Source organism: Furipterus horrens, unplaced genomic scaffold, assembly GCF_987537825.1.
Source record: "Furipterus horrens unplaced genomic scaffold, mFurHor1.1.pri manual_scaffold_5, whole genome shotgun sequence".
NCBI classification, from domain to species: Eukaryota; Metazoa; Chordata; class Mammalia; order Chiroptera; family Furipteridae; genus Furipterus; species Furipterus horrens.
Genome location: NW_028327175.1, coordinates 202,920,610 through 202,988,016, shown reverse-complemented (window position 1 = coordinate 202,988,016; position 67,407 = coordinate 202,920,610). Strand labels below are relative to the sequence as shown.

The window sequence follows — 67,407 nt, the reverse complement described above, 5'->3', positions numbered from 1 at the left end:
TAAATGGGAAAGAGAATCCTGGCCCCTGATGTGTGTGTGGGGCCAAGGCCAGGAGCTGGGGATCTGGCTTGAGCCTGGTGCTGGGACCCCAGGGGGAGTGGGTGGGAGGGGGCAGCTGAGCATGAGTGTGCACGTGTGTGTGCACCTGTCTGTGCGTGAGTGCACGTGTGAGCGTGCGTGTGTGCACGTGTGTGCACGTGTGAGGGTGCACGTGTTAGCGCACGTGCGAGCGTGAGGGTTCACGTGTTTGTGCACGTGTGAGTGCACGTGTGAGGGTGCACGTGTGAGGGTGCACATGTTTGTGCACGTGTGAGGGTGCACGTGTGAGGGTGCGCGTGTTTGTGTACGTGTGAGGGTGCGCGTGTGAGGGTGCGCGTGCGTGCACGCCTGTGTGGCAAGCCAGTGGCCTGGCCTCCAGGCCGGGTGCTCAGAGAGGCTTCCCAATGGCCAGGGCCGGGGCTGGTCCGCTGCCCAGACGATGTGGCTGCAGCCCTTCCTTGGTGGGGTGGGGGGGCCTGGAAAGGTCAGGGGGGCCCTGGGGACGGCTGTCTGCACTGTGGCCTTGAAGGGCAGAGGACAGTTCCCAGGGCTGGGTGGGTGTTTCTGACACACCAGAGAGAGAGAACGAAAATATCAAGAAGACAAAGGATTATCTCCCCCAGAGGGAGGGAGTCAACCACCAGCCTTGAAGCTCTGACGCAGAGCAGGGCCTCCAGGCTCAGGGTTAACTCCCTGTCTTCCTCCCAGCCTCCCCTGCACCCGACCCCCTGGACAAGCCAACACGCACGGGGGTTTCCCATGGCTGCCCAGGGCCACAGGTGCCTCTGACCCCGGTTGTGCTAGCTGTACTGCCCTCCAGCGACACCCCAGCTCAGGCCCCTGCACCCTCAGCTCAGACTCCTGCGCAGAAGCCGTGTCCAGGTGGCCCCGGGCGCACAGGGACCTCTGACTGCCCCCTCTCCTTTCTCCTGGGCCACAGACTCCATCCGTGCCTGGTTTCCTGTCACTTCACCAGCTCGAGCCCAAGTCCTGTCCAGATTTAACAAAAATAAAAACTCAGGACACCCAGTGAAACTCCAGTTTCACATAAACGATACTTATTGTGAATGTGCCGTCTTCGATGCTGAGCTGTGCTCCATGGGGGCTGACCGGTCAGCTGGACTGACACCCACTTCTCTGAGGGTGGGCCTTGGGGAGTAGTCTGGCCTGAGGACACTCCTGTCCCATCCATCTGGGGCCAATGCTCTGCTCTTGGGGAGACACCTGGGAGTGGAACTGCCGGGTCACAGGGCAGACATATGCTTCACCTCAGGCTCCAGAGGGGTAGGCCGTCGTCAGAGCCTGCCTGGGCAGGTGGGGCAGCTGAGGCCAGGGGAGGCCTGCACAGCACAGCCCTGGAGAGCTGCAGTCCCGGCTCCGGCTGCTGCTGTGGGGGGCCTGTGACCCTGCCTGTCTTGCCCCTTGGGGTGGAGAGCACCCTGGAGTCAGTGTAGAGGCCACGGATGGGTGGGGACCCTCGGGGCACAGGCCTGGAGAGTCCACCGAGGGTCAGTGGCAGGCTGCCTCCCGCCGAGGGCTGGCAGTTGCAGCCTGAGCTAGCGGACAGCTGTGGGAGCCCCCCCACCTTAGCTTGGAGCAGGGAGGGAGTGTGGAGTTCTGAAGGCCACCCCTTATCACTCTCCGCTGCAGCTCCGTGCCATGCATGTCTCCCAGGGCCACAAGGATACTCTGTCTCATAGGCAAAGGGAGGCCTGGGCTTGGTGTCTCCCATGTTCTAGGGGTCCGAGGTTGTTCACTGTGCCCGAGGTTGGGCTGGGTCTGGCCCCAGAGGCCGACCAAGTTTCTGGGGATGGGGGTCTACCTGGAGAACCCAGGAATGATGGGCAGGACCTCAGAGGAGCTGGAGCCCTGTCCCTCCCCTGGCCTTCTGGAACCGGGCCCTGGTGTCTGCTCAGTAGGACCATCCTCATTCCAACCCAGCCCTCCTGCTCCACGCGGCTCCTGGGAAGGTTGAGCCTGGTCCCTGGACGGGTGCAGCCAGGCCGTGTGGCCCAGTGTTGGGCGTGCAGGGGAGTGGTGTGGCAGTGAGGGGCTCCAGCGCCTGCCTGCTCTCAGTGCTCTGGGGCTGGAGCTGGCCCGGGGTCCGTCCCTCACCTCGCAGATCCACAGAACAGGCGTGCAAGAGGGCTCAGACTCTGAGGGGAGGGTTCTGGGGGCCACAGCCAGGTGGCTGGCTGGGACTGGAACCCCTCACTGAGTGCCCAGGCCCCACAGCCACCTCGTCCCTGTGACCAGCTCCACAGGACCTATGTGTCATCACCGGGCCTTCAGGAAACACTGATGGCGGGGCCTGTCCCTCCCTCCGGCTGCTGGGGGACTGGCAGGCCCACCCCAGGACATGCCGTTTGGCTCCTCAGCTTCAAAGGGAAAGGAGGTGGCAGGGGACAATGAGGGGACACAGGAGAAGCATCGACACCCTAGAGGGCAGGTTGGGGCCCCAAACCCGTCCTTACCTTTACCCATCTCTGGATTTTAAAAGTTCTTTATCACCGGCTGCACTGAGTTTATAATCAGGCAAAGAAGTTTGAGAAAACAAAGGGAAGTCCTGGCTGGGTGCTCAGTTGGTGGAGCGTCGTGCGGTGCACCTAAAGGTTGCGGGTTCGATTCCTGATCAGGGTGCATATGGGAGGCCACCGATGAATATTTCTCTCTCTCTCCCCCTTCTTCTGTCTCTAAAATCAGTAAATACATCCTCAGTGGAGGTTACAGAAGAAACAGCATGTTCAGCTTCAGGAGAGCTAGGGGCATCTCCCCTCTCCTGCTGCCCTCTTTCTGTCCCTTGGTCTCCTTGTCCCTCTGTTCAGCCACCTCTGGCCTCCTGGCCTCCTTCCTTCCTGCAGACTCTTGGCCCCTGAGCCACGGTCAACAGGAGTCAGAAGGAAGCAGGGCCCGTCACCCCCTGGGGGCTTCGCAATCAGCCTGAGACTCAGTGGGTGGCTCCCCTCTAGGGCCTCAGCGACTGTGAGGAGTGTCTGGACGCAGTAAGTAGGTGAGTGTGTGAGCGTGGACGTGAGAGGTGAGCTGGTGTGTGTGTCATGAGCCGGGGTGAGCATCTGGGCTCTGGAGAGCTTCCTTCCAAGGTCCTGCCCGGCCCCCATTGCCCGCAGCCAGTGGCCTGAAACCCCGGTCAGCGTTTGGGGGCGCCCACCCCTTCCAGGGGACATGGCCGCACACAAGTCTCTGGCATGGGCGGGGGTGCTTGCTGCCCTTGTCCCTCTCAGCCCAGCATCTGCAGCTTCCTGGTCACAACACTCAGCCCAAGTGGCGTCCAGGCCACCGTGGGGCCCCTGTCAGGAGAACCTGGGTGTGTCCCGGGGACCGGGACAGGAACGCTCTCCCGACTTCCCTCACCTGCCCACCTGTACCTGTACCTCCCCGCAGGGCCCACAGCTCCACTGAAGGGCCGTGTGCACGGACACACGTCCACACACCGCAGAAGCTGCCTGGGAGACGGTGGCGTGTGTGTGTCCGTAAGGTCCCTCTCTGTGGGAAGCCTGGGGCCTTGGAGCAGCTGTCCCTTAGGGGCTGTCTCCCAGGCCCCCAAGACTGCAGAGCCCCTGTCCCTCTCCACTCTTGGGCTCTGGGAGCAGAGATGAGCCCACCGCAGGCGTACGTGGTCCCCCACAGCCCCGACCTGACCCCCAGGCAGACGGGGTGGGGGAGGGGCGGCCCAGGGCCCAGTGCCTCCAGCAAGGGGCAGGGGCGGGGAGCGGAGGGACACCCGTGCGCACTGTCCAGCCCTGACGCAAGCAGCCCCGCGTTGGGAGATAAGTGCCGGAGGAGGGTGGCGGCCAGGGCTGGCCCCGTCCCAGATCCCAGGTCCCAGCCAGCAGCCCCCAGGTTCTGTGGGCCTTGCAGCCACCGCTGGGACCCAACCCAGCGACCAGCTCAGAGCAGGTCTTTGTGCCCCGGTCTTGCAGGTGCGGGGGTGGCCAGGTCCTTGGCAGGCACAGCCTGCAACCACATGTGACAGCCACCGCCCTGTGTGCCCAGCCGCCAAGGTCTCTCCTGCACATAAATGGGGAGCACGCCAGCAGCTGCAGAGCCCCGCGGTCCAGAGAGAGCTCCCTGCCACGCCGCGCTCCAGGCTTCGCTCGCCTTGCCGCCGCCCGGGGCCTGAGATGGAGGCTGGACCAGGTAAGGCGGCCTCCCTGCTTGGCAGAGCTCGTACCCACGGGACGTGCCGAGTCTCTGCAGCTCCTCCAGCTGGTCCCGTGGAACGCGCAGGACCCCGCAGGACGCCCGCCCATGCCCAGCCGCCACGTGCGCCCTCTCGTGGCTCCTTTTTCCTATGCATATACTTCTTTGAGGGTCTGGTCTAAAGAGGTGTAAGGCATGGGAAAATGGAGTGGCGAGGTTCTGCTTCCCGGAGCGGCCGCTGGACCTGCCTCCACCGCCCCTTGGGCGCATCCTCCGGCCGCGGCTCCAGGATCACAGGATGAGAAATCTGGAAGCACCGTCTCTGGTCCGGAGGTGGAGGGAGGACGTCCAGGCCCCCACCCTGCCTGACCTTTGCCCCCGGAGCCCAGCGGGGCATCCAGGTCTGGGTCTCCTGTGGAGGTGACGGTGTGCCACGGATGCCACCAGGTTGCTGGCCATTTCTGCTTCCGACACCTTTATTGTCCTTTTGTAATAATGAGTGGGAGTGGATGTTCTGACCATAAATGTCAATAAAGCCAATTCCGCGGGAGCTCAGTGTGGTGCCGTCTGACAAGTTTAAAAGAAAGCTGTGTACTGGTTTCCTCTCGTCTGTGCTGCTCAGGGGGGCGGGGGGCCCCACCGGTAAGTACAGTCTTGTGAGGAAATAAAACATGTACACAGAAGGGGAATGAAATGACGCCCATGCACACGGCTGGGGGGTTGGTTCTTGGTGGCCTTCTGACAACCAGGGTGACCAAGGTGAGACACTCCCAGGGCGCACTGGGCAGGCCAGGAATGCCAGGCGGCCATGAGGGCACAGCAGCCCTAGCTCTGCTGTCCTGGGCCCCTGGGTCTTAACTCCTTAGTGAGGGGACGGAGGGAGGAGCCTGGGAATCACGTTTAAACAATTGTCGGTCCCCATCGGTAACTAGCCCAGCAAATGAAGCGATTAGTTTTTATTAGCCAGCGGCCTCTCCCCTAATCTCACAGATAGGAATCGACTCCTCCCTCCAAGGGCCCCAGTCCCTGGGGGAAGGGGCAGGCGCCCCAGGAATGCCAGGCAGAGCAGCCCCTCCCATCCTGTCCCTCCTCCAGGGGAGGCTCCGGATAAGGAGGGGGCACCATAACAGCTCAGCGCGTCAGCCACCCGGGGCCGACGTCTGTGCTCCCCGTGGCTGGGGCGGCAGGCACGGCTGGACCCAGGACACCAGTGTCCGTCTTGCCTTCCACTTTCATCGAGATGGTGGCTGTGGCACAGTTGCTGGGCCCTGGGACAGACTGCCCCCCCCCCACCGCGTCCCTGACTGGCTGTGGGACACATGCTGCACCTGGGGGCAGGGTCCCGTGTGGACAGCTTCCTGGGCCGAGAGAAAGGCGTCTAGTCCCGACCAGGAGGTAGGGCAGAGCAGTCTGGTGTCCTGGGGACCAATTACAAGATTACTGTAGAAGGGGGTGTGTAGGGTCACCCCAAGTGCCTTAAGGGGCTGCATCTGTTCAGCAAGCCCACCACGTTCGCTTCCTTGTGGGGCTTGTGGGAGACCCGGAGGGGCTGATACGGCCTGTGCAGCTTTCCCTGCCTACCCCTGAGATCAGAGCTTGTGCACAAAAACTGGGGGGTGGGGGGGGGTTCATGGGACTATGAGCCCGGCCCCGGGAGAGAAAAGGTCCACCTTTATTTCTTCCAACACCTTGGATGGAATAGGTCACCTCTAATCGGATTAACAGCTCCGCCCAGAACAAGTCCACTCTACTTTTGAGTCTGTTCAGAGCCACCAGGAGCTTCCGCAGCTCTCAGTGAGGGGGCGGCTTGAACGTGTCCTCAACTGTAAGTGCCCCCAACTCGCAAGGCAGGTCAGGGTCCCAGGTCCCCCGTGCGTCCGCACAAGGCCCACACCAGGGCGCCGTAAACAGACAAGGGGACCGTCTCTGTAGGCACCCAGTGTGTGGGGGACAGCTAGGCGTGGGACATGCCCCCGCTGTGGCCTTCAGGGCTGCCGTGCCCCTCAAAAAGCACCCCCAGTCTCCAGCAGAACACACAGGCCCCAGGCTCCCCTGGGCGTGGCCGGACCCAACACGTGCGTCTGGGCCCCAGGGGCTGGGAGGCAGTGCAGCAGAGGCTGCCTGTGGCTCGGGGCCCACGCAGAGACCAGGGAGGCTTGTTCCACTGGGCAGGGGCCCCGGAAGGAGCCACGGGGCTGTGTCGGGGCCGAGGGTGCAGGCAGGGATGCCCACGGGGGCAGCAGCTGCAGGCAGCTGCCCAGGGCAGAGGGCGGTGGGCAGAACGCCAGGGGCGTGCAAGCAGCTCCAGAGAAGGGGACGTTCAGCTGTGAATCCTGCAGTTGGCGTTTGTGCTTCATCCGGCGATTCTGAAACCAGGTTTTAATCTGCGGGGGGAAAGATCAGAGCGGGCGAACGGGCCACCCCCCAGCCCTGCTCGGCCGGCTGGGCCCAGGGGCCTCACCTGCACCTCGGACAGCCCCATCTTCTGGGACAGCCTCCTGCGCTCCAGGGCGCCCAGGTAGGGGTGGTGCTGGAAGCAGCTCTCCAAGGTGCTGACCTGCTCCTCCGTGAAGGCGGTGCGGATGCGGGGTGGCCGCGTGCTGTCTGCCTCCTGGCTTGGCCCTGCGGGAGGACAGAGCCCATTTGGCTACAAGGGACATTGGCTCAGAAGGGACACACTCCCCATTGCTCAGCAGGTGCCACAAGCTCTGTGGCTGAGGAGGACAAACTGTCCTCCATTTCTGTTGACAGCCCCCAGTGTCCTGTGACAGCCGCTCCGCCCAGCCAAGTGTGCGACGGCCGAGGCTCAGGACAGCATGAGTGCGTGGACAGAGCAGCAGCGGCGGCCCAAGCCTCGCCCACGCCCCGGGGCGCTGGGCTCCTTCTGGAAGGATGTTCCACGAGCCCCGCCTCCTTCCAGAAAGCAGTGTCTTTTGCCGGCAGACAAGGAACTCCTGTTCGCCAGGTGAGGGGCAGGTGGCGGCACAGCGGGGAGTCCATTCCAGGCCAGGCTGTCACCACCCACTGTGGTGCCTGGAAGCCTGTCTTCTAATCTCTCAACCAGGAGACGGGGGACGCACTCAGCACGCCCGCGGGTACGGTCAGGCAGCGTGGTGAGGGCCCTGCGCAGTCCCCTCTGAACACAAGCCTGTCCGACTGCCTGTTGCTTGTTCTGGGAGAAGCAGATCTCACACAAGGAGTCCTCACACTTGCCGGAAGTGCCCACCAGAGCACCCCCCCCCACTGTGGCGGCCCCTGGGGGATGGAGGGTGTGACCTGGCTATTATATCACCCCCCCACACTCAACCACGCAGGACTTGAACCCTAAGCAATGACCAAGTGGGTCGAAGGCAGGAGATTTGCACGGTCGGGAAAGCAGAGGCCGTGTCTTCAGGGATCGGGGCTGTGGCTGCACCAAAGCCCAGCTTGCAGGGGTCCCAGGGAAGCTGGGACAGTCTAGATGCCAAACTAGGCGCCGGCTTGGGGGTGGCGGGCGGCCACCTCCACCTCTGACCTGGGCAGGTGTCACAAGATTTAAGACGGCCCCATCACCAGAAAACCGTTTGCAGAAGGTGCTGCTGCGGCGCGAAGGCTCACACAGGGCACGTGGGCGGGGTGGCGGCGCCGGGGCAGAGTCCGGCTGGGAGCAGCCAGGCCTGGGTGACAGGGCAGGGCCTGGCCCCTCCCGGGGGAGGGGAAACGTTCACTTGCCAGCAGGGGCCGGCAGAACCCCAGACCCCAGCCTTAAAAGAACGCCCCCCTCCCTCCTGAGCACACACGACGCGTTGGGGTGTGTTCGGCCTTCTCTCCCGAACCTCCCAGCTCCCACCGAGTCTGGGAAGGGTCCCTCTCCCCACCCCTAGACCTACCAGCTGTGGGTGTCCCTGGTGCAGACACCGCCGTGGACTTCTCCATGCCCGCGGTCTGGGGGGGCTCCCCGCCGCTGCACACGCTAGCTGGGGCAGGGAGGCTCTCCCGGGAGACCTCAGTGGGTCTGGGGGTGAGCGAGGGCCCCGCGCGGCTGCTCTGGGAGAGCCAGTCCACCGAGCTGAAACTGGGGGCCGGCTTCTGGCCACAGGGCAGGACGGAAGACAGAGGCATGCCTGCACAGCAGGGGCACCGGGGACACACCGTGGCGGCGGCGGGGAGCACGGGGTCTGCCTGGGGTGTAGCAGGGCTGGGCTGCACTTATAGCTCAGGAGGTGGAGGGGGTGGGACTCAGATTTGCATGCATGGCCTCCCCCATAAGTAGCATCTAATTGCCTCCAATTCAGAGGCACAAAGGAGGCCATTCGCACCTCCCCCGGCTCCAGGACGTCTGGGGGAGGGGCGCGGCGGTGTGGGGGGGCTGGCCACGGCCTTTCATCTCCCTACCCCCTCCCGGCTGAGGACAGCCGCTCCAGCCCGGCACCCAGGCTGGGGGCTTGTCCCGTGGCGGGGCGACCCTCTCCTCTCCCCTGGTTCGTTCTCCAATCTGCTGGTGGGCCTTCGCAGGTGCGTGACAAAGAGGGGGAGTCAGCACCCTGCTTTCAGGACAGGGTGGGCTCAGCCAGTGACATGTCTGCTGCATCCAGGCCACACAAGGCAGGGAGGGGCTGTCCAGAGAGGGGTGCCATCTGCAGGCCCTCCTGCCTGGCCCTCGCCAGCCCCCCACCCCCCAGCCCCTCAGCTGAGGTTCCTGATGGTGCCCTGGGAGCAGCCTCCGATTCTGGTGACAGAGGAGGAGGGTCTGCTGGCTCAGGGCTGGGCACCGCCCTCCTCTGCTCCCAGGAGGGTGGAGTAGGAAGGACCACAAAGTCACCACCCTGCACCAAGGGGCATGATTCAGCTGCTGCCCACTTTGAGCCGGAGCCTCAGGGGGGTGCCCTAGGGATGGTCCCCCTGTCCCCAAGGCCACTTCACTCCTGAGCTGCTAGGTCCGCGTCAAGGGCGCCGGTGCTCTTGGGGAGGCAGTGGGCACAGACAGGTGGGCGCCGCACCCCACCCCGAGACAGCACCTCACCTGGGCCTCTCTCCCAGCCTTGGCGAGACCGCATCTGTGTCCTGGGCACCATCCGGCAGACGCAGGCGTGTTGCGTCCACGGCGGAAACCCACCACCTGGCCCTAAGCGCCCACCCCGAGCCAACGGCGAGGTCAGCAGCCCGGGCTCCTGGGGCGCCGGCGCCAGTCTGGGCCGGGCACCGACGGCCGCCTTGCGACCCCACCCGGGCCGGTGGAATTCAAAGGGCTTGCGGGCCTCGCCCCGAGATTAACACCCCAGCCCCGCCTCCCCAGCCTCTCCTACTGCGAGGGGCCGGGGATGTGGGAGCCGGACCCCCACGGGCACAGCGGGAACCGCACGGCGCTGACCCCGGTCTTCCTCAAGCCCCTGAGCCGGCCGCCAGACCCCCCGAGTTCAGGCTTGCGCAGACCTCCTTCCAGGCGACTGGGTGCGGGTACCTCAACCCGGCAAAGGGAACCCCTGTCCCCTGTGAGTGCTCCACGCGCACAGACAGGCCTGGGGACGAAGGGCCACAATTGCTGGGACCCACGTCCTGGGAGCCCGAAGCTCTCCCGTATGAAGCGCCAGCCAGGGCCGTGCGCCGTGGCTTTCCAAAGCCCCTTCCAGTACCCCATCATTTCAGCTCTTTCAGGGCCTCCTCACCCCACACCCGCACCTTCCTCAGCACCCCCACCTCGCGCGGGAGGGTTACTCCCCAGTCGGGACCCTCTAAGGCCCCGCGCCCTCGCCCCCGCCTGCCTGAACCCCGCCTCAGCAGGGTAGAGGCCCCCCGCCCCGCCCGGCTGGCTCCCGTCCAGTGGGGGGATCCTCCCCTCCCGCTACCCCGGGCAACCCCCGCCAGCGACAGCCACGTCGGCGCGCCTGCCGGCAGACTGCTCACTGCGCTTTGGCGCAGCGTTTGGGGTTGCCTGGACCCTGCCCCGCCACCCTCGAGCCGGAGCCTGCACTCCGGGTGGCTGCCCTTCCTCGGAGACCCGTGGGTTACAGGCACGGTCGGCTCTCGGCATTCACGTCGGGGCGGCGTCCCGCCAATTCCGCGCCTGCACGCCACGGAGTCGCCTCCCGCATGTCCCCGCGAGGGTGCTGGGCCGGGAGGCGCGCGGCGGAGGCGCCCCCACTCTCGCGGTCGCCGTCTGTCACTGCGAGACCTGGCAGCCCCGCGCCTCGGCCTCCCTCGGGTCCCCGCCCTGCGGAGCCCTGCGCCGTCCCGTGGTCCCGCTGCCTGGGACCCGTCGGGTTCTCAGCCACGCGCGCCCTGCCCCCAGCCCGTCGGGCACCGAAGCCCCGCCGCCCCAGTGTCGCTCCGCCCCTCCGCCGCCGCCACGCCCTCCCCTGGCCTCCCAGCCTCCCCTGCCCTACACACGCCCCTTGAACCCAAGGGCTTGCTTGTGGAAAAAACCCAGAAGGGAGTGTGGGGGTGAGGTGGGCAGGACCCCACCCCAGCTAGGTGCGGGTCTGGGGAGACGGCACCTGGTGTCGTGAGTTAGAGCCTCATCTGGAAGGGGCTGCTGATGGGGGCAGCTCACTTCCGTCCGTCTGTCTGGGTCTTCCTGTCCTTGGGTGGGCCTCCCTCCCACAGCCCCCTTTCCTAGGAGGCCCCTCTCCCAGGAAGAGCTCACCCTGCAGTTGCCACAGGAAACGCGAGGAAAGGGCCCTGCCTCCCTCGGCCCCCTCCATCCTGCCCTGGGGGCGGGTGGACAGGCAGGGGCAGGGGGACCACCGGAAGGGACCAGTGTGAATGCAGGGCCCCAGCCCTGCTGCTCCCCCAGGCAAGGCAGGGCGCTGGAGGCCAAACCTACCCCCCCACCCCCCACGGGGTTCTGTGACGCTGTGGGAAGTAGGGGTCCAGGACCCAAGCAGGCCCCTGGGGCAGCAGCGTGTGTGAACTGAACGTGCTGGCCCTGCGCCCGCGAACTCGCCCGCCTGCGGGCTGAACACAGCCGTTGAGCACCAGCTGGTGGCCTGCGTGGGCGGGGTGCGGGGTTTTAAAAGAAGGTGAAGAGAGAGGAGTGAGGAGCCCAGTGTTCTGTACAGCGGGAAGGTCTCAGGCTCCAGGCCTTTCACTTGGGTGAAAGGGGATTTGGCAATTGAATTAAATGTGAATTTCAAGGCAATGTCCTGAGCGTAGGACCCTAAACCAAGGACAGGTAACACCAGGGTACAACGGGATTTCACGGAAGGGCTGAATGTGCAGGCTGAGGCACACGTGGGGGTTTACCTTAGATTAAAAAGTTTAGTGTCTCAGTGACCACATGCGGCTGGTGGCTGTCGTAATGGACAGTGCAGTTCCGGAACGTTCCCACCGGAAGTCTCCTGCCACACGGAGTTGCCCCAGGCACATAGGAAACAGCAGGGACCAGGCAGCTCAGACAACAGCAGCAGTGGATCAACCGATGCAGAAGGGACCCCTGGGTCTTCAGGAAGGGCCCTCCTTTCTGGGAGACTCTGGTGGCAAAGATGACAGCTGGGACAGATGGGAAGGGATTGGTGGTGCCGGGGGAATGGGACAAGCTCATGCACAGGGGTGTGAGCGATTACAGGGCTGAGTCACACCGCGGTTAGGGACAACGCAGACAGAAAGGGAGAATTTGCGCGGAGCGCCCTGCTGCTGGGAAGGGGGGTCTGCCCCAGGAAGCTGACATTAGCCGTCCCTGGGAGCAACCAAGCCCGCAGCCCCGGCGTGGGGCACTGTTTGCAAAGGCCGGAGCTGGTTCCAGTCTGCTGGCTGCCCACCCAGAAGCAAGCTGGGCTCTGAGGGCACAGTGCTGCCACAGCCCTGCATGAGGGGACAAATGGCGATGAGGATCCCTGTTAGTTCTGGTGTGGGCCTGACTCAGTCCTGAGCACACAGTGGGGTGGCATTCAAAGGACTTGGGAAATAGCACAGCCAGCCTCTTGTCCCTGAAGCTGCTCCCTCCCATGGTCCCTACTCATCACCCGAGCTGGTGAGGCACACAGTTGTGTGCACACTTTAGGGACCTCAGCGCAGAGAATGAGCATGCAGGTAAGTTCACTAGGAATTGACAGCACCCGGTAGAAACACTAGCTAGATGGGTGCCCCAGGTGAGTGGACAGTGGGCGACAAGCCATCCAGTGTGGCGTTGCGGTAACTGCATGTCCTGTAAGTCATAAGGGTGCCAACCGCAGCCACTGGGATGGCCACCATCAAAGCCAGGAAACACGGTTGGCGATGTGGCGGCAAGGTCGGGACCCTGTGCACTGCTGGTGGGAGCGTAAGGGTGCAGCCGCTGGGGGAGAGCGTGGGGCTCCTCAGAGCAGGAAACACTCGACCACTGCAATCCAGCAATCACCCTTCTGCGTCTTTATCCAGAAGCATTGAGAGCAGGGTCTTGAGCAGGTCTCCGCACACCTGTGCTCACAGCAACGTTACTCACAATTGCCAAGAGGCAGGAGCAAGCCAAGTGTTCTCGCACCAACGAACGAAGAAAACGAGGGCCATCCACACCAATGGCAATCATTCAGCCTTGAACAGAAGGGAACCCTGCCTGACACAGGCCACCTGGAGGACGCTGTACTCATTCCAGTAAGCCGCCACACGAGGACAAGTGCAGCGTGGTTCCCCTGGACCGGGCTCCCTAGAGGCGTCACATTCATAGACAGGAAGTGGAATGCACGTCCCCAGGCTGGGGGAGGGGAGGGTAGGGGTGGGAGTTAGTCTTAATGGGGGACATAGGGTTATTTTTAGAGAGAGGGGAAGGGAGGGAGAAAGACAAGAGAGAAACACCCATTGGTTGCCTCTTGCACGCCCCCAGCTGGGGCCCTGCCTCGCAACCCAGCAACGTGCCCTGACTGGGTTTCCAACCTGCGCCCTTTTGGTTTGCAGGCTGGTGCTCAGTCAACTGGGCCACCCAGCCAGGGCTGAGTTGTATGTGTATTTTGACACAACAAAAGGAAAAGGTGGGGACCTGCTGACCAGGAAGGCCCACAGTGAGACCAAGGGGGATGAATCTCAAGTCTGAAGAGAGGTGCTGGGAGGTCTCGTGGTCAGGCACAGGGATGTGCCAGAGGCCAGGGACGCCGGTCCCCCTGGGGCGTGCCCAGAGCCAAGCCCAGGACTTCCAGCCTAAGACACACTGTATAGGGGTCCCTGCCTCACCTCCCAGAGCCGAGAGCCTCGGGCGGGGGCCTTTCCAGGACAGACAGTACAGTCACTAGCCAAGGAGGAGCTGGGGTGGCCAAATTTCTTCTAGCAAAGCCCTTTCCTGGGAGGAAGCGGCCCACATGGCCCCACAGTCAACAGGGTACTGAGGCCCCGGGGTTTTCCTGGCGTCCTCAAATCTCTCAGATTCAGAAAAGTAAGTTGTTTTTTTCCGGTCCTAAGGCAGCACTTCTCCAGGACAGAGTCCACTGTGACTCCCGGTTTGCTGGGATTCGGGCCCCAGGGGTGGGGTGTGTGCAAGCTGGACCTTCACACAGTGGCTCCAGCAGCTTGGAGATCCTCGGGGACGGCAGCAGGGACATCCTGGAGCTGACGCAGGGAGCCTCACACGAGGTGTCCCTTGGCGTCAGTGCTCCGGGTTTGGTCCTAGGCAGAGCCCGCAGGGCCAGCCTGCAACACAGCTCAGCTCGGCTCCCCGGGGACCCTGCTGGCTGAGGGTCCAAGTGGGGCCTTTTCAGTGCCTCCCGAAAACGCCTGGGGGAGGGGCCGCAACCCCACCAGTTGGAGCCCCCAGCCCTCCTAGAGCTTTGTGGCCCCAGGCAATGGCTGAAGTCTCAGAATGAGCCCCTAGTTGGTGGGCTGCCCCCCACTCACCCTCCCCTCCAGCAGCATTGTTATGCGGCCGCTGCGCCTCAGGACACTTCCTATTTCCACCCTGGCAGGGATCATCTCGGGCCCCACCCGGTACTCTCTCAGCCAGACCCCCAGGTCAAGGGTGGGGCTCTCAAGTAGTTTGGAAAACACTCCCAGCGACTTTGATAAAAACTCAAAATGGCAGGTACCCTGGCCTCAGCCGCCCAGCCCCCACCAGCCGGGCCCACCAGGGCCGGTCCCTCCCCCCGGGCCAAAGCCAGCCCCTCCCTTAGGCGTGCGCGGCTCTCGCCGGAGTCCCAGTCCCAGCGAGCTGGGCCTTTGGGAACGCCCTGTCTGCGGGGCTCAGGGAGCCTGTGTGGGGCCCAAGGCCGCTCACACCCCGCAACCCAGGCCGCGTTCAGCCAGCCTTCCCTCGGGTGGGGACCAGCCTCCCCCTTGTTTCGCTCAGCAGGGCTCGCCCCCCGCAGCTAGTGTGTGCCGGCGGAAAATCCCGGCAGGCAGCCAGCCTGAGGACCCCAACCTCGGGATTCCACATCCACAGCCCCTCCCCCCGCAGACTGGCCAGCACCCCCCACTAACTCCGGCCCAGCGACCCCCCCATACGCCCTCCGGGTCCTCCTCCTCCTCCTCCCTAGGATCCCGAAGCCATTTTGACCTCGCCCTACTTGTAGGGGGCCGCTCCTACCTAGGCGGGACCTGCAGGCATTGAGTCGGTTAAGTCGGGAAAACGTAACTTTTTTTTTTATTGAACGTACCTAGGAGTGGGGGGAGGGCAACAGACCGGGGCCACGGCCGGGCGAGCCCGGGCGCAGGCCAGGCCTCACTGGCGCGGCTCTCCCAGGACGCCCCGCTCGGCGGCGGCGCTGCCCAGGATGAAGCCCACCGCCAGGGACACGGTCTGGTCAAAGGAACCGCGGAGCTGCTCCACGTGCTGGTTCAGGGTCAGGAGCTGGTCGCGCAGCGGGCCCAGGACGGCCACGATGTCGCCCAGGTGCCCCAGGGTCTGCAGGAGGGCGGCGTTCAGCGACGGGGGCGCAGGCTGCGGGGCCGCGGGGCTCTCAGGGTGGCCCGGCGGCGAGTCGGGCTCTTCCCAGGCGGGGTCGAGGGTCGGTGGGGAGCCGGGGGCGTGGAGGGGCGCGTGGTCTTCCGGGCGGCCGGGCCCGGGGGTTAAGGTGGGGAGGGCCGTCGGGGAGCCGGCGGCGCGGGGGGCCTCCGAGGACTTGGGCGGGGACGCGTTGAATCTGAGCGTCCAGGCGGGGTCCACGTCGGGGTCGCGGGCGGCGGACAGCGACGGGGCGTCTGTAACGCGGAGCGGGTGCGGTTGGCCACGCGGGCCTTTGCCGCTCCCCCACCGCCAGTCCCCTCCCCACCCATCTGGGTTTCCGGCCGCACACCCCCCCCCTCCACCACCCCACCTACCCGGCTCTGCGGGCACGCCGGGCGCTGGGCGGCGGCCGCGCGGGGGTCGCCCGGGCCCGGGGGAGCGGCGACGGCCGCGCCTGCGGCCGGTGTCGCCGAGCAGCCCCATGAGCTCTCGGATCTGCGCGTCGAAGGGTCCCGGCGGCTGGTCGTGCGTGTCGCGGAGCTTGTCCTTGAGGAACTTGTAGCGCCGGCGGCACTGCGCGGGCGTGCGCCGCACCTGCTGGCGGGCCAGCTCGGCCGACACGCGCCGGTAGATGGGCAGCGCTCGGCGGCGGTCCAGCAGGAGCGCGCGCCACACGGTCGGTTGCAGTAGGGTGCCCAGCAGCAGCTCCGTCTCGTGTGCGCTCCAGGGCGTGCGCTGAGCCGAGCCTGGGGACACTGGAGACCCGAGGGGTTCGGGGGCGCCCGAAGCGCCTGGCGAGACGGGTCGTCCAGGCGGGGTCCCTGGGACGTCTCTGGCCGTCTGGGGCTCGAGGTCTGGGCTGACTTGCGCCAGCGGTGCGGGGGGCGCGGGCGGGGGTGGCCGCCGCGGCCTGAGCAGCATCTTGGGGCCCGGGGCAGGGAGGAGATGACGCGCTAGTGTCCGGGCGGCAGCCCGCAAGGCCGCCCACACGCGCTCTGAGGCCCCTGTGCGCTTCCGCCCTCCGTCGAGCTGGAGGTGAGCAGGGTCTCCGCGGCCCTCCCCCCGCCCGGCCCCTCCCCGCCCCGCCCCCTCAGCGCGCCAAGTTCAACTTCGGCTGTTTCTGCGCCTTGGTCTTCTGGCGAGCCTTCCTGGCCCCTAGGCCGCAAGTGCGGGAGCAAAGCCCCGCCTCCGCCCGACGGGGAGGAACCGGCCATACTAATGTGGTTGGACTTTTTAAACTGTTGGATTGAGATGCAAACTAATACGGTGACGTGCACTAGGCGCCAGTTCAACTCGAGTTTACGCATGTGCCGTGCCCTCTCGCCGCTGCGCAGAGCGGCGCTGGAACGTTCTAGTCGGAAGACACCCGCGCCCCCCTCTCTGTTGCCTTGGTGGACCGGAAGGTGTTTGCAGATCCGACTTGTCGCTGGCTCTGTTCCCCGTCTTCCGGCGTGGCTTTAGGATGCGCACAGGCCACAGGAGGAGGCTGAGGGTTGGGCCTCTTAAAGAGCTGCGATCAGCGGTCACAGTTAGTGTCGTAATTCATATACTGCACAGAAAGAAACTTCTGGCCAACATTAATGGTCAGTGTAGAGTTTTGAGCATAGAAATAAGACTGGGGTGCCGGATATCACTGTTTTTGTTCAACCTTATTCTAGAAGTTCTGGCCGGAGCAATAAGACGGGAAAAATGAATAAGATGGGTACAGACGGAAAAGGAAGAAATAAAACCGTCTTTATGTGCAGGTTGCATGATGGTATACCCTGGAAATACAAATAACGCACACCTACATTACTAGAATTAATAAGTGAACGTAAGGTCATTTAATGAACAACGAACAAGTCAGTTTTATTTCTGTATAGTTTTTACGACTGCTTAGTTTGGGAAAGTTGTAGATTTGCGGCCAGGTCGCAAGCAGCACAGGCCCCTGTGCTTCCCTCGCACGAGCGTCTGGGACTGGGGTCCGTTTGTCAGAGCTGAGGAATGAACGTCAGTGCAGCCCTGTTGGCCAGACCGCAGGCTTGATTGGGGTCGTACCAGGTTCTCCACCGATGTCCCAGGGTTCCGTCCAGGGCCTCCGTCTCCTGCTGGGGCATTCCTCAGTCCCTGACAATTTGCAAACTGGTATTTTGTGGAATGCCCCTCAGTTTCTGTTGCTGGTGTCCTTTTACTGTTTCTGGGAAGAAGACCACAGAGGGTCCCTGTGATGTTCACCTGGTTTCCGGGAAGGTGGTGCCTTTGGCCCTCCACTGTGAGGTCACCGTCTCCCCATTTCTGGCCTGCAGTGGGGGCCCGTCACTGAGTCCACCATGTGCGGTGTAACCAGGCTGCCCCAGGGCCTCTGCCTGTATTAGGACTTCTCTGGTACCTCTCCTGCCTTCGACTCACGCACACATCAGGTCACGGCAGTGCGGGCTCACGGATACCTCTCTTGCTCCTGGGCTGCAGTCTGACACAGGGGTTAGGCACTCTGATGGCACATCTGGGGCCACGGGGAGCTCTTCCCACGTCTTTTCCTCTCGGCCTCTGACCGTTGACACGCTCTGCCCCTCCCCCGTTGGCAGCACTTCCTTGCTCTGACGCTACAGTGCGCTCGTGGGCAGCGGGGACTTTCCCCCTCAATCAGCTGTTCAACTGTGTCTCCAAAAACCTGTTTGTTTGTTTGTTTGTTTGTTTTGGGAAAAGGGATCTGGAAACCCAGGTCTGGGTACAGGGTTGTCACGGCTTCTAAGACACTGATTTGGAGTATCCTCCCCCAGGGGATTTCTGGAGGTGTCTGGAGACACTGCTGGTATCACAACCTGGGCGCGGGGGGGTGGGGGGGGGCCTGCTGCTGCTCGTAGTGGTGGAGACCGGAGATGCTGCAAACCCTCCTGCAGAGCCCAGGGCAGCCCCACGGCAGAGGGTCCCCCCAAAGGCCAGTGGTCGGTGACAAGCGCACTGGCCGCATCTGCCTCCGGAGATTATTTCTGTGCCCCTCATCCTTGTCCCCCGCACTGCAGGGTGCTCTCGCCTCCCCAGGGCTTCCCTGCAGCTTTTTCTCTGCCAGCAGGACGCCGGCTCCCTGTCCCAAGCCTGTTATTTACCAGCCCTCCTGTGCCGAGCTCGGCCCCTGTGCGCAGCCGCCATGGGCTCAGTGGACTGCTCCTTTGGCTGCAGCCTGACATTTCCCTTGAAAACGCTGCAGCAGTGAGAGAGGCAGATGAGCCGGGCAGAGGGTGGGGGTGGGGGGCAGGTGGCAGCTCCGGCCCAGAATCCCACGTCCCACGTCCAAGGAGGACTCCCACTGTCTTGGCAGGTGGCCTCAGCCAGCCACACCTGCAACAGGACACAGCAGGAGACAGCAGGGCCTGCAGGGGCAGCTGGCGGGCCTGGGGCTGGGGGCTGGGCTGGGGGCTGGTTGGCCGCCCTCAGCCCGAACTGCAGTTGCTTACCGGGTGTGGCAGGCCACTCCACGCAGCCGTGAGAGCCACACTGGCTGGTTTTGCTGGTGACTCTTTGGTCAGAGCTGGGGTGGGGGCCAGGGGGACTCCTCTTCAGTCCCTCGTCATGGGCAGGTGGGGCGGCTGCTGCTTCCTGGGCTGTGGCCCAGCTGTTTGTGGTCCCACAGGTCTTCTCCAGGTGGCATGTGCTGGTGCCCGGGTGGCTCCTGGGCTGGCTGGGTGGCTGGGTGTCTGTCCACCTTGGGCTGCTCCCTGCCTGCTGCTCCGTCTCAGGGCAGTCAGACCACCTGTGTGGCAAGGACTGTGCCCGGGACATCGGTGGATTGCACTGGGCTCCGTCCATTGCAGGACGGGACCTCCCGGATGGCCGGGGAGCGCGGCTCATTGGGGGACCTCAGGGGTCGTCGGCTTTCAGTTCTTGTTGGTTCGGTGGGCTTGGGGCAGTGAAGGGACACCTGTCTTGCTGGCGCCTTGCTTGTCTCAGGAGGGAAGAGGTACCAGGGTTTAGTGACTGTAACGCAGCTGAGGGCCCAAACCACCTGCCCCGTGACTGGGACCCTGGAGCCGCCTGACAGCGACAGCTTCTGTTCTGTCCTCTTTATAAGACCTGACTCTTCTGAACTTGCCTGCGGGCAGAGCGCTTCACCTTTCATACAGGAGCCCCTAGCAGATCCGTTAGCTCCTCAGAAAACACCAGCACTAAGGTGCCCCGAGCACTGTGAGCTCTCGGCAGTCCCCCACCAGCCCTGACCCCACCCATGAGGAGACCCTGGCCAGCCAGGCGCCGGTGAGGTGTTCCACCGCTGTCCTGCCCACAGGCTGCCGTGAAGTCTGGGCGCCCGTGTGCCCACGGGGCTGGGCTGTTGGTGGCAGAGCAGCTGCGGGTGGTGGTGCTGGGAGCCTTGGGGACTCAGACACAATACTTCGGGTGGTTTGCAGCCTCCTCCAGAGGAAGTATTTGCTGCAGTGAGTTTGCTGTCCCCAGGCCCACGTGTCCTGGTGGGGCCGCAAGACAAAGGAGGCGGTAGCCTTGCCTGTCTCCGCGCCCCCTGAGAACGTGGCCGCGGCCTGAGCACCTTCTTGCACCGACTGTCTGTTGTGAAGCGGCCTCCACTCTGACCACAGAGGAGAAACAAAGTCTGAGCCACAGGGACGCTGTCCTGGTAGAAATGACTTTATTTAGAAACCTGTGCTACACGACACGAGGCTGCCATGCAAACCTCATGCTTAAGCCCAAAGCCCCGTCCGCTCCCCAGATAAATGGCGTAAATCGCGCGACTGGAATGTTTGTTTGTGCTGGACGCTAATTTTGCCTCAGGCTCTATGGCCTATCTTGTTCAAAATTTGAGAATGTAAGAGTTGATTGGCAGAACATAATCCTCCTATAAAAGCCTAAAATAATAAAATAAAGCTGCATCTGGTTGGGGTTTCGTACGTGGCAGAGCAGCTCCCTCGTTGCGATCTATTGAAAGTCAGCCCTCGACACAAGGGTTTGTAAAAAAAAGAAAAGAAAAGAAAAAAGAAAAAAAAAAAGCTGCATCTGCGTGGCCAGGAGCCGGGGCCCTGAACCCCATTTAAGCAGGGCCTGGAGCTGGAAGTGAATTTAGATGGGAAGCACAGCCTGACGTGGGAAGAGCAGTGTGTTATCACGGTAACAGCTTTCCTAGAAACACCACTAGCTGGTTGCTCTAAAGAATCCCTAATTCTGAAACTCAGAAGAGCCGTCGTGGGTCTTGCAGTGATTTGCAACCCAAGAACGTGGGGGCCTGGGATGGTGCCAGGGGCCTAGCCTCCCGCAGTGGGGAAGAGGCCCTGAGGGGGCTGTGAACCACCCACCCACCCACTGAGCAGCACTCAGCCCCCGCCCTGCGGGAACAGCCCCCTGGAAGAGCTCTGTGTGGCCCACTTTCATTTCCTGGTTGGTTTTGATAAAGCACAAGGGTGGCCAGCGGCGGGAGCCCAGGCATGGGCCAGGGCATGGTGCGTGGCTGCTGCAGGCGGTGGGCATCAGTCACAGCCCAGGGCTGCCAGGCCACCAGATGGGCGGGCACTTCTGGGCCCCCGAGGCTGCCTCTGCTTTGGAGCTGCAGGGTCCTGCGTGCTTTGCTGGGAAGCAGAGCCTTGGCTGGGGTGCAGCTGTCCCACCAGGCGCTGCTTTTAGTGGGGGCCAGCAGTAGGAGGCCTGGAGGGGAGGGGCGGCGGGAAGGGCAGCAGCCCCACTCCGCTGGGCCTGGGCGGTGGGGTAGGGTGGGGGAGCCAGGGGAAGTGGGGCTTGGGGATCTGGGGGTTGAAGTGTGAGCCAGGTTGGGGCTCAGGCCACTGGGAAGACTCAGGGGGCCAAAGGAAGGGTTCAGAACCCCTTGGGACCTGTGCTTGGCATTGGGGTCAAAGGTCAGCCTTGGTCCGTTGTTGCTGGGCACTAGGAGGCCAGACCTATGGAAACCAAGTTAAACGTGCATCTGGGCAGGCGGTTGGGGTGGGCCGGATTGCTGGAGAATGGGGAGAGTCCTTCCTCTGATCCTGGGGCGTTCACGTACTCTGTTTTCATTTAAAATTCTTAAATTTTCTAGGGGAAACACCCAGCCCTGCACGGGTGTCCGTCCTCCCCCAGTTGCAGTGTGAGCCCCATGTCCCCCTATTCTGGCACCCAGAGGCCCCGGCTGGGCCTGGGTTGGGGGTCCCTAGTCTAAGGTGGTGGGTGCTGTGCCCACGGGGCCGTGGGGCCTGGAGCAGTGAGCAGGCGGGCTCCTTTCTCGCAGCTCTGTCCGCAGTGTGGGATCCCATGCCCAGACCCACCATCCCGTGTCACTGGAACGTGGCCTTCATTCTCCGTAACTTGTCCTGAATCTTCCGGGAATGCTTCTCACTGGCGAGCTGGTGGCAGCTGGCCCTGCTGTCTGCGGCCAAGATGGACACGTCCGCCCCGCTGAACCGCGCCATCCTCTGCCTGAGGCAGGACTGCAGCTTGGGGTCGGGGGCGAAGGAGTAGGGGTTCTCCTGGAAGGCGTGCACCTGGCTCACCACCTTGGCTATGTTTCTGTGTCGGGGAAAGAGTGGGGGCGTCAGTGCGGGAGCCACAGGGGCTGCCCTCCGCGGCTCAGGAGGCCGTGCCACCCCGACCGCCGGAGCCCGAGCTCCTCGAAGGACAAACTTTGAGCCAAACCTCATTTCATGACTTAGCCTGTTGTCTGTCTGCCCATCCGTCCATCCTCTTTTCATTTCACAAATATTTACTGAAAATCTGTGTCCCCAATCGGTGCTAAGGGCCCCCACGTGAATGAAACCTGCCATCAGCCGCTGGGGATGTGGGCTCTTTGAGGGGTGTCGCCCAGTGTGTGTGTCTCCCCAGTGCTGGCTTCAGGGGCGGCTCGAGCCGACCCCTGTGAGCGTCCATGGCCTGGGCAGCGGCCGGCGCCGTGAGCCGGGTCTCTCCCCGGAGAGCTGTGAGTTAGACGCTGGCCAGCAGCCCCAGGCGTCCCCGAGGACACTGGGGCTCAGAAGCGGAAGTCCGTCACTGCCAGGCTGGGGGTGGGTGCAGGCTCTAAGAGATACTCCCGGGTTTGCAGGAAGAGGCAGCGTGTGTGGCATGACCTCGTTCTCGTGAGCAAGGACACGGGCAGGCGATGCCGCGCACACGTGACCCAGTCCAGGAGCCTGAGCTCGGCCCGTGCTCTCTGCTCTGTGGCGTTGCTGATGGCCTTCCTTCCCTGTTTTGTCGACCCGGGTTTGGTGACCTCGTGCATCACGTGTGCACGGTGGCATCTCTAAGATTGGTGGCTGAAAGGGGCCGTGCACGTAGCTGGCGGGAGCCATTGGCTGCACGTCCTGGGCTGTGTTCACAGAACGAGGCCACCTGCCCTTGATCCTGAGTGTGTGGGCCTGGGCCAGGTCCTGACCAGCTCCCTCACCTGCCTGTGTGGTTGGGGAGAGGACAGGCAGGGAGAGAACGGGGTGCAGTGCCGGTTTTGGGGTGAGGACCCCCACAGCACTGGACATGGGCCTGGGGCGCTGAGGACAGGCGGGGCTGGAGGTGCAGCTAGCGAGGCCCCTCCCAGGGCAGGAAGCACAGTGTCCTCCATGGCCGGGGTCCTGGTGGTGGTTTTTCCAACTGGACCCCACTCTGCGCCTCCCAGGTGAGCGTCCAGCTGTGCCGGGCAGGGGGACGGCGGGCTGTAGCTCTAGGGAGGGGACCAAGGAGGACAGTGGGGGCAGGGGGAGAGGGGAGATGGGACACCTGGGGGTCGGGGAGGGCAGTCAGTGCTAACTGAGGTGAGGTTCACGGTGGGCCTGGATCTCCCAATAGGAAGGTGGTGGTGACATGCTGGCCCTAAGTCTGTGCAGACGGAGGTGGCTGCCATCACAGGGGTAGGGGGTGGGGAGGCCTGGGGCTGCGTAAGGGCTGAGTAGGGGGCAGTGGGCCCAGGCCTTGGGAGCAGGAGCGTGGGGAGGCCCTTACCTGAGCTTGCTCCACCTGTGGGCCCCGTTGGTCATGGTGAAGCCCCCGGTCTCCAGCTGCTGGACGTGCATGGCCAGGAGACGGGCGGAGGGCAGGGTGGGCTGGGCCCGGAAGCGCCGCCCTTCCATCAGACACAGGCTGTCGCTCTTCAGGAACACCTGGGGGCCAGGCTGGAGGTGAGCCCGGGGCACTGAGCCAGGGGCTGCTGCAGCACAGTCACCCCTCGGGGCACCCTGTTCCTGCAGAACGGTGCCACAGCCTTTGGGTCTCCAACTTGGCCAAATGCACCTGGGATTGTCGGGTTGGGGGTCAGAAGTCCAGATGTCTGAGGGGAACCTTGACCCCTCAGAAAGCTGCTGAAATGGCAAATCCCTTCCCCAGAAAGGAGCCAGGGGACCCAGCTGCCCAAAGGAGACCCAGCTGGGCTGGCCAGTGGCAGGGTCGCGCCTGACGTCCACCGAGGACGCATGCACAGGGCTGTGTCTGGGGCCTGCTCTGTAGCCGTATCTGGGGACATGCCCCATCGCGCTAATGCTGTTGCCTCACATGTGACCGCACGAGGCCATCCCTGCGTGTTGCAGGAGGCGGCCGGCCATCAGCCGAGCTCAGGTCCTCTGGGCGCCTGCTCCCTGTGCCACTGGCCAGCAGGTGGCTTCCGGAGCCCCTGAGCTCCTGGGTGCCTTTGCCCAGGCGAGATGGGGGAGGCCGGGGCCCCGATGCTGGCTCTGCGGGCGCCACCCCAGCTATGCAGGTCGTGTCATTAAGGAGCAGCCCCCCGGGGACACCGCTGCCCGGAGCTCACGCCAAGCGGGCAAGCAGGAGTACCTCCACGGCTTTCAGCTCCTCCATGACCTCTGCTATCTTTGCGGGTAGAATCCTCCAGGCCTGGAAAGAGAGTGCAGGTGAGAGCCGGCCCCGCGGCGGAGGCCAGCGCCACCGGCCTGCAGCCTCGCACTCACCGGGGACTGCCTCACGGCAAGGTGCTCCAGGCCCCCCAGGATCTGCATGGCAGTCGCGAAGTTCCTCTGCTCGTAGCACAACTTTGCAATCAGCAAGAACTTGGACAGCAGGTTCACCTGCAACTGACACAGGAAGCAGGTGTTCAGCACCTTCCGGCTACGGAGGACGCACAGGGGCTGTTACGGGCCCTGCGAGAGGAGGCTGGCGTCAGGCCCCTGTCCCCCGGCCCCGCATGCCAGGGGCAGGCGGGGACACAGGTCTGAGTGGTGGGAGGGGGGCTGGGCAGGAGAGTGGCATTACTGAAAAAACAAAAAGACAAATGCCCTATGAACATAAAGATGGACAGTGAAGTCAACCGCAGACCCCACAGGTGCCGTCACTCTTGGGAGAAACTTATGCGCCGGGCGGGAGTGGGACAAATCAGGGTGGATGCAGCTTCCGGACTAGGAAGGGTGGCCACCCCAGGGAGACAGAGCTCGAGTCGCTGGAGGGATCGGGTCCACAGCAGGACACGCCTGTCTGACCGGGGATCGGTCCCATGTGGCCCCACTGCTTCCTCTGGGGTTTGTTGGCCACTGGGGTCAAGGCCACCGGGTTTGATGGGAAGACCCCTGAGTGGCCCCAAAGGGAGGTCACTCCTGAGGTCGCCCTGTCACAGCAGGCTGGAGGGGCTGAAATTACGGACCCACGGACAGCGCTTGGGTTTCACCACCAGAGACATCTAGAAGGTTCCGGAGAAGCATCAGACCCCTTGTTCAGAGCTGCCTCACCCTGCACACTGTCCCCACAGCCAAGGCCCTTCTTCAGGTGAACACAGCACCTGCAGGTCACAACCAGACACCCTTCCACTGGGCGTGACCCTCCTCTAACATGATTTTGATGCACAGAGGTTGCAGGTGACATGGATGGTCCCTGGAGGTCATTCACCATCACGACCTTCCGGCTACCTGACCTGAGTGCCTCCCACACGATCCTAAAACAATTCCCCTGCTCATACTTTTTAAGTTGACATCGAAATTGTTCCTTTGTATATTTAAATAGATGCGAAGTATGTAATTTCAAATGCTTCAGATAAACCTGTCCCATCACTTTTTGCTTTGTTTTTAAAAAAATTTTTGTGGTAAAAAAATACAGGCCATAAAATGCGTTTTTCGACACAGTTCAGTAGAGCTACCCGTGCGGCCAGGCTGTGCCTCAGCGCTGGTCCTGGTGGCGGTGACACTGCACACCCGCCCCTGCCCTCCCTGCCACCGACGCCGATGCTGGGGTCCACGGAAGGCGTCCTTCTATGACTGGCTGTGCCGTGCCGAGTTGTGTCCTCAGGGTTCAACCACACTGTGGCCTGCGCCCTGATTTTACTCCTTTTCAAGGCGGAATGGTATTTCACTGTGCGATGGACTGGCTGGACTTTTCTCTTGGCTACTGTTCCAAAACCTTCAAACTTATCGTTTTTTTAAATTCTTGTTTCCTCATTCTGTTCTGGTTGACTTTTTTTTTTTCTTCCTTATGTTCCAAATCATTGATTTGAACCCCAGTTTCCTTCCCTTCACCATTGGTTTTGTGTGGGTTTTCCTTCATTTCACTTAGCATAGCCTTCACTTCTTCCCTTATGTGTTTGCCATACTCAAGCATATCTGTCAAGTCTGTGAGCATCTTTATCACCAGTGTTTTGAACTCTGCATCTGTTAGGTTGTCTATCTCCTCGTCTGTTAGGTTGGCTGTCTCCTCATTGCTGAGTTCTCCCACTGGAACCTTGATCTGTTCCCCCTTTTGGGTTATACTTCTCTGTCTCTTCATGTGTTTGTTTGCCTCCGTGTCCCAGGTAGAGCTGTCGCACCTGTTACGTTGTAAGGGGCGGAGCCTTAGGGATTCGTCAATACAGGGCGACATGTTTCACCACGTTGTGATGCTGTATGTAGGGGAGGGGCCTGAGAGGGAACAATGCTGCCTGCCCAGCACTCGCCCCTTTTCTAGGTACTTCTCCTACTTCTGTATGGGACTGGTGCCCCTCTAGCTGCTGCCCTGGCCATCGTTCCCAGAGTGGGTGGGTCTGTGGACGTTCTAGGACCGTGGGGGCCCTTTAAACAAGTGAACTCTGCTGAGAGACTGGCAGTTTCTGCCTCTGCCCCAACCCCCACTGGTTTGCACAGTCAGAAGCAATGAGGCTTGATTTTCCCCAGTGCTGGGACGGTGAGCCACGTGGTCTGGTCTGGTGTTGGGAGCGCTCCCCAGGTGTCCCGACTTTTTTTAATGTGTGACTGCTTTCTGCCGGCCACAGCCACCGCCTTGCCGCTGCCACCACCACCACACCGCTTCCTCTCCACCCCAGCTCCAACCCTCCTACCTGTCTGGATGAGTATTTCTTTTTTTTTTTTTTTTTTGGTTTTTCAATTACAGTTGTCCCCTTTTCCCCTAATTTCTCTCCCCCACCCAACCCACCCCCTTGGATGAGTATTTCTTCTTTATATCTTTGTTTGTTGGACTTCCATGCAGCTCGATTTTCTGGAACTTCTGGTTGTCTCCAGTTTTGAGGTACTAGTCCCTCGCTATATTGCGGTTCACTTATCGCAGCCTCGCTGTATCGCAGGATTTTTAAAAATATATTTAATTATCACGGATTTTTCGCCATATCGCAGGATTTTGCGGTACTGTATACGTATGTTGTTAAAGTTAGTAGGTTTAAGAGTGTAGAACAAATGTAAGGTTCCTACTTCACTGGGTGGGGGGGAGGGTCTGGAACGTAATACCTGTGATAAGTGAGGGCATGCTGTATTCCTTCTTGGTTGTGGAGGGAGACTCAGCGTGTCTGTCTAGGCCTCCATCTTGGCCAGAGGTCCTTGGCTCCAACTTTTCATGCTAACCCTTTTCTTGACTAGTTTTCTGATGTAAAATCAGTCTCTGGATTGTTCAGTGTCACAGCAGGTCTTTCAGAAATGTCAAGCACTGTGGCTGTAGGCTCACGTCTCGTTTTATCAGACGCGCATCCCCTGCCCAGATGCTGGTGGCCCCACAGCCCCTGGCTCCTGTGTCACGGTGAGTGCTGCTCACTGAAACCAGTCTCTGCCTCCTGCTGACGGGGATGTGGGAGCCTGTCTGGACTTTGGCACGCAGACCGCACAGGACGGAACCTGCCAGGACCTCTGTACCCACCGGTCGCGGGGCAGCTGCAGACTCAGGCCGGGAGCCCACCCTCTCCACCCTCTTGGGGCTCAGGTTTAGGAAAACCCCCAGGAGGCCGAGCCCCGTCACGGGACTGTCCTTGTTCACGTCCCTGGTGAGGTCCCGTGTGAAGACCCTGATTTGGGGAAGCTATGCCTGACGTTACAGCACATGTAACATCATGGATTAGGACGGACCGGGGAGCCAGGTGCCCTGTCCCCACATCCCGGTCTAAGGGAGGGTGGGCCAAGCAGTCCACTCACAAACACCTAAGCTTGGAATTTTCCCTAGAGCGGAAAGTAGAAAACTGTGTTTATTAAAGGGACTTGGGGTTGCCCCACGGGGGCCCGGGGGACACAGAAGAGCATCGAAAGAAGAAAAACTGCAGAAGCTGTTAATCTCAGCTGCGGATATTATCTTGGCTTTGCCACTGGCAGCCTTGGTGGCTCTGGGGCAGCTCCTGGGGCCTCGACACAGGTCACTGTCCCTCTTGGCCTGCCTGGTGCCCTGCCCAAAGCAGGCAGGTCAGATGAAGCTGAGGTACCCTGGTCCAGCTGAGCCCCAGGGACAGAGAAAAGGCTGGGCCTGGCCCCTGGGAAGTGGGCGGTGGCCTTGACTGGACCACTGACCCGAGTTTCTTTTGTTCCACCAACTGGCTGAGGGTGCACATCGTGCTGCCTGCAAGGCAGTGACCCTGTTGATCCCACCCTGGAAGCATGAAGGTTAATGGGACAGTCGGAGGCGCAGCTCACAGCTGGGACGTGGCTTGGGCAGGGGTGGGGAGGGCTGGGAGCCCCCACTCCCCCCGTGTGTGAGTGGGGCCGTGTGTGTGTGTGTGTGTGTGTGTGTGTGTGTGTACAGGTGCATGCCAGGGACTGCTGGGAACTGTGCAGGGCAGAGCGTATGCATGTGTGTGGCTGGGTGACACATGTGCAGTTCCATGGGGAACAGAGGCCTGCAGACCCCCCCCGCCCCGCCCACCCTCTGCCCCGCCCCGCCCCCGCGCCCACCTTGGAGGTGTGGCTGGTCACGATCTCCGCGGCCACCCAGGTGCTGACGTTGTCTGCGCTCCGTAGGAGCTGCAGCAGGTACTTGTCCTGGGTGTAGTCAGGCAGAAACAAGCTGCAGGTTTTCGCCAACAGAGACTCGGAGGAGCCGGCTCTGCAGGAGAGCACGTGTCACCGGAAGGACTGGCCTGGGCCTCGGCCGGCGGGTGCGCGACCGTGAGGGTCCCGCTCCGAGGCGGCCCCTGACACCAGCGCCCCCTTCAGCCAAGAGTGTCCACGAGACCCTTAGTGAAGCCCCCAAACCCCTCTGGCCGGCTGAGCACCCCAGGACCCCGCGGGGGGACGCTCACTTTGGGATGGCTGTGCTCTTGTCCATGACGCCCAGGGCCCGTGAGTTTAAGAAGTGGACGGGGTGGCACCGCTGAAACAAGTCCTGTGGAGACCAGGAGACCCACAGTCAGGCCCTTGCCCGGGACCTGTCCTCCGGGCGGCGTCCCGAGGGCGGGGGGTGGGGCTGCCGGCCCCTCACCTGCTGCAGCAGCGTCAGCTGGGTGAAGAGCTGGTGGGTGCTGTACTCAGTCAGGAAGTAAGGCCCCTTCTCGCTGGCCTTGGTGTAGGGGCTGCACATGTCCTCGAAGAAGCAGGGCTTGGGCAGGGCGGACGCGATGGTGTACTGGCGCTCCTTGTGGTGGGGCAGCCTCCAGGGGAAGCTCTGCTGGGGGGGGGGGGAGGGGCAGAGGACCCAGGCCCCAGGCCCTTCAGCCTGGCTCAGCCAGAGCCAGAGAGCAAGCCCCTCCCGCCTGCAGCCGTGGGGGCGCGAGGACACCTGCCCTGGCCGTTTCAGTGGGTCCCCCATAGACAGAGCCACTGAAGGTTGGGGCTCTTCCCACATGGAAAGGTTCCCACAGCCCCCCGTGCCCACCCCAGGACACTTCCTGATGACGCTTCCTCCCCCCCTGGGTCTCTGGTCCAAGGGTCAGGAAAGTAAGGCCATTTTAGTGCCTGGCCAGGCCCCTCTGCTGTCCCAGGACTGGCAGCATGGAACATGTGTGCACGTGTGCCCGCATGCATGTGCACACGTGCCCATGCCAGCACATACATGGGTGGGTGTGGATATGCACACTGGGTCCTGGGCCAGCAAGCCCTCCTGGGGAAAGGCCCCCACCTTGCGGGAGATGCCGTCTTCCGAGAGCCTCTTACAGAGGGCGTTGAGGGATCTGGCATCCTCCTCAGGCCCCTTGGGGTCCTCCAGGTCTGTGCCGCGTGGGGTGCCCTCAGCCCGCCGGTCAGTGCCCCCCTCCAGGAGGCCTAGCAGGTGCTCCGCAGAGCCATCCAGGGGCAGGATCTGGACAGAAGCACAGGGTCACGGCTGCGTCCTGGGCGGGTGGGGGGCCGCCGTGCCCGAGCGCTGCCTTGTGTCTGTCACCTTGGAGGTGACGAAGTCCTGGAGCCTGCTCTGCAGCCTGGCGTCCCCGGCGAAGTCCACGCTGTAGCAGTCCTCCACCCAGGCCTGCAGCAGGCACAGGCTGCGCCTGTAGATCTTGGCGAAAGTCGAGGTGGGGTCCTGGTGGGCCCTGAAGCAGATGGCCATGCCAGGGTGTGTTGGGGGTCTGAATGCAGCTCTGCCTTCCAGGGGGCACGTCAGCCCTTACCCTACCCCTTGGGGACAGGAGAGTGGCAGCTGCCACCACACCGTGGGGCTCAGGGCCTGGGGCTCAGCTCTCAGGGCGGGACCTGGCCTGTCCTGCACCTGTGCTGGTGTGCAGCTGGGGCACCCGCCACCCCTACAGCCAGCGCCCAGGACACCAGGTGCCATGTGTGGAGGGATGTGGGGGTGGGGTATCCTGTGAGCCCCTTGCCCACAAGGATAGACTGAGGCTGCTGGGGTTCCCAGCCTGGTGAGGGGGTACACAGGGGTGTGGGGTGGGGGTTCAGAAGCCAGCTCAGCCTTTCTTTTATAGGTGGGCTGTAGGACCCTGCTCACTCAGTGCCTGGGCATTGCCTGCTCTTCCCACCTGTCCCCGTCCCCACCCTGTGCCTTCTCCCAGCCCCTCCCCCAGTGGCCTCTCTGGGCCAGGCCACCGCCCCCTCCTGCCAGTGGGGGCTCCCTTCTCTGTGCTCCCCTCAACCTTCTCCAGCCCTCCTCCTTCCTGGTCAGGTCACCAGATGAGGGGCCCGGGGTCCACGTGCAGTGTATGCCCCGCCGAGCGGGCGTACCTGGACAGGGTGCTGCTGATGCGGTCGAGGAGGAAGTGCAGGAAGCCCTGGGGTGTGCAGAAGTAGCGGAAGGTGTACAGGAACTGCTGCACGTAGCCCTCCAGGAAGGCGTCGCTGCGCAGAGGGGCCTGTCAGACCCGGCCCGCGGCCTCCCGACCCCGCCTGTGCTGCCGGCGGGCAGGCACCTGCTTTCCCTGCCGCCTCGCGGGTGGTGCTCGGGCAGTGGTGCGCGTGTGCACGTGTGAGTGTGAATGTGTGGGAGCATAACTGTGGGTTCTGCATGAGTGTGGGTGGGAGTTCTGTGTGTCAGTGTGAACATGTGAGTTGTATCAGGGAATGTGAGTTGTGCATGCGTGAATGTGAGTTGCGTGTGTGAATGTGAGCACTGCATGTTGAGTTCTGTGTGTTTGTGAATGTGTTGTGTGTGAATGTGAGTTGTCTGAACGTGTGAGGCGTGTGGGTGAGCATGTGTGTTCTAGCGTGTGAATGTGTGAGTTCTGCATGTCTGACCTGTGTGTGAGCAGCACATCACGTTTTAGGGCCCCCTCGTTAGTCCCCTTCTAGAGCCTATTACTTCACACACCTGTGTGTGCGCAGTCCCAGCCCCGAGGTGGGAGTCACTGTGTTAGGAAAGAGCAACAGCTCGTCCCCAAAGCTCCGAGTCGTTGGGGTGCTACCAGGCAGGTGAGCGTAGGAGGGTCCTCACCCTTCCCCAGTGAGTGTCCCCCACCCTCAGCAGTGCCCCAGGAAGCCTCAGTCGGTGACACCACATGTGCCCATGACTGGGTCAGGGAGTGGGGAATGGGTCCCGGCAAGGCCGCCACAGGAGCTGCAGGTGAGCAGCCACCCGGTCACTCCAGGGCCTCTGTGGGCTGGGGACCCTGGCCCGGCTCAGGCCAGGCACGAGGCAGCCTCCAGCCCAGAGCTGGGGGCAGGGGCAGGTGGAGCCGAGGGGCCCCTGCAGGACCCGGGGTGCGTGTACGGATGTGGCGGGCAGCGGGGTGGCTGGGCCGGTGCTGCTGTGCCGGGTGAGCCTGTCCATCAGGCTGCGAGGCGGACCCAAGCCCTGCTCACGCCCCCTGTGGCGGCTGCACAAACGCTCCCGGGGAGCACCCTGGGCCCTGCTGTGCAGGCCCAGGGGCCAGACCACCCCCTGTTGGCGTTTCCACTTACGCAGGGGGGTTGGAGGCTCCTGCGTGTGTGTGACCTGAGGGGCCCGCCCAGCAGGTCGGCATGCGCTTGGCTGGGGCACCTGAGGCCCGGGTGCCTGTGTCCACGGACCTGCAGCCTGCGAGGCCTGTGGTTCTGAGGCCACGCAGGCCAGGAGCCCAGCAAAGGAGGGGCGCGGCGGCTCCCCCAGGTCAGCGGCTTGGGGGAAATCCTTTTCTAAAGAAAGCGGCGCAAACCCGCCTCCGAGAGGGAGCGAGAGTGCCCAGCTCTCCCCGCCTCGGGCTGGGCTTCTTCTCTGCCTCCCTCCCGTCTCAGGCCCCGGGGAGACAGGAGAATCCCGGCCCGCCCGGCCGGCAGCTGCACCTGGAGTAGAGGTAGGCCATCAGCCCCAGCGGCGTGCCTGCCTGCAGGACGCGGGCCTTGCGCGGCCGGCCGCTGCGCGGCTGCTTGCTGACGTTGTAGAAGATGAGGGAGGAGGACTCGTCCAGGGGGCTGAAGTCCGGCGCGCCGCCGTGGGCCGCGGTGACGTTCACCAGCTCGGGCAGGGCGCCGGGCTCCAGGGCCCACTGCTCCGCGTACAGGACCTGGGGGGAGGGTGTGGGCGCCGTGGCTGACCTGCTGCCACCAGTGTGCGCGGGACATGGTCCCCGGCCCCCTGCCCCGGGCGGTAGTGCCGCCTGCGGCCCTGCAGAAGTCAGGGCCTGTTTTCAGTGGGTGCCCGAGGTTGTGACTGCAGGGAACCCTTGGCAGTGAGGGCGGGGCCGGGCGTGCAGGGAGACTTGCCTGCAGGTACTTCTTGACCAGCACGAGGAGCTGCACCTTGGACCTCATTTCTTCCAGCTGCCCCTTCAGCTTGGACAACATGGTCTTCACCTCGGAGCCTGCGGGCGCGACACAGTCAGCACCCTGAGGCCCTCGCCGTGGGCGCCCCGCGACCCTGCGCACCCGGCCCCACCTTTGCTCCGCTTCTCCTTCTGTAGGAGCTTCTGGTAGAACTTGAGGGTCTTCCGGTAGGTTCTCTGCTCCATCATGAGCTGCTGCTCCAGCTCCTGCAGAGGACAGGGGGGCAGGGCAGGGCTGTGCGTGGCCTGTGCTCCCCTCAGACACACTCCGTACCCCCACACTGGACCCACACGGAATGAAGTCACGGAAAACACGCCACATGTGGGCGCATGTGGCTCACGGCAGAGCCTGCGAGGACAGCCCGTGCAGCAAGGCTTGTGTGTGGAAGTGGGGACTGGGGCCCCCCGGGACCCCAGGAAAGGCTGGGCTGAGGCTGGTGGTGAGGGAGGGGCCATTTCAGGAAAATATCCTTTGCTAAGAAGTAGATTCCACTGACCCAGGCGGCCAGAAAAGCTGGGTGGCTGGTGGGCCACCGCCCTCTGTTAACTGTCCCCCCAAGAACTCCAGGCCCCACAGGCCCCCAAGACAGGCTGGCAGGTGGAGGAGGGGTGGGGTCAGCGTCCTATGTTAGGAACTGTCCCTGCCTCCTGGGACCCAACCCTGTCCCCTGGGGGCCTGCCCTTCTGGAGAGTTCTACAGACATCACCTCCATAGGGAGGAGAGGACCTACTGGGACTGCAGCTCCTTCAGGCCTCTCTGGTTCTGGGATTAGCCGCAGGGTCCAGCCAGGTCCCTCCATGGTCCCCCTCCCCAGGCAAGCCCACCGAGGCCCCATCCCACACTCGGGGTCTGCGCTGCCTGGCAAATCCACACGTGCAACAAGACCCCTCCCCAGCCCTGCAGGTCTGCATGGTCGCCTCTCCTTGAAACACCGAGTGCTGCGGCTACCAGAGGGCACGACCCCCCTGGGTGCATCCCGTGTGTCTTTGGTAGCCCTGCTTTGAACCAGAAGCTAGAATATACCCAGCCACGCGGACCTGTGGCCTGAGCTGTTGCCCAGGTAGGGTCGAGGGCAGAGCGGGGGCTTCGGTGTCTCAGCTCCGTGAGGGCAGCTGCCACAAGGCCTGTAACGTTCCTGGCGGCACAGCGGCCACGCTTCTTCCTGGAGAATTTGTCTTCAGGAAAAGGGTGCCCGTCCTCCCAGGAGGAGCCACAGGCTTGTCTGGTGGGGTGGCTGCTACCATGGTCTCCACTGTCCTGCGGACTCAGTCTGGGTGCCCCTCACGCAGAGGAGGGGCAGGGCCGAGCGTTAGAAGGGACCACAATCCAGACGCGGCCCCTCCTTTCGGGGGCAGGCACAGCTTCACCCAGCGAGCGGCCTCCAGGCTGCAAGCCCAGGGCTGAGGAGGGCAGGTTCTGGGGTCTGACTGAGCGAGCCCTTGAGTTGTGGGTCTTCGGCTGGGACGGTGAGGCCCGCCCCTCCTGCAGGGCGGGGGCAGGGTGGAGGGGCTGTGGCGGGGGCTGGGTGGAGGGACAGAGGGTCGGGGCGGCGAGGGGCCCTGACTTGTGGGGAAACGGCCTCCTGCCAACTGGGCTCAAGGGGGCCCAGGCGCTGAACACACCACACACAGGTGTGCTCACCCGGGAACAGGTGTGTCCAGGTGTAATGAGCTCGGATCTGAACGAGCGCCCCAACCTGCTCGTCCTGCAGCTGTGGCTCGCCTCTGTTGGTGGAATTGATCGCTGAACAATTCTGCAGATTGGAAAGTGCCAGCGGTGTTTTCATTTGCATGTTTGAATACTCAACTGGTGGCTGTCGCCTAGGGCTGGCTCCTTCCACGGCTGCCGGCTTAATGACAGGGAGGTAGACAGCCCCCCACAGGGGGGTCAGAGCTGGTCCGAGCCCCCGGCCCGGGCGGAGCACATGTCCCTCTGCCCATCTTGCTGTTAGACCAGGTCCCCAGAGACCTGGATCCTTCTCCAGTTCAGTCGTGTGCCAGCTGCAGGGAGGCCCACATGGGGACACCTGCGGGAGCCGGGCGCTCCGCAGCAGTGGCCTTCATTTTCCTGGGACGGTGTTTTGGAGGAGAGTGTGGGCTTGGACGTCACTCAGCCTGGACCCCAGCCTGGCTCCCCCACTTCACAGCTAGTGGTCCCGGGCACCTACACATAGTGGGGACAACACCAAGACCTGTGTGTGTCAGGCAAGTCCCACCAGCCTGGGAGCCCCTGGCCACATGTGGCATCTCTAGTATTGAACAAAAGAAAATGTCAGTATCTCCATCATGTGGCCACACTTCAGGTGCTTAGGAGTCACACTCGGCTGGTGGCCACTCCATGGACTGTGGAGACTGGGAACACTCCATCGAGGAAAGTCTTGTCCGATGGCATGGGCTGAGACATGAGGTGGTCCACGCTAGTGGCCCTGAGTGTTTGTGGTGGGATGCGTCCTATGGTCTCTGCACACGTGGTTTGAGCGAGGCCCGAGGGTCCCGCCGCCCCCTCCAGCACGCGGCTCTGGGATCCTGGCCCTTTGAGGAGCGTGGTTGTGACCCTGGCTGATGGTCCCACAGCCCAAGGACAGGACAGCTGGAGGCCCGTGTTCCAGGACACGCTTCCTTCCTGCGCTGTGTGGGAGGGCTGATTGTCCCTGTCCTCTGTCCAGACGCTGAGGTCGACACCCCCCGGGAGCGGGTCTGTGGACACAGGGGCCACGGGGCGCGGCTGCCGGTTCCTGCTGACTTGTTCTCGGCCGGCGTCTCAGGAGCCTCGGTTTGTGAAGCTCGGTGTGAAGTCTGTCAGCAACACCTAGCGCGTTATTGCACCGCAGACGGAGCCTCGGAGAGGGCCATTCTCTCTGACTTCAATGGCAAGTGTGTGGATTAAAATTCACACGCCCTCTGCGGTGACAGGAAAGGAAGTGCTCGCGCTGGCAGCACCCCAGCGGGTACGGGGAGCCTGGCCGCAGGTGACTCCGGCCGGCTGGGTCCCCGTACAGTGCTTAGGGTCACCTGAGTTTAGGTGTTTCCGGGCCTGACCTGACGAAGAGCTTTCTCACGGAAGTGAAAGAGCATTATTTTATTAGAGAAATAAACGCGAGTGGGTTGAGGTACCACTGAGGCCCAGCGGCTGCTGGCGTCACACGGTGGCCGAGTGTTGGGGAGCAAGGAAAACACATCAGAAGGGGGTGGGCACAGCCAGGAGTCACAAGAGGAAGGGGCAGACCAAAGGCAGCCCACCCGCCCAGACATGGAAAACAAAGCCTGTCCACCAGCAGGCAAAGGAAGCCGGGCGCAGGGATGGGGCATCGCAGTGCGGGGTGTGGGGCACCCGGCCACACCCATGGCAGGTGCACCATCCGCTCACACTGGGTGGACAGGAGCTGCCGTGTGGGCCGGTGACGGGTGGACACACACGGGTGACCTCGGCGCCCTGCCTGGGCCTGGGTCACACTCGCTGTTTGGGGGTAGCAGCTGTGAAATGTGTCCACTGGTGGCTTTAGGCCCCCCGTGTTTAGGCCCCTCCAAGGCTCCTGTTTTGAAGCCGACACAGCAGGTTCTCAAGGAGGAACTTGAAACTGTGGCCACAGGCCGGCGTCTCCCCAGCCCACCCACGACGCAGAGAGGGCCCAGGAGACTCACCTGCCTGCACTCTGGTTCCAGGAGAGCCGTCTTCCCAGGTGAGCAGGAAAAAGGGGAAAATGAGGTCACTGCTGGCTGCCTGCCCACAGCATTTCCCCCAAACCTCCTGCCTCCTGATGCTGCCCCACAGCAGCCGCTCACAGGGTCAGGGGGCCCCGCCCGGCTCCCAGGGCTGGCCTGTCCCCAGCGGCATTTCAGAGATGGGAGGCCCAGGCGTCCCAGCCATGGGCTCACGCCCGGTAAGAACAGACGCTGCCAGCAGGATCTTTGCCCTGAGCTGGCCTCAGTCCACCTTTAAGCAGAATCTAAGTGACGTGCAGAGCTCACCAGAGCGTGCATCTCCCTGTGAGGGGGCCGCCACCCGAGGACGACACATGTTGAGGACATGCCCGATCCGCTCGGACCAAGCACCTGACAGGGAGCCCATGGGAGCTCCCCCCCTCCGCCGCCCATAGCTGTCCATGCGGATGTGACTGCCACCAGCGGAGGTGACCTGTGACGTCAGAGGGCGATCTCTGACAGTGCGGTACACCTTCACTCCCAGCACCCCACCCTTCTGTGACTGTCGTCTCTGAGGGACAGGCACTGCTGCCCCCACTCAGCCCCAGGCCGCGGGGCGCCCGTCTCCCAGGCAGCGGAGGTCAGTGTGACGGCGCCGTGACACTGGCAGGGACACTGGACACCTGGGTGCGGAGCTGAGGGGAGGACGGGGGGCCGCCGGGTGCCGCCCAGCAGTGCGTCTCTGCGGACAGACCCCGCTGGCCGACACCTGCAGACTGCTTCTGCCCTCAGGTCCCCAAGACGCTGCTTGTCTGCCCCTTCGTTGTCCTTGACTGACAAATTTTTTATTTTGAAATTTTGTACGGTGACAAAATATATAGAGCATAAAATTGGTCATTTTAATCACGGCATTAGGTACACGCAGGGCCGTGCAGCCACCCCCTGAATTTCCCTGTCTCCCCAGACTGACACTGACCCCATCAGAGACTCTCTCCCCACTCCTTCCTCCCCAGCCCCGGCACCTCCACCTGCTCTGTCCCCATGGCCCTGACTCCTCAGGGATCTCGTGGGAGGGGCCTCACGCAGTGCCGACCCTCCGCTCTGCTCAGTCCCTGAGCACAAGTCCTCGGGACCCCCCCCCCCCGGCTGTGGCAGGGGTCAGGTTTCCTTCTGCTTCGTCTGAAGGCTGAGCGGTAGGCCCCGTTCATCCCTCGAGGGACACCTGTTGCACCTTCTGGCGACTGTGAGCAATGCTGCCGTGAACACAGGTGTGCGCCCGTCGGTGTGAGTCCCTGCTGGCTGTGCCCAGACGTGGAACTGCCGTCTTCCACGGCCGCTGCCTCAGTTTACCTTCCCACCCACAGTGCACGGGGGTCCGATCTCCAGGTCCTCATCAACGCCGTTTTCTTCTGTTTGAAAATTTTATTTTTTATAATGGCCATCTGAGTGGGTATGGAGTGGTATCTCGTGGTTTTAATTTGCCTTCCCCCAGTGACTAGTGACGCTGAGCGTGTTTCCTGTGCTTTGTAGCCATTTGTAGTTTTTCTTTGGAGAAATGTCCACTGAAGTCCTTCCCTCGTTTTTTAACCGGCTGTCTGTCTTGCCGTTGTTCAGTGTGGAATTTTTAGCATAGTCTGTTTCAAACCCTGCAAATGTTTGCACCCATCTGTCCTTGGATGCACAGAAGCTTTTAGTTTCACCGAAGCCGTTTGTTTATTTTCACTTTTGTTGCCTGTGTTCTTGGTGTCATAGTCAATAAATCGTTACCAAATCTGGTGTTGAGAAGCTTCCCCCTCTGTTTTCTTCCAAAAGCTGTAAAGGTTTGGTCTTTATGTTTGTTTTTTTTTTGGTTAGTTTCCGTGTACGGTGTGAGGTAAGGGTCCCGTTTTCCCGGTACCACTTGTTGAGAAGACGGTCCTCTCCCCACTGGGTGGTCTTGCCCCCTGGTCAGAAGCCATGTGACCAGATTTCTGGGTTCTCTGCCCTGTCCCTCGGTCCATGTCTGTCCCCACGCCAGCACCACACTGCCCTGGTTACAGCAGCTCTGTGGCCAATCTGAGGAGCGTGAGCCTTCTGCTGTTCTTTGCCACGACTGTTTGGGTTACTCGGGCTCCTTGAGATCCACGTGAATGCTGGGGTGGGTCTCATCTTCTGTAAAACGCACCCCTGGGCACCTGTCCCGTTAAACGCAGCGGGCTGTGTCCGTGTGGATGTCTGAACAGCTGTTTCTTACTCTGGGTTAGACTCCAGTGCTGTGTCCTTTCTTCTGCTGGTCACACTGCTCTAGGTGTGGCCGCTGGGAGCGCCTGGTGGTCCCTGTGACCTCGGGCACGCCTGTCGCTGTGCTCCCCACGCTCCGGTTCATCTTGTTCCCCGCGGCAGCCCCAGACCCGCTGCTTTCAGAGGAGCCTGGGTCCTCAGACTGGAGGACGCTCGCTGTGAGAGGCCAGATCTGGGCCCTGGGTGGCGGCTAGGGCGTCACTGCCTCTGGGCCATCAGCGTACTGAACTAGGACACAGATGCGAAGTCAGGCAAACCGCCCCTCTCGTCGCAACCGCTCGGCAAACACTCTGTCCATGACCCTCACGATCCTCCAACATCAGGACAGCCATGCCTGGCAGGACCTGACCCACGTCGGTGACCAGGCCTGCTCGCCTTGGGTTGTCATGAGTGGCGGCCGTCACAGGTGGCCGGCGCTGCCCCTCACCCTCCGAGGCTGAGCTTCCTCTGTGGTGGGAGGAGTCAGTGCCACTGGCCGCGCTGGCCTCCGCTGCTCCGAGGAAAGGCCGCCACAGGACGAGGACACTGAGCAGTCCCGAGCGGGCTGCGCGCGCACGTGCACATCAGTGACAGGAAGTGGGCGCCAGGAAGCGGAAGGAAGTGGACTGTGTCGGGGCCAGGAGCCCCGCTCCTCCTGGGCTGAGCTCGGGACCCCAGCAGCGACATCCAGCTTCGTGTGGTCTCAGGAGCTCTGTGCGCCCCGTCCTGGGCACGGGGCATGAGGCACTGGGCCTTCCTCCCCGGGGCCAGGGGCCCAAGTCCTGCCCCGGGCACCATGCCGGGCCCAGTGGTCTGGGTGCCTGAGACGGCCCAGGCCGGGGCGCTGCCTCCGCGCAGCCTGGAGCCCCATCCCCACGTGGCGCATGCCAGGACTGAGCAGGGGCTGGGCTCCTGGCTGGGACTGAGTGATGAAGGGATGCTCAGACAGCGGCGGAAGGTGGACAAAAGACACTGGGACGCTCAGACGGGGCCGAAGGCCAGCAGACGCACTTGCCTGTGGCTCGTGGCTTGGAGGCCTGACCACTGACGGGTTCCCTCCGGTCTGCCACCCCAGGGACCACGGGAGCCAGGCCAGGTGGACTCGGGCCCAGGCTCGCCTGACTGCCACGGCAGGTGCTTCTCAAAGGGACGGGCCAAATGGGCCTGGAGGGAGCCGCACCTGCCGGAGCCAGAGCCACGGCCCAAATCTGACCGAGCTCGCCGGGATGCGGCAGCTTCCCGCCTGGCGACCACGTGCTCTGACAACAAGGGCAGCAAAGCCATTTGCTTCCCCAAATGTGGAGGACACATGCCCATGAGCACGGGAGGGCGCCCTGGCCAGTGTTCAGGTCGCTGGGGGTGAGTAGGCACCAGGAGTTGGGGACCCGGGGTGGGGCCCGTCACCAGTGAGACTGGGGCTTCTGCTTGGACACGGGCCTCCCACTCCCCGCCGTGGGCTGCGGGCCCAGCTCTCACCGGGTCTGAGGAGCCGGGGGCCCCGCCAGCCTTCCGCGCCCCCAGCTCCGCCACGTAGCTGTGGATGTCAGCTCCGAAGCAGTCGGCCTCGTAGAAGGCACTGCTCCAGCCGGGGCTGCAGCTCTGGAACTCGGCCGGGCCGGGGGTCGCCTCTGGGCCCCCCTTCTCGGGCCTGGCCAGCTGTGCGGCTGCCTCCAGGTCTGAGGCCGCTCCGGCCTGCCGCTGCTCCTCCCCGGCCTCTGGCAGCTCCTGCCTCTCGGCTTTTACTGACTTCTGGGGCCGAAACCCCACCTCCAAGTTGCCCCGGCAGAGCTCATCGGAGTCCATGTCAGACAGCGAGGGTGGTGGGCACGGGGCTCTGCCGCTGGGCGCGGCTGGCGTGTCCTTCCCTGCAGAGGACGGGGGGGGGGGCAGTGGCCGCAGGTCATGGGAGAGCCCACTGTGGACTGTTTATGGAGAGGCTACATGCACCCTGCTGGGGGTGCGAGGCCCTTTGGGGTGGCCAGGTGGCCCCATGTCTGCTCCAGAGGGTCCTCAGGGTCTGGGGTGGGGTCTCAAAAACCAGCTGTCACGTGGGGGTGAAGCTGACTGTGGAGGTTCGAGGGAACCCTGACCGGTGTGCAGCCAGATGGACATAATGAAGAGCCTGTCTGTCTGCAGGGAAGGTCAGAGCAGGTGAGGGGGGATGAGGGCCCCATGGCTACCTGGGTGCCTGCTGGGCGGGAAGGAGGCCCCCTCACAGTGCAGACGCCACGGGGGGGACATGGAGGAGAGCCACCAGAGTGTCAAGAGGAACCCGCTGTGGAAAGTGACCCCGGCCCACGCCCCTTACCTGCTTCGAGCAGCGAGGGCCGTCGGTTGGAGGGAGAGCAGCCGCTGGGTGCGCTGGCCCGGCCGCCACCCTCCGGCTGTGGCCCAGCCTCCTCTGCGGCGCTGCCACAGAGAGGGGGACGCTGCAGGCTCTGGGATTTCACCTCATGACCCCAGCTCCACAGGTCCCCTCTGCAGCGCCTCCCAAGGGAAACCTCCCTCGTACTAGACGCCCCCACCCCCAGCGGGTGGCTGTGAACACTGGGGTCTGGCACACGCCCACTTAACGGGGGCTCTGCTGTGGGCAGCTCCACCCGCACCCACACTTCCTGGGCCGACCTGACCTGCTGTCAAAGGCACCCCTCCCAGGGCACACAGAGCCCTCTGGGGAGGCTCCCCTGCGTTCATTCTGGGCCCTAAACTCCTGCCCCGAGGTCATGGGAGCGTGTGGCCCGGCAGACAGAGCAGTGCGTGCGCCTCACGTGAGGGTCTGTGACGGGGGGCGGGGGGAGGCGCGGGGGCTGGGCTGATTGGCATGTGGACCCGAAGGTGCCCCACAGCCCCCACAGCGGAAGCTGAGCTCCTGCCTGTCCTGTGGCAGCTGTGAGGTGACCTGGCGGGCAGGGCTGTGTGTGGGGGTGGGGCAGGGGCTCAGGGCTGGCCTGGTTACCGCCCGCAGCCCCCCCGCCCCGTTGCCCTCTGCAGCCCTGGGGCTGGTGGGTCGGCCTCGCGTCCCAGAGCAGCAGGGTGGTCTGTGGAGAGGCGCTGCAGGGGCGGGGGGTGGGGAGAGGCCGAGGGCGGAGGCAGCTGCCGCCCTCCTGTGGCCGTCACACACATTCTAACATCAGGAAGGGAGCTGTCACCAGCGCAGACCTGGATGACGGGGGTGGGGCAGACGCCGTTCCCTGCGGGGACCTCCCTGGGGACTCCCGGTCATCTGTCTCCTCCAGCCAGTCCCTGAGCAGGAAGATGTCCCTACTGGTCCCCGGGGACACCATAGGCCCCCTTTTCCTCCCTAAAGGAGCCAGGTGCTGGAATGGAAAACTGGAAGCAGGGTGGGCTTCAGGCCACGAGGGGCCCTCGGTGGGCTGCCCCGGTGGGGGGCACAGAGCTGAAGGCCGAGGAAGGGAGAGAGCAGCCAGCACACACAGAGGATCTGCCTCGGGGACCCAGGAGGGGCCCTTACCTGCTGGGGGGTGACGTCCTCCCATTCACCACCCGGAACAGACTCTGCAGCAGCTTCTCTCCCCAGTAGAGGTCACAGAACTTCTCAGCGACGGCCCCGCAGAAGGTGGCGTAGGTGAGGTCTTTCAAGGCATAAATATACTCCCCTGGTTGTGCAGAAGGGTTAGGGCCCATTAAAACGTGGACGAGCACTGTTGGGGGTCCTCACACTTTCTGCAGGAACAAGGCTGGTCTCAGGGTCTGGGGTGGGAGGGTGGCCGGGTCTGGGACCCTCCTTCCTGCCAGATGACCCCCAGGGGACCTGGCTGTGCCTCCTGCTGCAGACGGGGGAGTGGGCCCCACTTTGCGGTGACTGGAGCCCCTCACGCCAACCCTCCTCCGCGCACTGGGCGTCTCCCGGCCATGCCCCAGTACCCATGATCAGCGCCTCCAGCCCGTGGTCCAGGTAGCCGTCGAAGGCAAACTCCTCCTGGATGAGGCGCGTGGCCTCCTGTAGGGATGGGCAGGCCGCGCTCTTCGGGGCAAGCAAGGCGTCCGCACTGGATGGACACAGCTTGTGGTCTGCTGGCCAGGGTCGCTCGGGGCGGCTGTCTGGACTTGCCTTGGCCAGGGAGGGGCTGAGGGGGGCTGCCGGGGGGCCCTGGGGCTCCTGGCCGGGGCCCTTGGCAGCCTTGCTCCGGGGCGGCTTGGCTGGGCGGCGTGGGCCGTGGCGGGCTGCGGTGGGCCCTGGGGTTTGGGGCCCGAGGCTGCAGGAGGAGTCTCCAGGAGGGACCTGCTCCTCTGGCCCTTGCTCCTGGGGTGGCTCCTGTGCCTTTGGGGGAGGGGCTGGGGCAGAAGATTGGGGCATTGCTGATGAGGTGGGAGCTGGGAGGCAGGAGCCCCCCTGGCCTGGCTTTCTTGGTATCAATTCTCTGGGGGGTCCTGGGGCTGGGCCCCCTGACCCCGGACCAGGCGCCAGCGGGTCAGGTGTCTCTGAGCTGGTGGCTGCTGCCTGGGCCTCAGGAGCTTCCTTCCCATTGATGTCCTGGACCAGCCTGCCTGTCCCCTCCTCTGGCCCCTCGGACCTGACAGGCATGTTCCTGTGAGCAGGAGACAGCACTCAGGAGGGGCTCCTGGACCCAGCCAGCTCCCAGCCACACCTGCCACTCACCTGGCCGCACCTGCCTCTGGTGCGAGGACAATGGGCCTGAAGTGCGTGGCTTGGGAAGTGAGAGCAGCGGGCAGCTCCGAGGCCACTTCGCAGCTGGGGGGGTGAGTGGGCACCGGCCCCTGCACAGCCACCAGTCTGGTGTCGCCGCCGGCCCGCACACAGCCTAGAACAAACTTGGGGTGAGTGTGGAGGGGAGGCTCCATACCATATTAGGCCGCAGTGGTTCCTTCAGCCATGAGGGGTGGTGGGACCCCTTCCACATACCCCCAAGTACAGTGGGACCTCCAGCCCCCCAGGAAGAAGATTTACGGAGGGGCAAGCCCAGGGCGCTGGTGCCGGCAGGGAGGGCTGAAGCAATGAATCCCCTACGGACGGAGGGGTCGGTGCCACCGAGACAGGACGTAGTGGGCTCTGTGCAGGGCCCTGGGGCAGGGCAGGAACTGTGGGTCGGCAGTGAGGACGTGGGAGGGTGTGGGCTGGAGCCGCTTCTCTGGCGGCTGGTGACATGGGAGAGAATTGGGGCCGAGGCCTGAGTGACCGGCCGTTTAGAAGAGACGGAGGCAGAGACAGGGGAACGGGCTGGTTGGTGGCCCGGTGGGGACCAGATGCAGCATCACACCTGGCAGACAGCAGGGTCGTTGGGCAGGGCAGGCTGGTCCCAGGGGCACCCACCTGAGCTGGGCCTGGGACGGGGCGCCGCGCCGGGGATCAGCTCAACCTCCGGGAATGTGTTTTGGAGACTGATGGTCTCTTCCTCCTGGTAGACCTGGGGCAGAAGGACATGGCCCCATCGCGGCGACACCAGAGGCTGGGTGCTCAGTGATCCCTGCGCCCCAGTTCCGCCGACTCAGAGCGCGTCTGCTTCTCTCTGGGGCAGGAGCCTGCCGGGGCACTTGTGTCCCGATTCGACAAGGTTTGATAGTTTTTAGGGCACGGAGAGACTATGCACCGCCCGAGACCCCCGTGTGCCCGTCTGCTGTCCGAGGGACCCTGACACGCCTGCCTCGGGCAGCCCCCCAGGAAGCTGATGGGAGTGTGTGTAAATGGTGCAGCTTCCAGAGGGTCTGTGGGCAGGACGCCTGGTCACCACGATGGGAAGGCTGAGAAGGGTTTCCCTTCCCTGCGCTCAGCAAAATGAGCAGTGGAAACGAGATGCGTCCTTCCCGGGGCCCCGGGGTCAGTTCAGGGCTTGCGCCCGAGCCTTGGACGTGGCTGCCTTACCTCACAGGTAGAGGCCCTCAGGTGGGCTAGAATCTCCCCGCTGTCCATGCCTCGCTGCAGGAGGTAACTGCCGCAAACCTGAGAGCAAGGCCACAGGCCACGTGTCTGACACACAGAGCCAGGCAGTGTGCACACACACAAAACCACCCCCAAGTCTGAACCTAAAACAGAGCGCCACCCCAGACAACCCCAGTGAGGGGATGACGGCGCCAGCAAGCCTCGGCCACTGAGACGGGGCCATGCACAGGCCCCTGCGGGGTCAACGCTGAGGAGGCCTCCGGGCCCCTGGGCTCTAAGCAGGTGTCTGTCCCTGGATCTGAGCCTCCGCAGGAAGCAACGCTTCCCCGCTCTGTCTGCAAGCTCAAACGCTCCTGTTTCTGGGGGGCAGGCAGGGCCTTGCACCCCGGCTGCAGCCCCAAAGCCATCCCCTCTCCCCGTCTGCATGTGGCCTCTCCTTCCGAAGGCCCCAGGTCAGGGAGGCAGCAGCGGGGCTGCCTCTGCACCGGTCACTTGGAAGGAGGGCCAGGACCCAGCCCCGCGGCTCCAGTTAGGACGCGGTGAGGCAGCGGGAGGACGCAGAGGAGGTGTGGGGGTGCTCGGGGCCCCATTCCTCAGACGGGGCCCACAGCAGGGGCGTCTGGGCTGCCCAGGACACCCTGCCTGCTCTCTGGCCCGGCGCTCAGGGGCAACGCCGGGGCGGTGGGCCCTCCCCACCCAACGCCTGTTTCTCCTGGAAGCCAGAAGCCACCTCCAGCGCCCCTTCCCTGTGAGCACTGCAGCTGGCTACCTTGATGGCCTCAGCCACAGATGGCCGCTCCTGGGCGCTACGTTGGGCCATTTCCAGCAGGAGGGTCTTGAGCCTGTGCGGTAGGGCCAGCTTGTGGTCTCTGGGGACGCTGAACTTGGCCGCCGTCCACAGCACCGCGGCCACACAGTACACCGAGGCCTGGGCAGGAGAAAAGCCGGCCGTGCTCAGCAGACCGGCCCCTGTCCCCAGGGAGCCGCCCCTGCTGGGACCTCACGGCACCTCCATGGAGCTCGGAGCCCCCCGGCTCACAGGTGCATGTTTAACATGTGCCCACGGTCCCCAAACACTCTGGAGCACGCCAGCGACGCGGGTATCTGAGGTCACGACCCCCTGCATCAGGGCTGTGCAGCTGAACAGCTAACAGCAGGGGCTCCGGAGAAGACGCCTCTGTGGACACACGTGACCCCACCTTAAATTTTCCTGACACAACGGATGTGCAGCACGCAGTTTATTCAGAGACACGTGCATCCCTACGCTCACTGCAGCATTAGTCACGGCAGCCAAGACGTGGAGACGCCAAGGTGCCCTCGGACAGGTGTGGGTAGAGGTGCCGTGTGCCGCGCTGTGGACACGGCTCAGCCACGGGAAAGGTGAAGCGCTGCCCTTTGCGGCCACCTGGATGGACCCTGAGAACATCACGCTAAGTGAAATAAGTCAGACGGGAAACGCTAAGAACCAGATGGTTTCACTCATACGTGGGATAGAAAACTGAAAACAGACACAGGCAAGTGTGGTGGTTCCCAGAAGGCAGCGGATGGACGGGCAGGAGGACGAAGGTGACGGGAGACGGTCTGCCTCTGGGCGGTGGGCACCGAGCGCACTATGTGGATGGTGTGTTACAGAATTACACGCCTGAAGCCTGTACGGCCTTCGTCCCCTCTGCCACCCAGTGCATTTACTAAGCGGACATGCAGCAGAGCGTAAAAGTCACGGGAGGTCCTGTTCTCTTTTGCTGTAAGTTCCACAGAGCAATCGCGTCTCGCTGCCTCGGCGGATTTCCACCCGGCCTGCGTGTGAGGGTGAGGAGCAGGTGGTTCCCACACGCGTGGTCGGCGCTTTCGTCCATCCCCATGAGGAAGACGAGCGTGAGGTAGACGCCTGAGCGGCAGCTCCGCATCGGAGCAGCTGCTGAACTTGAATGTTCTTGTTTGTTCCCCAGGCCTCAGCGCAGCGACCGCAGGGCAGACGCGGAGGTTTAAGGTGTTAATGCTCCCTGGTCGCTCTGTTAGGTCCGGGCGCCGACAAGACCGTCAGTGAGGCCCCGGCACGTGCGCCTGCCCCCCAGTGGCGAACGCCCACGGCCCTGAGTACCCTGATGGACGGCGCTCGGAGGCCGTGCTGCCACCTCCTGCCACAGACAACAGGGGGACGGTCAGGAAGTGACTCGCTCTGAGCGTCTGTCAGCCGCTTAGGAAGCCGAAGCCTTCACTCTGAGCGCGCTGTGGGCGCACACAGCGTAAGGACCCTGTCTGTCCACTCCCCACGGCGGCAGTGTCTGGAAAATGTAGCACAAGATCACGCCCAGGACGTCACTGAGGCGACCCAGGCCGGACGCTTCCTCTCCCGCCGCTGCCCCTGCCTCAGCCCTTGGCAGCTACTGATCGGTGTCCACGTCTGGGATGCTGTCATTTCTTATGTGACACCACGTGTCACATTGTACAACATGCAACCTGGGGTGCCTGGCTGCTCTCAGCGCCATCCCCAGAGTGCCACCCAGTTGGTCACACCCCCTCTGTTCCTCCTGCCACAGAGTGGCCCTGCGCGGCCGTCTGTTGCGGCTGAGGGCCTGCCCACTGGGTTTTTCCCGGTTGGCGTGATCGCAGACAGAGCCGCCATAAACGTTCATGTGCAGGATGCCGTGTGGGCACGTTTCGAGCAGAAAGGTCTGGGGGTGCAATTTCTGGCTTGTGCGGCAGGTGCATGTTTGATAAGAAACCCCCCAGTCTCCCGACGTGGTGGCGGCAGGCTGCGTTCCCACCAGCAGCGCGTGGTGCCCCGCTGCCCCACGTCCTCGCCGGCACCTGGTGTCGTGAGCGCTCTGGGTTTCCGTCACCCTAACAGGAGTGCCATGACATCGCACTGCGGTAACTCACGCTTCCTGAAGGCACGAAGCCGGCGTCTGCCGCCGGCATATTTGCCCTACGGTCTCTTCTTGCATGAGGTGTCTGTTCAGAGCTTTTGCCCTTCTAACTGGGTTGTTTGTTTCCTTACTGTTGACCCTTAGGGTTCTCCGTGGGTTTGGGATACAAGCATTTTATCAGATGTGTGTTTGGCAAGTACCCTCTCCCAGACGGCGGCTCGTCTGCTCGTCGTCCTGACAGGCCCTTTAGCCGAGCGGCCGTGTTTAACGGAGAGCGGCAGCGTTTCTTCTCTCGTGGGTTGTGCTCCTGGGGCTGCAGCTACACACTCTCCGCCTAGGTTTTCTTCCACGTTACCTTCCAGAAGGTTCGCAGTCCTGCATTTGACATGTAGGTCTGTGATCAACTTTGAGTTAGTTTTCACAAAAGGTGTAAAGTCTGTGTACAGATTATTGTGACTTCTGCACATGGACGGTCACTTGTCCCAGCATCATTTGCTCCCAAGACTTTGTCCACTGGGTTGTCTTTGCTCCTTCGTCAAAGGTCGCAGTGGACTGCGTTTGTGGGGGCCCCTCCCTGGACTCTCCCCACTGACCCGCTCGTCCACCCTGGTGCCAACGCTACACGGTCGATCACTGTGGTTTCACAGAAGGTCTTGACGTTGGGACCGCAGGCCTCCGACTTGGTTCTTCTCCTTCGACACTGAGTTGGCTGTTCTGGGTCCTTTGCCTCTTCTCCACACAAACCTCAGAATCAGTTTGTCGGCACCTGCAGAACAGCCTGCTGGGATTTGGTCAGATTGCACTGAACCCACAGATCAGGTCGGGAAGAACTGACCTTTTGAACAATATTGAGTCTTCCTGTCCGTGAACATGAACGTGTCTCTGTTTATTTGGATTGTTTTTTAATCAGAATTTTGTAGTTTTACTCATATAGACCTTGTATATATTTTGTTAACTTTACACATAAGTGAGTTTTTGGGTGCTAATGTAAATGGGGCTGTGCTTTTAACTTCAAATTCCACTTGTTCACTGCTGTTGTGTAGGGAAGCAATCAACCTTTGCTGTGACCCGTGTGGCCAGAGACTGTGCTGTGATTGCTAATAAGTTCCAGGAGGGTCTTGTTGATTTTCTGGGGTTTTCTAGAGATAATCATGTCACCTGTGAACAGAGACCGTTTTATTTCAATCTGTGCGCCTTTCACTTCCTTTTCGTGACGGACTCCGTTCGCCAGGACTCCCAGCACGGCAGGTAGTTGTGAGAGGGGGCCTCCTCGCCCTTCCCTGACCTCAGGGGGAAACACCTCGTCTCTCACCAGATGCTCTTTATCAGGCTGAGGACGTTCTCCCTGATTCCTAGTTTGCCGAGAGTTTTCACCATGAATGGGTGATGGGTTTTGTCAAACTGTAGGCCTCTATGGACAGAAACATACAACTTTTCCTCTGTGGTCTGTTGAGGTGATGACTTCCATGAACGGGTGTCCACGCTGGGGTAAGTCTCATGTGGTCAGTCTTTAACTTTGATGAAGTTCCATGTATGTTTTCCCTCGTGTGAGCAAATTTATGGATTGTGCTTCTGACGTCACGTATAAGATCTCCTTGCCCAGCCGCCCCTCCGTCCCGAAGATTTTCTTTGGTTTCTTTCATCAGCATTTTGCAGTTTTCGTCACAGGTCCTGCAGCTGCTTTGTTAGACTTACCTCTATGAATTTCATCCTCTGGAGTGGTATTAAATGTAACATTTTTAATTTTTTTTTTTTAACATTTTTTAAATTTTGATGTTCACACATTCACTGCTAATGTACAAAAACACAACATACCCTGTGGTCTTTCAGAACTCACTTACAAGGCCTCGGAGCTCTTTGGTAGATCCCTTGGGATACCCTGGCATTGTCTACGTAGAAAACTGTCATCTGCTAACAGCACTATTCCTCCTTCCTGGCCCTGACACCCTTTGCCTGCATGACTGCTGCGTGGCACTCAGGCGGGCGGGAGGGTGACAGTGGCCAGTTCCCGGGCTCAGGGGACAGGCATTCAGTCTGTCCCTGAGCATTAAGCATAACGGTAGCTGTGCGGCATTTTTTAGATGCTTTTATTGCGGAAGTTTCTTCTATTTCTACTTTTCTGAGTTTTTAAAAGTCAGGAACGGGGGCTGAGTCTTGCCTGGAGCTTTTTCTACACCCATTGACGTGACCGGGGCTTCTCTCTTAGGTGGTTCCCGTGTTCGATGACACGGACCGACAGGCAGCGGCTGAACCAGCCTTGGATCCTGAATAACCCCTTTGGGACGGCGCACCGCTCTTTCCATACGTGGCTGAGCTCCGGCTGCCTGTTTTATTACAGACGTCTGCCTGTCTCGTCCTTGCCTGGTTTTGGTGTCAGGGTGACGTTAGCTTCGTGAAACGGAGCAGGGTGTGTCCTCATGTTCTCTGGGGCAGAATGTGCAGCATGGGAAGGCCTCTCCCGTCAAACCATCTGGGCCGAGGGATTATTTTCTGAGAGTTTTACAATAAGAAATTCTATTTCCTTGGTGGTCGCAGGGCTGCTTCGCGGTGGGCGAGCCGCGGTGGTTTGTCTCGAAGAGTTGGTGCCTTTCGTGAGCGACGTAGGTCGGAGGTTGGCCGGCTGCTCCTGGAGCTGGCCACTGCGGCCTCTCTGCTCCGTCGGTTTTGCTAGAAGTCTGTTACTCTCACGCTCTTTCCCCAGAGCCAGCTCTTCCTTCCACGGGGGCCTCTCCTGTCGCTTGCCTGACCCCGCTCCCATCTTTACCATGTCCCTCCTCTGCTCTGGGTCTCCTTGGCTCCTCACCTAGGTTTTGAGGTGGGAGCTCAGGTAACCCCGTGGGGACTTCACCCCTTTCTCACCTGGACACTGAGTGCTACCACGGCCCTCAGCTCTGTGCTCGCTGTGAACCAGGGTCAGTGCCAGCATCTACCGAGCGCTGTTTCCGTTCGTGTGAGACCCTCCTGGTTCTCAGTGTGGCGGCTGATCTTTGCCAGAAACCTGGACATGTTCACATTATGGCTGTTCAGCTGGCTTTCCTGATGCCACTCGGGCAGGAAGAGGGAACACCACCCTCATGACTGCCCCGTGGGGGCAGAAGTCCAGTCCCCACTGTCTCCCAAGGAGGGGGTCCCTTCTCACTGCTGGATGGTGTGGGGAGAGCACCAGCTCCCAGCTGCTGCTGTCACATGTTGGGGTGGAGGTGGCCTCGTTACTGATGGGTGGGGGTGGAGTGGGCCTGGGCCCCGCCGGCGGCCCCTTCCTCTGGCTGGAGAGCTGGGGCCCCTGCGTCTCCACGGTGAGGCGAGGCACGGCTGGCACTGCTCTCCATCCTGTCCTCTCATCCTCCTGTGCTTGTCTTAGAAACGGGGGGCCCCAGCTATACCCGGGGGGAGTAGGGAGCGGTGACCCCTCCACTGTCCTGGAAGCGGGAGTTCTGCCTTGGTTTTGAAGGGAATTCATTGGATTGTAAGTTGTACCATTTAACACGGGCGACTGCCCCTGAGCGCTCAGCGGTGGCTTCTGATGGGCCCGCGCTTGCTGCCTGGCGCTGTCCCCGCAGAGGACCTCTCTGGGGATGACGTCGCCAGCGCCAACCAGGGCCGGGCGGCACTGGCCGGGGAGGCTGCCTGGGTCGGCTGGGCTGGGTGCGGACGCATGGGCTGCACTGGGGCCGCCAGGGGCCCCCTGAGCCCGAGTCTGTCCCTTCCTCCCCTCAGGCCCTCTGGACAGAAGGGGGTGGCATCGCCGAGGCGGGGTGGGCTGCGGTGGGCAGGGGGCCATGGGACGGGGCGGGAGGCCAGGTACCTTTTCAGTCACCAGCTTCTGCTCTGCAACCTCGGGGGCCAGAAAGAAGGAGTTGGAAGCGCCTACAAGACAAGACCCCAAACCCAGCTGAGCTCCCCTTTCCACGTGGCGGCTGATGCGGGAACACAGCTGGAGGGGGAGCCCACGCCCCGGCCCTACCGTTGGCGGGGGGAGGCCCAAAGAGCACGGCCCCGTCCTCGGCCACCAGCACGGAGTCCGGGCACAGGTAGGCTGCAACGGAGGGCGAGGTCAGGACGGCTGGGCGCGCTGCAGGCCTGCAGGGACGCGGCTGGCGGCGGGGGAGCAGCCCCCTTGCCACCCAGAGGGCCCCTGGGTCAATCCGGGGGCACAAGGACCCTGGACCCCTTGCTGGATGCAGCAAAGGGGACACTGGCTTGGCCTCCTCCTCTCCCCAGAGGCACCGGGCAGACGGCCCAGGCGGACAGGACACAGGGACCCTGAGCTGCCCTCCTGCTCCGGAGCTGGCTGCTGGGGCGCAAGAAGCCGGAAACAAAAAGCAGCTGGAGGAAGAGGAGGGTGATGGGGGGACTGACCCACACGCCGCGCCCCCGGGAGGGGTCCTGCAGGAGGCTGGGGGCCCAAAGGCCTAGGACACGAGACTCAAGAGCAGCCAGAGGGCAGCGCTATCCTCACCACCCCTCCCTGCAACACGCTGACACCACAGAGGGGCCGCGGGCCCCGCACCCCGTCCGCACGGTCGAATGTGGGGGGCCACAGAGCAGTGTAACATCCAGATCCCCCCTTCCTTGGGGACAGTGTCTCCCTGTCCAGAGGGTATGGGCCAGTGGGGCACCTGCCCTTTGCTGCCCCTCTGCTGCCCCCGCCTCCCTTTGTTTGAGTCCCGAGAAGACGCCCCCCAGGGCGCCCCCAGCTCATGGTGTGAACCCTGTGTTCACACAGCCCACAGGCTAGACAAGGAACCGCAGAGCAGGCATCACCTGGGAGCCAGCGGTGGGTGCGCAGGGCGCTGAGGCAGGCGTGGGCCAGTGCCCACAGCTCATACTCCTTGAAGGGCCGGCGCAGCGTGGACAGGAGGTCCTGCAGGGAGACACCCTGTGGGAGGCGACAGGCGAGAACCATGTCAAACACTCAGGACCTGCCACCCACGCCAACCCCTCCTGACAAATCGGCCAGGAAACGTCCCCACGTCCACATCAGGATCCTGTGCCCTGGAGTGGGACTGTTAAAATCAGAGCTGCCTGTGACCCAGCGACCCTCTTCTGGGCGCGTACCCCGGAGCACCCCCACACGCACAGCAGCGTCATTCACGAAGGTCAGAGGTGGGGGTGGCAGTGTCGGGGACAGCCGGTGGCTACGGGAACCGTGTCCTGAGGACACTGCTCAGCGGGGCGGCCGTGACTGGAGGTGAATGCGTCCCGGGTCGGGCGCGTGAGCTTTCCCTGACTCGGTGCCTGGGCCCCCCGCACCCCTTGCGTGTCTGCGCGCGCCTCCAGGGTGGACTTTGTTCTATGGGCATTAACACGCTTTTCGTGCAGACCATCCGCAGGAGCGTGCCGGTGGGACGAAAACGCAACCGCAGATCCCGCCCCCTGGCCCCTGGGTCCCCAAAGCCTGGCGGGAAATGAGGGTTTGGGTGCCACCCTGGACTGCGACACCAGGCCTGGTGCTGTCCCTGGACACAATGGGGTTGGGGTGCCAGGTGGCTCTGTCCCAGGAGCTCGTGGGGACACAGTTCCAGGGAGCGACTTGCCATGCGCCAAGTAGGGCAGTGTGTGTGGCCAGGCTCTGCCCAGTGTCCTTGGCCATAAAGGGCCACCCTGAGTGCCTGCAGGGGTGCTAAGCACACCCCCAACTCCCAGAACATGCTTCTAACAGAGCCCCCTGTCCCTCACTGTGGATGCGGGGGCAGCGCCAGGCCTGGGAGGCCCTCCCCGGCCCTGGGCCCCACTGTCGCCCACCTGCTCTGTGGCTGCACTTGCTGGCTCCCCGGCTCCTTCTGGAATGTGCTCATCGGTCCCCGACGCCCCTGGGTCTCGGCCTGCATCTTCAGGGTCCTCAGTGGGCGGTGGGCCGCCCTCCTCCACAGGGCCCTGGCCGGGTGCCCTGTCTCCATGGTGACTGGCACCTCGAGCCCCATCCTGCTGGGGTTCAGGTCCCCGCTCCAGCCACGGTCTGGGCTTGGGCTGGGCCCTGAAGCCAGAAAGGCCGTTTTTCAACTCAGGAAAGGCCTTCTTGGGGTCTGGCGGGAAGGATTCAGACGAGGGCAGCTGGTCTTTCACGCCGGTCAGTGGCAGGCAGAGGGCGCTGGCCTTGGGGCCCTCGGGCAGGAGGCGAGGGGCGGTGGGCACTTTCCTCAGGCGGCCCCTCTCTGCGGGGCCCTGGGCGTCTCCGTTTTCCACAGGGGGCGACAGTGGAGGCTTGGAGGGTGGGGCCCAGTGGTCGCAGGTAGGGGGCTGAGACCGTCCCTGAGGGGTGCCTGGGGCCTCTGGGCCGGCGCTGTGGTCCCCGGGCTGCCGCTTGGGCCCTGTGCTTCTCAGAGCCGGTCTGCTCCTCCAGGTGCTCTCGCTGACGTCTGGACCAAAGCAGGGCCGGTCATGGCCTCCGGCCGGGGGCAGCGCCCCGGATGTGCCCCCACACCCTCCCCCCACGGCCACCTGTGAAGCCGCTCCTGCAGGGCTGGGCCCCACCAGTCACACGCCCGTCCTCCTGCCTCATTAATCACATAATCCCGGCTAATTAACAGGCAGCCTGGTCCGCTGGGCCGGGCCAGCCTCCCACGGGGACCCCGAAGCCCCGTCTAATTACCTCGCCCACAAAGCAAACCTCATTCTGCCGTGAGGACTGAAGTGCAGCTCCCCACAGGAAGCAATGAAGTGTCGCTGCAGCCCCGCCCGGCCGTCTCCCTGAGGACCGCCCGACACCCTGCCCCTCTCATGGGGACTCTCTCCTCCGCTCTGTTACGGCCACACAGCGGAGCTCGGGGCTGCAGCGTCAGAGCCGCCGTGGCCCAGTGGACGCCCCACGCCCCGTCCCCGAGGCGCAGGGCAGAGCAGACGCTGGCACCTGTTCACAGCGTGATCTGAGCCCGTGAGCCCGAGAGCCGTGGAAACCCAGACGCCGTACGCAGCAGCAGCTGGCGGGCGGGGAGGTGACGTGCCCTCCGACGCGGCGGCAATGGTCTCCCCCCGTCCCCGGGGACCGAGAGGCGTCCGGCCCTGTGCTCAGCCGTTCCTCATCAGCACCTTGGTTCCCACCTCTGATGGCACAGGGTCTGCACGGCACGATTCTGCTGCGCGCGCGCGTGTGTGTGCACATTGTGTGTGGTGTGTGAGTGGGAGTGCTGTGTGTGTGGGTGAGGGTGCAGTATGACTAGGTGTGTACAAGTCTGCACACACGTGTGAGTGTGAACGCATTCACGTGAGCGCACTGGTGTGAGTATACGTGATCAGCGTTCATGTCTGTGCACACTCATGTGCGTACATGTGAGTGGATATGAGTGTCATCACGTCCGGGAGTGTGTGCGCGTGCAAGCGTGTGCAGGCATGTGCATGTGTGCGGCATGCTCACCTTGGAAAGCTCCAAAGGACTCGATGGAAAGCACCCTCCTTCCGACGGCCGAGAGGCTGCGGCACAGGCGGCAGGAGGACGCGAGCTGCATCTTCTCCTCGCACAGCGCGATGACGCTCTGCACACACGAGGCGTCACACGGGGGCCCGCCCGCCCGCCACGCGATGACGCTCTGCACGCACGACGCGTCACACGGGGGCCCGCCCGCCCGCCACGCGATGACGCTCTGCACACACGACGCGTCACACGGGGGCCCGCCCGCCCGCCACGCGATGACGCTCTGCACACACGACGCGTCACACGGGGGCCCGCCCGCCCGCCACGCGATGACGCTCTGCACACACGACGCGTCACACGGAGGCCCGCCCACCACGCCCCTTTTCTGGCATAAAAACGCAGTGTGTCTGGGGCAACAGGAAATCGGGACTGTTCAGCCGTGAGAATCACAAGCCAAACGTCTTCCTCGCAAAACGTGTGAAAAGACCAGTTATCGCTGAAACACAATGCGATGGAGGAGCCCGAGCGACGGGGGCAGGGCCAGGGGCGAGGCGGGCCCTGTGTGCGTGTGTGGTGTGTGTGGCACGTGTGCAGCGTGCAGGAGCAGTGTGTGTGGGTGTGAGAGCGTACGTGTGGCTCCAAGGTGCCGGGCATGTGGAAGGGCTGGGGCTCAGCCTCTGGGGTGAGAGGAGGGGACGGCCCACGTGTTACCTCGAGGTCTGGCCGGTCCCCAGGGTCCTCCGCCTGCATCTGGTCCAGGAGCGCCTCCAGGTCGTGGCTCAGCCTGGGCTCCGGCTCCGCCACGTACTCGAGGGCGGCCTTCAGCGTGGCCCCCAGGGAGTAGATGTGAGCCTGCGGCACGCGAGAGCCTGTCAGTGCCACGGGCAGGTGTGTTCCTGTCCCCACAGCCGCGGCTCCCTCAGGCCAGGAACGTATGTTTGGGGACCACGTCTGCTCCTTACGGCCGCCTCCCCTGCTGCAGTGACCGTCCTGGCTGAGCCACGTGCCCAGGATCCTGGGTCTCACTGGCCCCAGAGCACCAGCCCGTGGCCCCTGGCCCCTCCCCGGCCCAGACCACTGGATGTCCTCCCCGGACGGCGGCTGTGTCTCCCAAGGCAGAAACTTCCCATTTCTTGGTCTATTCTTTAAAAACCAGATATGAGCAAGAAAAAAAGTCAGGGTGCATAAGAGTGTGGGCTCTTTAGCCCAAGCTCCCTGGGACAGGCCCCGTGGTGGCTGGGCGCTGTCACAGAACACGCATGCGGGGGCTCTGTCATGCCCGCTTTACCCACAGGAAGCTGAGCCCAGAGAGGAACCACACGGCGAGGCTGGGAGGCGCGGGAGAGGGCCCTGGGCCGTGTGGCTCTGCAAGGGCAGGTCACGCCACGCACAGTGGAAGCCTGGCAGCGCTCCCTTCCCCGGCTCAGTCCCCCACTTCCCACCCTGGGTTCCCACTCTGGCCCACAGTCACACCCCCTCTGGGGCCAGACCCGGCGTGACTGCGTGGTGAGGTCCTGGCAGCCCCATCCAGGCCCACCTTGCCCCCTGTGGCCCGTCTAGCACGACCGGCTCTCTCCAGGACTGCAGTACTGTCTGGTTTTCCCTGGTCACCTGCCCAGGACCCTTCTGTCTCCGCAGCGGGGCACGGGGGTCCATCCCCTCTGCGCTGGCGCCCCCATGTTTGCTGTGGTGACCGAAGCTCCTGCGGGTCTGTGGTGGTCCTTACGCACCGTGTCCCTTTGCCAAGGGCTCCACTCCGGCAGCGGCTCGTGGATGTGGTTTCATCCACGGTGACCTTGCCTGCTGCTGCCATACAGCACTGATCCGGCCAGCGGGTGCAGACCTGCCACCACGCACACGTCTGCCTCGTGGTCCCGGGCTGTTTGCATGCATGTAACCACGAGCGAGATGGGACTCCCGCTTGGCTCCGCTCACCGCTTCAATTCCCCTCCTCACACCCAGGCCCAGACGGGGCCTGTTCAGGGGGCTGGCCCCGGGGCTCTCCACCTGTCATCTGTCTTTGAACTTGGTTCACGTGTCTTTGACATTCAGAAATTTTAATGTTTAATTTGGGAAATCGGATAATTCTCTTCAGTAGCTTCTTAGGAGGGCTTTCCTCAGCCCAACGTGATAAAAACAGCTTTCTTCTGCTCGTAGTATTTTTATAATTTGTAAGCACTTAGAGCTTGAATCCACTTGAAATTGCTGTGCATGCCAGACGCAGCGGCATCTGGAGCGCGACCTCCCTGGCCGCTGACAAAGAGCCCGTCCCTGTGCTGCACGCAGCCCCTCCCGTTGCTGCTGCGCTGGCCGCGCACCGCCCCCCCGCCTCCCGCCGGTCCAGGTGGCGCTCTTTGTCAGCCTCAGATACTGGGGCGCAAGTCCTCCTTCATCTGTGCATCTCCACATTTGTCAGATTAAAAAAACCAAGTAGAACTTTCCCCAAACCCAAAATGGCTGGAATTTTATTCTAACTGCACTAACATGGCAGAATTTGGGAAGGACGGTCTTACAAAATGAAATAAATACTGGGGTCATCAGCAAGGTGGTGGGATCGGACATCACCATGTGGTGCCCCCTTTGACCACAAAGTGGCATCTGGCCGTGGACAAAAGCACCTGGTTACAGCCACACACGTGGGACCCGGCAGCTGTAACGCCCACCTGGGAGGCAAGCAGGAAGCAGACAGAACTGGGTCCTGGCTGTGGACCCTTTATCTAGACTAACTTGGGAAAACAGGATAAATAAATGAAACCAGAAACGAACAAAGCAACGTTCCAACTGATACCGCAGAAATACAGAGGATCGTAGGAGACACGGTGGGAAAATGTACACGGGCAAACTGGACAACCAGAAAGAACAGATAAGTTCCTAGAAACATACAACCCAGCAAGACTGGATCACGAGGACACAGACAACCCGACAGACCTGCGCTAGTAACTAACACACAGAACGTCACTAGCAACCGACAGACCGTCACTAGGAAGGAGCCGGAACCAGTGATCGGAAGCCTCCCAACAAAGGGAAGCCCGGGACCGGAGGGCTTCTCTGGTGAATTCTGCCAATTATTTAAAGAAGACTTAATCCTTTTTAAATTCTTCCAAAAAATCGAAGAGGAGGGAGCACTTCCAGTGCCACCTCGCTATCAAAGCTCAACTGGCACTACAACTAAAAGGATTGATACCCCCGACGACTGTCAATGTATAAATTCTCAACAAAACGTCAGCAACCGGAACCCAAGAGCACGTCCGAAGAGCCTACACGGCCAGGAGGGGTTCACTGCGGGGACGCAGGCTGGGTCGCATCGGCAAACCCACGGACACGACACGGCGCATAAACAAAACGGAAGCGGAAAGTCACACGGCCACCTGGACAGACGTGGAAATGCACCGACAAGAGTCAACATCCTCTCATGACAGAAACGCTCAGCAAACGAGCTACAGACGGAACGGAGCTCGACGTTGCTAACAAAACCTTGAGACCACGGGCCCGCGGCTGGCGGCCCACTCACGGGAAGTCCCCACTGGGAAAGTGGGGGAGAAAGAGAGCAAACCCACGTGGCGGGGGGGAGAAGTAAAACTGTCTCTGTGTGCAGACAGTACGACCCTCCATACAGAAATTCCTGAACGCCACCCGAGCCTGTGAGAACGAATCGCCGAGTTCCGTAAAACTGCAGACTGCAGAGCCGCCCTCAGCGAGGTACCCGAGGAGAAAACGAGCCTGTCCGCAGCGGCAGCGGAGACGGGAGCGAGCCACAGAAGAAAAAACCGGGCAGCGGGACCACATCCAGCCGGAAAGCTTCCGCACGAACAGTAATAGAAGGAAGAGATGACCCACAGGATGGAAGAAAATACCTACAGGTCACACGTCTGAAGGTGGTTAACACCCAGAAGCTGTAAGGAACTCTTACAACTCAGCAACAATAGAGCAATCTGATTGAAAAATGGGCAGAGGAACTGAATAGACAACTTTCCAGAAAAAACCTACAAACAGCCGACAGGCACATGAAAGGACGCTCAACGTCACTCATCATCAGGGAGGTGCTGGTCACAACCACAGTGAGGTGTCACCTCACACCTGTCAGAACGGCTGTCATCGAAAAGAAGAAACTAGTGCTGGTGAGGACGTGGAGAAAGGGGACCCCTGCGCACTGCTGGGGGGAACGCAGACCGGGGAAGGCAGTGTGGTGTTTCTGCAGAGAATGGAAAAGGCAGCTGCCTTGGGACCCAGCGGTTCCGCTCCTGGGTGTTGGTCCAGAGGAATGAAGTCGTTACCCGAAGGAGACACAGGCTGCCGTGGTCCCTGCAGTGACATTCAGGCAGCCACCAGGCGCTGGTCTCTGGGTGGAGAGACAGACCTTGTGGTGTCTGCGCACGGAGGAAGAAGGGTGGCCCTGCAGGGCCTCGTGCTGAGTGACAGCAGCCAGCCACAGCGGCAGATACTGTGTGACACCCGCAGACGCGGGGCTTGAAAAAGCCAAACTCACTGACCCAGCAGAAAGGCGGTCGCCTGGGGTTGGGGCTGGGAAACAGGGAGACGCGGGTCAAGGGTACGAAGTCCCAGTTACGGGTGACTCAGTCCTCAGCATGGCGTATGCGGGACGGCAATGACAGTGATCCACGCTGTACGGAACACCCCAAGGTGCTGGGAGCATACCCACGAGGTGCCGGAGCCTGCAGGGCTGCAGCGGCCCCCAGAATTGCGGTTACGTGTGCCGATTCGCCTATGGCGTGTGTAGGAGCCTCAGCAGAAACATCTAAGGAAGTTCCAGAACATTCCATGCAGCCTGATACCGTTTCATAAAGGTAAACACAGCATGAGTGAAGAACGCTGCTTTGAGGAACCCGTACGGGCGCGTGAAGGAGGGAAGAGCTGCAGAGGGTGTCGCAGGTCACTGGTCCCCGTGGTCAGGGCGGGGGGGACATGGGACAGAGGTACTTCCAGGGTGTTGGTATTTAAGCTGCGTTCTCTCACCAGAAATGCAATTAAAAAATAAAGAAGCTGCGCGTGGACCAGGGACGGGCAGTGCACAGAACAAAGATTCTGAGGAGGGTTCTCACCTGTGAGGTCCAAAAGCACCTCAGACCCGACAGTGGGGTCCACCTGAGACCCACGAGCCTGGGGCTTGCAGTCCACAGAGCTGGGACGCACCCTCCCAGGGCAGGGGCCTGAGACGGGCTCATTTTAAAGTAAAATTAAGCACAGAAGGGGCCCCTCTGAAACTCCTATTTGGGGCAGAAAACCAACCTTGAGTCTCTAAGCTAATGGGCTTTCCCTGGGAAGAGTTTTGAGTTTGTAATTCCCTGTTTCTTCACTAACGATGGATTTATTTTTCTCCACCATCTTAGGGGATTGTGGGCGCCATGAAGACGGAAACGGTGGGCAGTGGTTTGTGTCCATCCTCTCCTGTGACCCAGAGCCCAGCATGGCACCCGGTGGACAGACGTGCTGGATGGACGGACAGACAGGTCCCCACCATGCTGCAGGGCTGTGCAGAGGGAGCCCTGTGGCCCGGGGCTGAGGGGTCCAGGGTCCACGCAGCTGAGGAGGGGCCTCCCGGGGGCCTTGGTGGCCGCAGCCCGTGTGTGACCTCCAGAGTGAGTTGGTCACCCGTGAACTGTTCTTTTGGGGCTGCAACCTCCTGCTGGTCCACAGACATGACAGCTCCCGCCAGCCACCGCCGGTCACTTCAGGCACTCTTACCGTGTTAAACAGAAAACTCACACTCTGGAAAACACCCAACTGTGAAGACAACCCTTGTCCACACGCCCTACTGTCACAGGAGCCCGAGCTGACCGCCGGGTGACAGCGGTAGCGGGCTGGGACCCCACCTCCTGCCGCACTGTCCCCACTGAAGCCCTTTCCCATGAGGCCACCTGCTTGAAAAGGCTCGCCCGCTGTCACATACCTCAAAGGTGTTCCCAGTCACATCAAACTCCGGGGGGACAAAGGTACCCTCAGGGTCATCTGGAGAAGGAAAGAGAAGACACTGATCAGGCGCCCGTGGCGGGACCCCAGCCCCGAGCTCCCTGGGGGCCGATTCTGCCTCCTGCCCCTTCTCTGTCCCCTTGAGGGGACAGAAACCCTGCAAGTGTGGGAACGTGGGTCCCAAGATGGAGAAAAGCGTGCAGGCTTCCTAGAAGAGGGAGCTGAGGGCACCCGCCCTCTGCTCGTGCCTTCCTTGGGGCGGGGGCGGGGCAGCCCGTCCCATTCTCTGCAGGGCCGGTGGCCCCCCAGGCCTTTGAGGGGCCATGTGACGGGGTTGCGGAGACCAGCACCCACCAGTGGGGCCCGAGTCCACGGGCTGCAGGTCCCCCCGGGTTGCCACAGAAGCCAGGGCTGCGGGCCGGTCCCCAGCTCAGGGACGGCTCCAGGCCTCACCGCTGAGCTGCTCCATGAAGCACACGTTGCCGCTGGTGTTGAAGGCCAGGGTGTCGGGCGTGATGAGCAGCGTCTGGAAGATGGCCGAGTGGGCGACGCTCCGCATGGACAGGCTGCACTCCAGGCACACGGCCCAGGCCTCCTGCTCGCTGAGGCCGCTGTCCCGCAGGGAGAGGATGTCGGCCAGGGACACGTTCTCCTGCCAACACAGCCTGGCTGACCCGGGGCGCCCAGGACCCCGCGTCGAGGCTAACTCTGGGGAAGCCGACAGCCTGCGGCTCTGCTTCATTTTCGTCAGGAATGAGGTCTTAGGCGAGAGCTTAAGAAACAACAGGAAGCCCCCCCACTGTTCCCTGGATGTTGGAAGCCGCAGAGCACTTAGCGAGATGACCCAGTGTTCACACCTGTGCCAGGCCCTGGGCCTCTGTCCCTGCGTCCCATGCGCTGGGTCACCCGCTTGCTGAGACATCGCTGACCACACACAGCCCAGGGACGGGGACGCAGAGGTGCTGAGGTTTTAGGTCATGAGCGGAGGAACGAGATGTCAGAATGGGGGATGGAGTCACACCCAGGAAGATGCAGCTGTGCACAGGGAGCTGGGAACGGGCTGATGCACGTGTCCCACAGCACAGTCACGGGACACGCAGTTACACGCACATGGCCCGCTGGCTGCAAAGCAGCCAGACGTTCGCTCTGGGCAGTTCACACGGGGGATGCAGCCAGACCCCGGGCCTCCCCCATGGAGGTCACCCCTGGATCTGAGTGGCTCCTGACCCGGTAAGAGCCCAGCCATGACTGTGTCACCAACATGCACGTGTCTACACACAGACACACCATCACGTGCACGCACGCAGTGACACACACCCGCACCGCGGGGGGTGTGAGTGCGGGCCAGGTCCTGGGCTCTGGCCCACGCCACCGTCTGCTTCTGCCCCTGGCCTCGGCGAGGGGCTTGGTGGTGCCCTCCCTGGCCCTTCCAGCTCTGTCTCTGGGGTGGCAGGGAGGGTGGAGGAGGGAAGCGGGCTCGTGGAAGCTGGTTCAAGAAGCGGCCACAGGGACCCGCAGCTCCAGAAGCTGAGAGCCCCCGGCTGGGTTCCAGAGCTGGGCCCCTGCGAGGAAGGGGGCTGGGCGTGAGCCAGGACAAGAAGCAGAGCACATGGTTAGAGTGGAGTGGCGGGGCCCAGAAACCCCAGCTTCCACACTGAGGTTCACCGCCAGCAGGTCTTTCTGATGTGGCTCAACTGGGGCCTCCACACCCCAAGCCTGCCCAGGCCTTGGGGGATCCCAGTGCTTCCAGTGATGCCTGTGGGCTGGGCGAAAGAGCCTGGCGCTCTGCACACACACGCGCACACACACTGGCACCCCGCACACACACACCACACGTGCACCCACAGTGCTCATGCATATGACACATGTGGGCACACCGCGAACAATACATACCCACAAACACGCATGCAAGCACATGAAAACACACACAACACCTGTATGCCCCCACATACAACACAAATGTGTGTGCACCTGCACACACTACACCTCCAAACATGCATACGCATACATACCTGCACACCCACACAAGTGTGTGTATACGCCTGTACACATATTACACATAGCACACACATGCAAACATACTCACAAAACACAGAAATAAACATGAAAGCAAACATGTCTATGCATACCTGTATACCAGACATGTGTGCACCTGCACGCATGAATGCATAGCACACACATACCTCACACTACAGACACGTGTGCATGCACATGTGCACACAAGGCACACACTAACACAATTCAAAGGCCATGTGGGTTTGTGCTGTAGGGGAATGAAGCCAGAGCATGCCCGCTGCACACACATGGCCGCCGGCCCCCCGGCCACACAGCTGGTGAGCGGCTGTGCGGCTGAGAGGGGAGCACAGGCCACGTGGAGGCAGTCCGGTCCACCGCCTGACTTCCTGCTCAGGTCAGGGCCCTGCCCGCCCCCCCGCCCCTGTGCATGGTGGGGGCAGCTATCAGGGGCTTCTCTGTGTGATTTTATGAGGCGACGTGCTGGGGTCCCGAGTTGTTGCTTCCTGTGGCTGAGCCCCGCTGCTGCAAAGGGAAGGCGGGACTCGGCCACAGCGCGGGCGAGGACAGGGGTGCTGCAGGAGGTCTCCGGCCCCCTGAGGGGTCCCCACCCTGGGCCCCGCCGGGCCTCGCGCGCCACCCTCGCCATCCCTCAGCACGCAGGGCCTGAGTGGGCCATGGGGTGGCCGGTGGGCCGGAGCGCTGAGACCTGTCCCTGGCAGGGCAGGAAAGAGCAGCGTCCACCCTGCAGTTGTGCACAGTCAGCTGTGCCGCTGGGAGGAGGGACAGGGTGGGGGGCTGCTCCCCAGGGCTAGGCCCCGGGACGCTGGGCAGGGCCGACTCCCACCCAAAAGGCGTCTGGTTGCAGTGGGGCGCCCATTCGGGGCTCTGCCTCAGCGAGGCCTCCGACCCAGGCAGGTCCTGAGCCAGGGCTCCACGGGAAGCCAGGGCATCTGGAACAGAGCGCAGTCACTGCTGAGGTTTGTCAACACCCCCAGGCCTGGGGAGCACTGCAGTGCCCCGCTGGGGGTCTGCCTGTTTGCCCTAAAGAGCCCCCTAGCGCGTAACTGTGACTCCCCACGGAGCTCTCCTCGGTTTTCCAGCTGCCGGCTGCTCTGAGCTCACTTCCGGACGTCTGGACCTCTAGGGTCCAGTGGGACTGTCCCTCCTGCTCAGGGCTCCCCAGCCGTGCCCTCCTCTGGGCAGCGACAGGTCCCCATCTGCCTTCAGATCCCCAAGCCCAGGACAATGCTCAGCTGCCCACGGATGCTGGGAAGTTCTTGCTGAACTGGGGAAGGAGGCGCTCTGCCACGCCCCTCCCCCAAACTGGTGTGCCACCTTCTTTCCCAGCCTGCCCTCGTCCTGAGGCCCTGTGGGGCCCGGACAGCTGGCTTCTGCCTGGCTGCTGTCTTGCCTGATCCTGAAGCCCCGTCCTTGGCTGACACGTGGTCCTGCCTGCAGGTGACCAGGCACCGGCCGGGCTGCAACCTCCAAGGCCTTGCTGGGTGGTGCCAGCCCCTCACCACATGCGCCAGGGGGTTCCAGCGGAGTCCTCCCCCATGTCGGCGCCCACAGGACACACGCCGTGTGACGGTGCGGGGACACAGGCTGCGCGTCCTCCACCTCCCACAGGACGCCAAACTGTTCTCTGAAGGCCGTTCCCCCTCGTGCCCCCAGCAGGGAGAGCGGGCCGCTGTCCAGCTCTTTGGGTCTCGCCAGCCTGGCGCCCTCGGAGAGGCACTCACAGCGGGTGCGTTTTCTGGGCTCCACTACGATGACGTCACATGTCTTCATGTGCTCGTGGGCTGTTGGGTTTTCTCAGGTGACACCGGGGAGGGACATTGCAGGGGCTGCTGGGGTCCATAGGCTTCTATTTCTTGACCTCTCTGTACAGTCTGCTGTTGCAAGTGGTGGACCCCTGAGATTTGTTAGGGTCCTGGGTCTGGTGCCCACTGCGCCTCCCTGGGGCTGCCCAGAGCCACGCTGTCCTGGCGCCCAGGCTTCTTCAGCAAGCCTGCCCAGGGGACACTGGGCCTGGCTCCTCCCTCACTTTGCACAGGATAGCTTTCCGGATGCCACCTGACTGTGTGTTGCTGTAGCAGGCAGAGTCACATGTCCCTGACGTAGACTGGAAACCGTCAACACCGACCCAGCCAAGTGTGTGGGTGCAGTGGGGAGCTCAGGGACAGGCCCTGGGGACCGGCCTCCTGTCCTAGGAGAGCAGCACCTGTCTCTCCGGAGCGGCGAGAAGTCAGACGAGCCCCTCGGACCTTCCTGCTGGGTGCTCAGTAGTGGGACAGCCGGGGCAGCCCAGTTCACCTAGGGGTCTCGGCGGCAGGACAGCGGGCACCCCCGACCCCATGCACTTGCAGAGGGTGCCACGGGCACCTCCCATTGGGGCGTGCCAGGCTGCAGCAGGAAGGCAGACTGGCTGGGTGGCACTTTGGGCCCAGTCCGGCTGCTGTTCAGTCCCCCTGGCCCCAGCCCTGCTCGATGTGCTTGGCACAGAGGAGGCCATCAGTGTGAGCAGCTGCGTGCCGGTCCAGGAAGCGTCTCCTGTAAACGCGCTGGAACGCGTCCTCTGGGGCCCATGCAGGCCCCATCCAAGCCACGGAGACACGCAAAGGTTTATTTGTTCCCTTGCCTCTCCTCTCCGAAGCTCCTCTCACCGAATCCAGGTCACCATGGTGGGGGGGCCCGCTCCAGCCCCCGGGCACTGCTCAGCCGCCCTTCAGCCAGCAGCGGCTTCCTGAGGCAGACTGCTGCCCAGAGGAAGGGCTGAGCTGCTTCAGACTGGGGGGCGGGCTGAGAGTCAAAGGCCTGGGTCCTGGCTGGCAAGGGGCCCCTTCTGCACCGAGGCAGCACATGGAGGATCTCCACCAGCACCAGCCATGCCAAGGGAAGGCATCCACCTGGCTGCATGGCACTGGCCCTCAGCAGTGAGCAGGGAAGCCCAGGGCCCGGGCGTCTGCCTGCTAGAGGCTTGGAAGGCTCAGCAGCCTCGGGAGATGAGAGGGTCTTCCTGGGTGTGGCTGCACCCTCTGGGGTCACCTCTCCTGCAGAAGGGCTTGGCGGGTTCACAGCCATGGAGTTTATTCCTTTGACGGGAGCCTATGGGACACTACGGGGAAGCCAGAGCCCCGGGGACCAACCCGGCTAAGTGGGGACTGGCTTGTCTGGCAGGCAGCCTGGCTCGGTGCTCATCTGACTAGGTTAATGGCCAGAAACCCCATGTGACAAGAGACCCCTACGCATCTTGGAGGCGGGGCTCACCCTGGGAGCAGGAAGCAGCCCCAGTCCTGACGCCTCCCCCAAGCCCCTCAACAATCCGGCCCAGCCGGGCTCCGCCGGCATCTCCTGCTGACCTCGGAGGGCTGCTGCAGAGCCCCCGGGTGCGCCCCCGGACGCCCCTCCCGGCCCCGATGATGGGAGTGCGCTCCTTGCAGAGCCTCAACTTTGGGGACAGCCCACCCAAGGCCGGCCGGGGAAGCATCCAGGGGTCCTGCCCCCTCCAGGAGAAAATGTTTAAGGCCGGTGGGGGGCGGTGAGACCAGCTGGGGATCCTCCTACCGCCATGACCTGGCCCAGGAGCAGGAGCGTGGGGGGCGGGGGGCAGTCTCCGGGGACTCCCCGCCAGGGAAGGTGGCCGGCGGGGAGGCCCACCGTGAGGCCGGAGGCTCACCTCGTCTTCAGGCAGGGTGGGGAGCGGCTCGAAGTCGTAGAAGTCCAGGTCCTTGCCGTGCTCCTCGTAAAAATCCGCCGCGGCCGGGTCCATGGCCTGCATCCTGCGAGCGCGCCGGCGGCACGGAGCCCCGGCCCGGCTGGCTCCGCGCTCCGCGCCCCGCGCCCGACACGCGCCCCTGCCCGGCTCGCCGGGTCCTCCGCGGCCTCTGCGCGGGTCCGGCTACGCGCGCCCCGGCGCCATGGCAACGCCTCCCGCACCGCCCCCCGCGGCCCCCGCCTGCGCCTCTGCCGCAGTGTCGCCCGAGCAGGGACGGGGCCGCCTGGGGCCGCCCAGGAGGCCGGACACTCGCCAGGCCGCGCCCACTCCGGCGGGCGCTAGGCTCCCGCAGGGACCTGGGCCGCTTTGTGGGGGATGCGCGGCGGCGGGTCGGGGCCCGGAGTGCAGCCCGCGTGCTGTTCCCAGAGGCGCCGCCGGGGGTCGCGCCCAGCCAGGCACGCGGAGGAGGGGGGCGGGGGGGGGGCGGGGGGTCGGGGGCGCACCCCTGGGGCGCGGCGCGGGGCGGGGCGTCCGTCCTCCAGCGGTTCCTGCCCACCTCGGCCCCGGCCCGGGCCAGGCTGCTGCAGTCCCCGCGGGGGTGGCCGTTGCAGAAGGGCCCGGGCTGGCGGGGTGGGGCGCGGCGGGCAGGGCCCGATGGGCTGGAGGGTGGTCAGCCCCGCGCTCGAGTTCGGGTCTCACGGGAGCCATTTGGGGACCAACAGTTACAGCTTTAGCCGCAGCTGGCCAGCCAGCGGTGGGGTGTGGGACAGAAGCCCAAAGACCAGGCCCCCCACCCCCTGGGGCTGTCCTGCCGGTTCTCGGTTCAGCCCTTCACTGCTCATCAGGATCCCCTGACCGGGCAGTCCTCAGCACCTGGGTGAGCCGCCTGGGGCTAGGCCTGAGGATGGGCAAGGAGCCAGGACCCAACCCCCACACCCCGCCTGACAAAGAGCCTGGTGCCCCCCTAGTGCCCCTCAGAGCAGCAGAGGGTGAGGTCTCCCCCGGGTGGCCAGCCCTGTCCCCCAGCCCAGCCTGGCCAGGCGCAGCAGGCGCTCCATGAAGGCTCCTTGTGTGACCAGGCAGGGCTGTGGCCAGCTCTTCAAAGCCCCTGTCCTCGGGTCAGGTTGCGCAGCCCAGGGCCCCAGTGTGTGACACCCACGGATGGGAGGGGCTCCCAAGTCACCAGAGACTCCGATGGGCAGTGAGGCCTGAGGCTGGTGGCCGGGATGGGTGCTGGGCAGCTTTACTTGTGCCTGATGCTGACCCTCGGGCCCACCCAGCTCACCTGGAGCAGAAGTTGGGGGCAGCCTCCCCCATCCTGGGGTATTTAGAAGCTGGGAGCAGCAGCCAGGGTGGGTGGAGTGGGGTAGAGGCAGCAGAATCGGAGAGAAGGCCTGTGACCTGGCCCTGCCATCCCTGAGGTTTCTGCGGACACTATACAGGGTCTCAGAGGAGGCTGCCCCAGAACCCTGCGGCTGCAGCTGCGC

At 62.9% G+C, this 67,407-nt stretch overlaps 3 protein-coding genes across 3 annotated transcripts; all 3 read right to left on the bottom strand.

Annotated features, from left to right (window-relative positions):
* Window positions 1-6,203: 6,203 nt before the first annotated feature.
* On the bottom strand, window positions 6,204-8,301 carry VENTX (VENT homeobox). The gene is made up of 3 exons (XM_090279451.1): window positions 8,070-8,301; window positions 6,662-6,822; window positions 6,204-6,584 (listed from the first exon to the last, which is right to left on the bottom strand). Exons 1-3 carry the CDS (start codon window positions 8,299-8,301, stop codon window positions 6,204-6,206), a joined length of 774 nt encoding a protein of 257 aa, XP_090135577.1.
* A 6,496-nt stretch (window positions 8,302-14,797) lies between these two features.
* On the bottom strand, window positions 14,798-15,943 carry UTF1 (undifferentiated embryonic cell transcription factor 1). Its single transcript, XM_090279592.1, has 2 exons — window positions 15,397-15,943; window positions 14,798-15,276 (listed from the first exon to the last, which is right to left on the bottom strand). Exons 1-2 carry the CDS (start codon window positions 15,941-15,943, stop codon window positions 14,798-14,800), a joined length of 1,026 nt encoding a protein of 341 aa, XP_090135718.1.
* Window positions 15,944-19,616: 3,673 nt separating this feature from the next.
* On the bottom strand, window positions 19,617-66,030 carry KNDC1 (kinase non-catalytic C-lobe domain containing 1). Its single transcript, XM_090278808.1, has 31 exons — window positions 65,882-66,030; window positions 60,640-60,838; window positions 60,167-60,225; window positions 54,970-55,110; window positions 54,262-54,379; window positions 52,653-53,266; window positions 51,672-51,786; window positions 50,872-50,943; window positions 50,713-50,774; window positions 44,807-44,965; window positions 44,020-44,097; window positions 43,471-43,564; window positions 42,799-42,961; window positions 42,063-42,727; window positions 41,650-41,794; window positions 40,486-40,586; window positions 39,654-40,042; window positions 35,919-35,948; window positions 32,390-32,483; window positions 32,218-32,315; window positions 31,798-32,018; window positions 30,265-30,378; window positions 29,474-29,621; window positions 29,213-29,392; window positions 28,577-28,759; window positions 28,398-28,480; window positions 28,051-28,201; window positions 23,881-24,003; window positions 23,747-23,806; window positions 22,922-23,079; window positions 19,617-21,502 (listed from the first exon to the last, which is right to left on the bottom strand). Exons 1-31 carry the CDS (start codon window positions 65,981-65,983, stop codon window positions 21,271-21,273), a joined length of 5,151 nt encoding a protein of 1,716 aa, XP_090134934.1. The 5' UTR covers window positions 65,984-66,030; the 3' UTR covers window positions 19,617-21,270.
* Between the last annotated feature and the right edge of the window lie 1,377 nt (window positions 66,031-67,407).

What these genes read in the sequence shown, in the direction of transcription:
- KNDC1 (XM_090278808.1), bottom strand. Translation starts at nt 65,983, where the DNA reads ATGCAGGCCATGGACCCGGCCGCGGCGGATTTTTACGAGGAGCACGGC. An exon ending in CTTCATGGAGCAGCTCAGCG is followed by an intron (nt 60,226 to 60,639) that starts GTGAGGCCTGGA and finishes TTCCTTCTCCAG; the next exon opens with ATGACCCTGAGGGTACCTTT. An exon ending in ATCAGCAGCACCCTGTCCAG is followed by an intron (nt 29,622 to 30,264) that starts GTACGCCCGCTC and finishes CATCTGCTTCAG; the next exon opens with GGCCCACCAGGACCCCACCT.
- VENTX (XM_090279451.1), bottom strand. Translation starts at nt 8,301, where the DNA reads ATGCCTCTGTCTTCCGTCCTGCCCTGTGGCCAGAAGCCGGCCCCCAGT. An exon ending in ACCAGGGACACCCACAGCTG is followed by an intron (nt 6,823 to 8,069) that starts GTAGGTCTAGGG and finishes GTCCTCCCGCAG; the next exon opens with GGCCAAGCCAGGAGGCAGAC. An exon ending in TGGGGCTGTCCGAGGTGCAG is followed by an intron (nt 6,585 to 6,661) that starts GTGAGGCCCCTG and finishes TTCCCCCCGCAG; the next exon opens with ATTAAAACCTGGTTTCAGAA.
- UTF1 (XM_090279592.1), bottom strand. Translation starts at nt 15,943, where the DNA reads ATGCTGCTCAGGCCGCGGCGGCCACCCCCGCCCGCGCCCCCCGCACCG. An exon ending in CGGCGTGCCCGCAGAGCCGG is followed by an intron (nt 15,277 to 15,396) that starts GTAGGTGGGGTG and finishes TCCGCGTTACAG; the next exon opens with ACGCCCCGTCGCTGTCCGCC.